Source organism: Ursus maritimus, unplaced genomic scaffold (assembly GCF_017311325.1).
Source record: "Ursus maritimus isolate PB19 unplaced genomic scaffold, ASM1731132v1 scaffold_21, whole genome shotgun sequence".
Lineage (NCBI taxonomy): Eukaryota > Metazoa > Chordata > Mammalia > Carnivora > Ursidae > Ursus > Ursus maritimus.
Window position 1 is genome coordinate 44,826,366 of NW_024424564.1, and position 61,233 is coordinate 44,887,598.

The window sequence follows — 61,233 nt, forward strand, 5'->3', positions numbered from 1 at the left end:
CCCCCCCCCCCCCCCCCCCCCCCCCCCCCGCCTCACTGCCTCCGGGCATCTGCTTCTGCTGCGGGGCCAGGAAATGTGCTTTGGAGGATTGGGGAAATAATAAAGCCATGGTGTGTGTACGCTGTGGGCTTTGTGCTGGGGAGCCTGCCGCCACCCCCCGTCTTGCCGTCACAGCAGAGCAGGTGTGGGGGCAGGACCAGTCTTGCAGCCGGACGGAGCGGGGCTTCTGACCTGCAGCTGCCACTTGGGCTCTTGGGCGAGGCGCTTACATTCCGGGCTCCGGGTTCTTGAATTTGTCGGTGGGGATGGTACGGCCAGTTTCTCTCCCCCGACGGTGAGAATGTCGGTGGACCCGGCATGCGTGGAAGGGCCCTGGAGAGCATGGAAGGTTGGCCGCCTCCACTGTTCCTCAGGGGACTGGTCGGGGGGCAGGGGCCGTGGATTTGCCTTGGGCTTGCTGATTCAGCAAACCTTTCTGTGCCTCAGTTTCCCGATCCATAATGGGATGGGGCTCCTGCTTTACAAGGTTGTGTTTAGGATAAGTGGCAGCAAAGTGCCCAGGAAGGACGGGGTTAGAGTGGTGAGACTCCGGTGGCGTGTGGGATTTGGGGCATGCGTTCCCCCAGGCCTTCGAGCAAAGTCGCTAAGAGCGAAGGTTCTGGGATTCTGTGGACCGGTTTGCTCCTGGTGGGCCACCCACAGCTGGGTGGCCTTCGCTCCGGCACTAGCCAGACTTCTCTGGGCTTGAGGATAGGCCTTCATTTGTTTTGCTGTTTCCTTTTTTTTTTTGGTCTAGTTAACATCCGTCAGCAGTTTTTTTCCTTCTCTTGTGATAGGAACTTTTAAGTTTCTCTTAGCAACTTTCCGATATTCAGTACAGTATTATGAACCATAGTCACCACATGGGGTGTTGCATGCCCACGGCTGATGTATCTAACGGCAAGGGTGCACCTTCTGACCCCCTTCACCCACTTTGCCCACTCCCCACCCCCACCTCCGGCAACCGCCCATGTGTTTGTGTCTGTTGAGGGTTGTTTTTTTTCTTTTTTTAAGATTCCATATGTAAGTGAGATCATAAGATATTTTTCTTCCTCTGACGTATTTCATTTTTTTTCAAAGATTTATTTATTTATTTGAGAATGAGCGAGAGCACAGTGGGGGAGGGTCAGAGCAAGAGGAGGAAGCAGGCTCCCTGCCGGGCAGGGGGGCCGACGCAGGTCTCCATCCCTGGACCCTGGGATCGTGACCTGAGCCAGAGGCAGACGCCCCCACCGACTGAGCCACCAGGCGCCCTCTGACCTATGTCAGCACGGTGCCCTCCAGCTGTACCTGTGTTGTAAGTGGCAGGCTTTCTTTTTCTATAGCTGGATAATATTTATGTTGTGTCTCAGTTTCTTTATCCATTTATCCCTCATGGATGCTTAGGTGGTTTCCGTGTCTTGTAAATAACGTTGCAGCGAATCTGCTAGTGCCTGGTTTCTTTTCAAATTAGTGTCTTCATTTTCTTTGCGGAAATACCGAGACCCTAGAAGGGGAGTTGCCGGGTCACGTGGTAGTTGTACTTCTCGTTATTCGAGGCCCCTCTGTGCTGTCTTCCGCGGCGGCTGCACCAGCTTGCACTCCAACACTGCACGAGGCTCCCTTTTCTCCCTGTCCCCACCGACACCTGTTCCTTCTTGTCTGTTCGACACTAGCCGTTCTGACGGTGTGAGGTGGTAGCTCATGGTAGTTCTGATTTGATTTCCCTGGTGGTGAGCGGTGGTGAGCATCTTTTCACGTGTCTGTCGGTCGACTGTAGGCCTCTGGAGAAATGTCTCTTCATATTTTAATCGTATTGCTGTCTTGTGTTTCAGTTACGTGAGTTCATTTATTTTGGATATCAGCCCCTTGTTACTCTGTGGTTTGCGAATACTTTCTCCCCTTCTGTGGGCTGGCTTTCATTTTGTTGGTGGTTCCCTTTTCTGGGCAGAAGCTTTTTATTTTGAGGTAGTCCAAAAGTCGCTGCCCAGACCCATGTCCAGGAGTTTTCCCCCCGTTTTCTTCTAGGGGTTTTATGGTTTCAGGTCTTACGTTCATCTCTAATCCCTTTTGAGTTTTTGTGTACGGTGTGAGGTAGTGGTCCAGTTTCTTTTGCATGTGGCTCTCCAGCTTTTCAGCACCACTTCCTGGAGAGGCTGGCCTGTCCCCAGTGTGTATTTTCATCTCCCGGGTCGTAAATTAATTATCGTATATATGCATGGGTTTATTTCTGGGCTCTGTTCTGTTCCGTTGATCTGTGGGCACGTGAGTTTATCATCAGCAAGCTGGATGTTGTGGCATTTAGCACCATAGGTCACAAGGTTCAAGTGGTAGAAAGTGCTAGTAATGGCAGTATCAGAGAAAATCAAGAGTACTGTTTTTTTTGTCATGGTTTTGCGTAATATTTTTTTTTAAGGTTTTTAATTTTTATTTATTTGAGAGAGAGAGAGAGAGCAGAGCAAGTGAGAACACGAGTGGTGGGGAGGGGCAAAGGGAGAGGGAGAAGCCAACTCCGGGCTGAGCCGGGAGCCGGAAGATGCAGGGCTGAAGCCCAGGACCCTGGGATCATGGCCTAAGCCAAAGGCAGAGGCTTAACCGACTGAGCCACCCAGGTGCCCCTCTTTTGCCTAATGTGAAATACCAGTATGAGGGTAGAATTCATAAAATTAAAGTCAGTGAAATAAAATACTTGGTATTTAAGGTGCATTTAGAAATACAGAAGCTCGAGCAAAACGTGAGTATTCAGATGAATGTATTAAACATTTTATTCCAATAAATTATGAGCAAAGTGTTTATAAATAACCACCACGTAAAAATGAAGCCAGCCGCGACCTCAGTGTGAGCTTCTGTGATCTCCCTCCAAACGCAGGCAGGAAACCCGGGTGCTTGAGTGCAGTCACTGTTGTCACAAGAGTGTGTGTGCGCGGCAATTTCCAGCTACTTCAAGCTCATTCCGACTCCCCGGTTCCAGGAAATGGAGAGACGAGAGGAGCTGAATCAGTTTTCCTCTGATGCACTCATGCTCAAAGCCCTTTCTTCTTCGGTCATTTGGAGAAGTTTGGAACAGCTCTTGGTGGCCTTGTCTGGCTGCGCGTCTCCCCGAGAGCGTCGTGAGCCCTTCCGGACCCTCTGCACCTTTCATCTCGTGCAGGCGGAGACATGAGCGGCAGCTGTGTCCGCTGCAGGCCGGGCTTTCTGTGCCTCTGTTTGGGGGGTGCTGGAAGGAGAGGGAGCTTGAACCCCGCAGCCGGGCTGGCGTGTCTTGAAGGCGGAGAGGGGATCTTTCTCCGGGGAGTGTGTTCACCTGAGGTCGTATCTGCGATGGTTGGTGCCCCACCTGCAGAGACTGCAAAACGGTGGCTCGTCTTCCCACATTTGTCAGCTGGGATGCATTTAACACTCCAGCAGTTGTGGCTGTGGGGCCTGCGGTCACCTCCATGTTATAGATGGGGAAGCTGAGGCTCAGAGAGGCGCGTGCCACAGTGAGTGGAGGCCAGGGTCCGGATTCAAACCCGGTTGTGCTCTGAACCCCCATGCCCCTCTGCCTCCTGCAGCATGCTCCCACCAGGCAGGCGCTGTGCTCAGGCTGAGCCGGCTGCTGGGGTAGACACGGGTCCGGCCTGGGAGGAGGTGCTGGTGCAGCAGGAAGACTGCCCTGGCGTCGTCCCTGTCCCCCCGGGTAGCTGGTGCTGTTGGCAGGCCCAGTGCAAAGGGACCAGAGGGGCACTGGCTTGGCTGTGACTGGTGAGGGCGGGAGCAGGGCCTGTCACAGCAGAGGCCACTGCGCTCGGGCAGGTGAGCACCGAGGGCCTTCCTGCAGAGGGAGCAGCAGGCCCTGGCGCCTTGAGAATACTCTGGCATCTGGGGGGCCCACTGAACCTCCACAAAGACCAAGCGAAGAGCAAGAGGGAGGCCGCCCGGCCTTTTCTGTGGCCTGGAAAGGAGCGCCCGGGCTGGGAGTCAAGGTGGGGCGAGGCCGGGTTTCGTGAGCTCTGAGGAGAAGGACCCTAAGCCGGGTGGGGGTTCAGCTCCCACCTGCTGCTGTGGGTGTGGCCTGCTGCACACTGCTCTGTGGATCCGCCCTGTGTGGGGCAAGCGGCTTCAGCTCCCTGTTCGGCTTCCCTTTTCTCATCCGTGGAAAGGAGATGCCAGTAGCGCTTCCCCCTGCCCCCCCAGGAAGGCTCCAGGGTTAGTGGAGGCGGTGGGTGTCCAGGCAGCCCCTTCAGCCCCGGGAACTGAGCCCCTCCTGGGAAGGTCGAGCTTGTCTGCATTCTCACTGTTCACCTCTCCCACCCAGGGGACTCCAGGGGACTCCAGGCCTCTACAGACGCTCGTCCCCCATCTCCATGAAGGGAGACTAGATGAGCTTGCTCCTCATTTAGCCCTTCTGCCTGTTGGTTTGGACACTTACACCGTTTTCATTGTCCTTAGGCGTGTGTGGTTGAGTTTCTATCCACAGTGGGTTGGGGGCTCCGACGGGAGGCCAGGCAGCCCGGCTCGGGGGACCCGAGGTCCCCGAAGGCCGCCTTCACCAGGCCCGCTCCATTGCGCCCCCAGATCAGAAGTCTCAGGGGACCCATGTATTGAAAAAACCAGCATTACAAAGGAAGGTGTCGTGAGAATGGTACAAGTTTGGGTTTCTATTCATTGGAAACAAAGATGACCCGCACTTGAAGTGGGTTATTTCGGAGAAGGGCCTGCGGATAGCAGCCTAAAGCCCGTTCTCTTGTGTGAAAGAAACAAAACCACAAAAAAACTCTGAATTTAAAAAATGCAGAAGATAAGCTTTCCAAATGTCAGCTCACAAAAGAAGTTTTTATAGTTTTGGGTGTCGTAACAACTATTTGTCATCTATATTTGAGCATGAATGTAAAAATAGATTGGACAACCACCGAAGTGAACGGAAGCTTCAAGTCCGGATGAGCAGAGCTAGACGTTTGTTTCCCAGCAGTTCGGTGAGGCCAAAGGTACGTCATGATGATTTCGAACACAACTTTTGGTAATGTGCGGTTCAAAAATAAGCACTTTGCACTTAAAATATGAGGCAATCCAGCACGGTGGTTAAGCGCATCGTCTCAGAGCCAGATGGCCGTGGTCCCAACTGCAGCCTGCCGCTCTCCAGCTCAGGCCCCGGGGCGGCTCATCCCCCATCTCTGTGTCTCCATTTCCTCCCCTGGAAAGTGGGGATCATAGAGCCCATCTCATGAGGGATGTGAGGGCGACATGGGTTAATGTTTATAAATCACGGCAGGCGTGTGCTGGGTCCATCGTGTTCCGAGTGAGTGCTCGTGCTGAAGTCCTGACGGGCGTTTCAAGGGCTCAGAACTCTGGGTGCCTGTTCTGTTGAGTCATGAAAGCGGGGCGGGGGGCGGTGTGGCAGGCCCCGGGGCCAGGGGTCCAGCTACCTGGTCTGAGCGGTTAGAACACCCAGCACAAAGCGTCGGTGGACAAAGGTGTTTGGAGACCGAGTTCTTTGCAAGAGGCAATTTATGATCCCCCCGCCCCCGCATTTTTGGGAGTTTTTAGAACTATTTTAGTGGGAAGTTGAAATTGGCTGGGGGTAGTAGATTGGTAACCTTCTACCAGAATTCAGCAAAGGCCAGTTTGGATGAGCTTGCAGTATGCCCTTTGGATTTAGGGGGTAGGGGGGTCCTCTGCTCGGGCTGTCATAACAGAGTGCTTCAGGTTGTCAGGTTTTGGACAGCAGACCTTCATGTCCTCCTAGCTCTGGAAGCTGGAGGTCCGAGATCTGGGCGTCGGCAAGGTTGGTTTCCTCTGAGGCCTCTGTCCGTTGCCTCACGCGGTCATTCTGTGTGTGTCCTGATCTCTTAAAAGGACACCAATTTTATTGGATCAGGGCCTGTCCCAACATAATCCTCTCTTTCAAGGGCTTATCTCCACACAGTGGCATTCTGAGGTCCTGGTGGTTAAGGCTCCGACAGGATTCTCGGGTGGGGGACACAACTGAGCCCACCACAAAGGGGATGTGCGTGGGGGAGGAGAATGGAGACCATCCCGTCTCCCTGCGGTGTGTTCTCATGGGTGCCGCAGTGGCACGTGGCCGGTGGGGGGCCTCCTGGGTGGTCCCCAGCCTTCTTCCTTCACGAGGGAAGGGGGAAGAAGGGAAGGCTTTGCAGACAGAGGGAGCCGTGGGGCATTGTGTTCAAGGGAGAGCCAAGTCCCCTGTTACAGCACAAGGGACTGGGGAGTTGGGGGGAGGTTTGGAGACCAGGATGAAGGGCTTGTTGGGAACAGATTGCATGCAGGGTGCCAGGGCCTTCTGGGGCTTTCGTTTGCCCTGGGCTGCCCCCTCACAGTTCATGGGCAGGTTGAGTCAAGTTCCCCAATTCAGTGCTCGGTGGACGGATGGATGGAAGGATGGATGGTAATGGGCACTGGTACATTCTGTGATTTCCTCCTTCCATAAGATCCCGAGGTAGTGGTTTATTACCCTCATGTTAACGATGAGGAAAGCACAGAGTAGGTACCGTCCCTAAGGTCACACAGCGAGTGAACAGTAGTGGTGGGATCAGAGAAAGGACTCTGACTCTCAGGGACAAATCAGGGGCCTGGAAGGGGGTGAGAGTCTGGTGTTTCCATCTTTCATAATGTCTGAAGATCCCCACTCCTGGGACCTTTGCTGGGGTCTCTTCTCAGATCTGTGCTCTGAGGAGGACTGTGTCCTGGTTTTCAGCCTTATTTGGGGACATAGATGGGGTGTGAGGCCTTTGGGGCCAGGAGGACCTCCAACTGGAGGGGCCTGGAGCCGCTGCTCCCAGGAAGGCCTGAACCTCAGATTGCCCTCAAGGAAAATGCCTCCTGGGTCCATGTGGGGAGGGGTGGGTGGGCTGGGAGCGAAGGTACTAAGGGGGAGGCTGCTCACAGCCAGGCCCCACCTCCTAGGGAGCCCTGGGGGCAGGAAGGTGCTGCTGGGGCTGGGGTGGGGGGGAGGAGGTGAGCCAATTGAATCTTCCCCTGAGGAAGTGGATCAGGAATCCAGGGGGCCGGGTAAGGGGGAGGCGGATGGAGGGTGGGGTCTGCATCTGAAATCAGTTGGAAAGCTGCTTCTGTGCTGGTGGAGTATTCCAGCCCATCCTCCTGTCCAGATACAGAGGGTGACAGCAAGGAATGAAGGAATTAGTGTGTTGAAAGCACTCAGGACGGTGCCCTCCAGAGAGAAGAGGCTTATTACAAAATGTTCGCAGGCAAAGTTATAAACAGGAGCTGTGCACATTGGCTTGTGCTAAACGGATGCGTCCTGGGAGGTAGTAAGCTCCCTGTCTCTATAGGCAATCAAGCATCATTGGCAGGCTTGGTCTTCCAGGTCTGGAGAGTCTAGGATTCTCCCTGGCTACTCTTCAAGGCTTACCACCAGCCATTAATTATGCACGTTATTATGTTAAACTTCTCTCTCGAATGCCAGGCCCATGATAGGTATTCAGTAAATGCTGCTCGAACGGATGAGCTTATTGTCCCAATTTACAGCTGAGAAATTGAGGCTCAGAGATTTTAAGGGAAAGACTCAATGTCAGCCCTTAAGTGGAGGATCCAGGTTACCAACCCAGGGTGGTCTTATCAAGAGACACTCTTAGAGCCTCCAGGAGAGCCTGGCTTCTCCTCTACCACCATTTCTTCCCTCTGCTTCCGGCCTTTTCTTCCAGATGGAGCCCACTCAGCTGTCGTGTTTCTGCCCAGTTGACCTGCCCCATTCCAGGGCCAGACTTCCAACCTCGGAGCGTGACAGCTGTGTGATCTGTCACTCCTGCTGAATCTCAGTTTCCTAGTCTGTAAAACAGGTAGGGCGATTTTGGTGTTAACAACCAGTCCTGGGAAAACCAGGACAGTTGGTCACTGTAAAAGGGGAAACACAAACCCATCTTGCGGACTTGTGGCCAGAGTCGGAGGACACATACGAAAAGCCATCAGATCTGGAACCATCACAGGACCCACACTTGGAAAGTGGAAGGGGCAGTTACTGACCCTTACAGAGTGAGTCTGAGTCTGAATTCCAAGGGCCCCCTTCCTGGCTGTGTGCCCTGAGCTCAGAGTTCAGTTTATCTCCCTGGGCGTCCATTTGTTTCCCCAGGTTTCAAAAGGGGTTAATAGTCGTGCAGACCGAGAGCGGTGTGGGGAGGGCGAGGTGAAATAATGCAGGTAGATCCAGGTCATTCAGAGTGGGCACCGAGCCCCCTTGGCACGTGTGCCCATGGCTAGTGACGGGGTCACTAAGGCGTGGGGAGGGCTGCTGCACGTTTATCAGGCGCTGTACCCCCCGGGGCCCAAAGCAGCCGGTGTGCCTCTTACTTGGTCCTGAGCCTTGGTTCTTTTTTTTTTTTAACCTCCAGCAATCGGGAGATTTTAAAAAGAAAAGTTCAGGGCGTGTGAGGAGAAGAGTGTCCACGAGGGGGCGCCAGAGCGCCAGCCAAGGCAGCAGCCGTCAGCCGCCTCCCTCCCTGCAGGGGCCGCGGGGCTCTTGCCGGTGGCTTCCCCGGGACCTCCTGCCCCGACCCTAGGAATCTGGAAATTCCCTGACTCAGACTCAGCCTGGAGAATCCTGTAGGCTCTGGGTATTCACCACTCGTTTGGTTAGACAAAGCCTTGGCAGGTGCCAGACCCTGGGGGACGCCTGAAGTGGATATACGTGGTGATCACAGACGGGAAACTGAGGCACTGCGGGATCAAGTCACACAGCAATGGGGAAAGCCTGGATCCAAACTCGGGGACATCTCACCTGCAAATCTTTGCCAACAGCCTCTAAGAATCACAGAATCTTAGTGTTAGAAGGATCTTACAGACTTAGAGGCTTAAAAGGCTAGACTCAAATTTTGATTTGTCAAATATTTTATCTATTTTAATAATATTTATTATTATTATTAGTATTTGCACTTAAGTTGCCTGGGAGGCAACCACAGTTAGTTTCTGATTTCCCCCAGATACAGACTCATCAAATATTAGAATTAGATGGCATTTCTGGGAGACCCAGCTGCTTGTAGCCCCTGTCGCCCTCAGGCTCCTGCTGGTGTCACTGTTGCAGCTGCCTGAGTTTGAGGATCTTTCTTGGCTCTTGGGGTCCCCCACCTTCAAGCCCACCTGTCCCTGCACTGGGTTTGGTGGCACTTAAATGGGTGTCCCCTTCAGTGCAGGGGGGGGGCTGTGTTTCCTCTGGGCATGCCCTCCTGTGGGGGGCCCTGGTCCCAGAAAGGGGAGAGTGGAAGTGCCCGCTCGTGGGGTGGGTGTCCGGTGCTGAGGGAGACCCTTTTCCCCGTGGGGTTACCCAGCAGCATGGGGGCTGGTTAAGGCCTCCCCTCTCTCCACCTGGGAGGGCAAGGGCCCCCAAACCCTGGGTTTTGGTCCCTAAACCCTTCCTCTGCTGGGAGATCTCCTTTTTCAGAAGCCCTTCCTGCTCTCTTGGGCCAGGTCAGGGGGCCTCCGAGCACCCCTCTCCTCTGGGGGAGTTCTGATCTGCCTGGATTGTACTCTTGTCTGTTTCCCCATGAGAAGGTGCACTCCGGAAGGACAAGGCTCTGCTGAATTTTGTATTGCTTTCTCAGTGCTCAGCCCAGAGCATCCACTCGGTAAATGACTCCATGAACCCTACATTTCCCACCCACGTCCACAGTTCCTGCTTCTGGGCCCGCTGAAGACGACACATCTCTGCCCCTTGAGTTAGCCATGTGACGTGCTCCGGGCAGTGACACAGGAGCTGAAGTGACATATGTCCATTCTGGGTAGGAACCTTGTGGGGCTGTCACCAGCTCCTGTCATCCTGAGCAGCAGCTGGGGAAATGGCAGGCGGGTTCCTCTGTGGGGACACCGGGGAGCGGAGCCCTATCCCCGCCCCCTAAGTTGTTGTGTTGCTTGAGTGCGAAAGAAACCTTGGCTGTGTTAAGCCACAGAGATTCGGAGATTGTTCGTTACACAGCCTCATCTTTCCTCTCCTGGCTGCTACAGAGCAGGAAAACGGGGATGGCGGCAGAATTTTTGCTCCTTCTACCTGCCTGGGGAGGTGTGATCATAAAAGATGGAGGTGGTAGGGAACCGGGTATTGCTCCCCTCACACCCTCTCAGGCTTCATAACCTGTGAGGTCAGCTCTCCCAGGTCCACGCCTTCTCCTGAAAGAATGCCGTTCACTCAGTCACCCGTGTTGCGGAGACGTTCATGGGACCTCAGTGTAGGGTTGCGGTGAGGTTGGAAGGCGTTAGTGTGCGCAGAGTTCCTGCGCGAGTCCTTGGCACATGGTCCGTGCTATGGAAGTGTTTCTGTTATTATTCGTGATTTTTTTTTATTTCATTCAACTACATTTCCTGGGCATCCACTACGTTTCCTAGACACCAGGAATATGGAGAACAAAGCTTGTTTCTTCCTGCCTCGGGGCAGAAAGGCCCAGAGGAGAATGTCTGGGCAGCGCAGAGGAGAATGTCTGGGCAGCACAGAGGAGAATGTGTGGGCAGCGCAGAGGACCTCGTTTGAGGCCATTGGTGCTGTGGCACCTTCCAAGAGGAGGGACTCCCCCGTGGGGGGTGGAGCAGCGGGTGGCCTTGTGCCTTGAGGTGGAGTCGGGGGGCGGGGAGCGGCGGCTGGGGGGGGTGATGGCCACCAATTATGTAAGCCCCCAGCCTGCAAGCCAGACGCGGCTTTGATGGCCCTGTTCACAGCCCCCTATGAGGACCCTGCCCTCTGAAGCAGAGCTGGGGTGTGGAGGGGAGGGGAGTCCCCCACCCCGAGAGCAGCTGCTCCGCGTCTGGAAGCATCTTTCTTCACCTTCCTTGGGGAGAAAGACAAGAGGCCCATCTCCAGTGCCAACACCTGGTGACAGGTGAACGGCCTGTGGCTTCTTTCTAGTCCCTGGCTCTTGGCATCTGCTTGGCCTTGTCCTCAAGCCCAGTCCGGCCTCCTTGGCTCTGTGTGGGGAGGGGCTGGGGGTTGGGGACTGGCTGGGCTGCAGGAGCACAGAGATGGCAGGTCAGGAGGGAGACCCAGGAATCAGGTGCTGGGCAGAGGGAGAGAGGGCAGAGGGAGGGGCTGCTGGGGGCAGGTGCCTCAGGGGCAGGTGGTGGAGGCCCTGGCCAAGCCCTCGGGTTGCCTCCATCCAACTGAGATCCCCTTTGTGCAGAGGAGAACTTTGACCTTTGGAGCACAAGAGGACCTTGGCAATATCAGACCACCCTTCTGTGTTATAGCTGGAGGTGCTGGGGCTCAGAGAGACATGTGGCTGGCTCACAGACACAGCCAGTTAGGGGCTTGCCCAGGGCCGGAACCCGGACCTCTTTGCTCTTGGTTCAGTGCTCCTGCGGGACATCATGCTGCCTTTTGGGGCCTTAGAGTCTCGTGTTCTACTGGCAAAGTCTGACTGACCTACGGGGAGGCCCTGCTGCTGCCATTGCTGAGGTGCAAAACCTGCCGTCCTTCGTCCTCCCTGGACTCCAGGGGGCTGGCCTTGCCGGGGAAGGGCAGTGGCCAAGGGTGGCTTCATTGCAGCCTCTCCATCTGCAGGACCCAGGGCTGGCGCGTTGGGTGCAAAGGAGCTGGGGGACAGCCGCCCCTACTGGCCCAGCCTACTCCTCTTCTCAGAGCCTGGGGGTGGGATCCGGTGGCCCGCGGTCACTCAGAGGGCCACGAATGACCCCTCCTCTTGGGAGAGATTCTCTTGCTCATCCTCTCCCCTTGAGTGCGGGCTGATTTTGAGACTTGAATCTAGTAACTAGAATATAGCAGAAGTGATGGGATGTCCCTTCTGAGATCTGTGAGTCTGTGTCCTGGGGGCTCCCTCTCTCTGCTCCCTTTTGCTTGCTAGAAAGCCAGCTGCTGTGTTGTGAGCTGTCAGCCTCTGGCCCACAGCCAGCCAGGACCTGCAGCCAACCAACAGTCATGACAGTGAGCTTGGGAGGGAACCCCCCCCCCCCCAGATGAGGCTTCAGATCAGACCACAGCCCTGGCCGATTCCGCTGCCAGCAACCCACGACAGAGCCTGAGCCAGAGAACACATAGAACTGAGATCACAGATGTCTGTTGTTTGAAGCCACTAAGTTTTGGGGAAATGTGTTTTCCAGCCACAGATAACTTAATACAACCCACCACCAGCTCCTCCTGGAGCCATGCCCCCCCCCCCGGCTCTTCCAGTCCCCCACTCCCCTGAGACCCACGGAGGAAGTCCCAGGCTTATGTCCTAGTCTTCTGCATTTTATTGCCTGAAGGCCTGATCTGGGGGAAGGCATTTCACCCTCTCTGGTTCCTCTTCCTCTTGGTTAAGGCCACTTTCCCAGGTGCACAGGTCTTTCTCACTATTCTCTCACCTTGACTTTCATAACCTCTCGGAGATGTATTTGGGACAGGTCCCCACGTCCCCCAGTGACAGCAGAACAGATGCGGGGCAGTGTGGGACTTTGTGATAGCAAGTCACACTCTGGGATGGCAGTGATGACAGTGAGGGTCAGGCTGTCTGTGGCTCGTGCCTTGCTGGCACAGCCTGCACGTAGCTTGCCTCCTGTGCTGCGGAAGCCGAGGGGCCCAACAACTGTTTCCCCGGACTCGCCTGCAGCTGGCCATCCACGGGCCACATCAGGCCCCCACGAAGAGCACTCACGTGGGCGAGAATTTGGAACCGGGTTTCAGGGGGAGAGAGACAGGGCCCCGAGTGCACATGTCGCCATGTGGATCGGAGCCTAGCAGGCGGGGTTCTGGGGCTGGCAGCCGAGCGCTGACCTCCCAATTCCATCCCCAGCTTTCTGATGGAGGCAGGAGCCTTGGGGGCCCTGGGTGGTCTTTGTTCAGAATCTGCTCCTGGATGTTCTGCTTAGTATGCTTAAAAAATCGTTTATAGGGGCGCCTGGGTGGCACAGCGGTTAAGCGTCTGCCTTTGGCTCAGGGCGTGATCCCGGCGTTACGGGATCGAGCCCCACGTCAGGCTCCTCCACTATGAGCCTGCTTCTTCCTCTCCCACTCCCCCTGCTTGTGTTCCCTCTCTCGCTGGCTGTCTCTATCTCTATCAAATAAATAAATAAAATCTTTAAAAAAAATCGTTTATAATTAATTAATTAATTAATTAATTTTTTAAGATTTAGAATAGATTCTGTTGTTGGTTACTGAAGCTTGACTGATACACCTTCTCCAGAGTGTTTGGGACAAAGTCCCAGGAGGTCTCGTCTCAGCATCCTCCTCCCGGTGGCCGTGGCCGTGGCATCAGTTCCCGGGGAGTAATCCGGTTGGCTCTGCTGGGTCAGTCCCCAGAGAGATGGGGAGTGAATGACGGGGTCATTTCCTACCACGGCAGCCGGGGTTGGGGGGGGGGCGTGGACAGGGTCCATCTCTCGAAGAGGGGTTGAGAAGGTGTGGAGCGCCGCGCAAGAGAGCACGGGCTGCCGCGTCTGTGTGACATGACCCGCCACGGGGAAGTGCTATTAGCGATTCCCACGAGAGACAGAGCAGTAATGAAGCCCAGAGCACGGGAGATTATTACAGGAGTCCCAAGGCCCCGGCTTGTGGGGGATCACGCCTGTCTCCCAACCCTACCGCCACGGAGGATGCAGAACCCCCCATCTGCCCCTGACAGTGGGGAGGGGGACATGGAGGCTCAGAAGGGCTGGGGTGCCTGGGAGGCTGGAGACACAGGGGAGATGGGGGTTTGGATCTAGGCCTTCTGATGACCGTGACTGTGGCGGGCCTCTGTGGGACGGTGTATTGGAAAAGTGCTAACCCCCCGCCCTGCCCCCGGGGCCTGGCCCCAGGAGGCACCTCCTGGTGGTGGTGACAGGCCGGAGTGCTTGGTTCGGCTTCTGTGGGGCAGCTTTCCCGTTGCCATGGTGACAGACTCCTGGGGAGCTGGGCTTCGATTAGAACTGGGTCCACACACAGCAGCAGCTGTATCCCCAGACCCTCCTGTTCTGTGAGCCTGTCCCCTGGCCAGAAGGGGCAAGCCAAGGGAGAGGGGGAGCCCACCGGGCCTCTCCACCTTGGCCCTCCTTGCTCCCTCTGCCATCTGCCAGCCTCCCTCCCTGGGCTTGACCTCTCTGGCCTGGCCTGAAGGCTGAGGTCTGGGTTCAAGTTCTGCCTCTGTTACCTCCTGGAGAGTGAAGAGGGGCTTGGGTTTCAGCTCAGCTTCCCAAAATGGAAGGAAAATATTGAGCGCCTACATGGGCCGGATGTCGACTGGGCCCCCGGGCTTGCAGATCCTGACACCAGCTCCACCAGCTTCCGCTCCCCAAGGGCCTGTGGTCCTCCAGCCTCAGGCTCTTGCTCCTTTTCCCGGTGTTCCTCCAGCTCACGTGGGTCTTCTGCCCCGCGTGACGCCAGCTCAGGTGTGGAATCCAGTCCCTTCCTCAGTTTCCACAAAACCCCTGTCTCCTGCGTGGTGCAGTGGGATGTAGTGAATGGTGGGGGGAGGGCAGTGATGGGGGAGGGTTTGCACTGACCCCAAACCCATGGCTTCACATTCTCTCTGGAAGCGCCTGGCCTTCCGCCCTGTCTTTCTCTTTCCCCCATGCCTGCACGACCCCCTTCTCTCCCTGATGCAGAGCCAGCCCCGACTGACTGCGGCCCCCGCCCCCTCTCCTGTCCCCCTCCCAACCCAGCGGGACAGAAGCACAGGCCTGTGTGTATCCCTGCTTCCTGCAATCTTCACAAACAAGAGATCTGGGGAACCGCCCTGCAGATTGTGGGGTGCAAGGATGACTCCCATCTCTGGGAACTAGCAGCTGAATATCTGCCCCGCTGGAGAGGGTCCTTCTGCAAGCACCAAGGGCAACTTCCACAGCCAGACGGGGAGGCGGCCCAAGACTGGGCACGGAGCCCCGTGTCACTAGCACCACCTCCTCTTCAGGATGTACAAAGTCGGTCTGCTTGGATCTGCTGGAAGTTTCCTGAAACTGCCACAGCACCGACTCCCAGACACGTGATTGCTGAGGGACAGCAGTTTTGAGTGATTGTGTCACCTGACACCTGTTCACGCAGGTCAACCCCTGGAGGACGCTAGGCTATCCCGTCCACTTCCACAAAGTCTCTGTGGCTGGGCTTCAGCCAGGGCCATATGCAGAGGAAATGGGGAGCACAGCAGACATACTGTTTTTCTGCCTTGATGGACTGGCTTGGGTCATGTGACTCTGGCTGGCCAATCAGAAAGCCTCATCCCCTGGCAGAGCGATTGGCTCATGGTGGGCACGTGACTCAGGCTGATCCAATCAGAGTCTTCCCTGAGATTTGATTCATGGACACCAAAGGCAGAGGGTCTCTTGCTTTCTCCTGGCTTGGGGGATGACTTGAATGGGATGGAGTGGCCAGGAGCCATTGCCCTGCCACGTAGAGACAGAGCCTACCAGAAAATAAAACCAACACACTGAGGAGATAAGAACTTCTGAAAGATGACGTGATGAACCTTGAAGATGTTTGAGTTCCTGGATCCATCTGGGCCTGAAGGTAGCCCCACTTATGAATTTATTTGCTGAATTATGTCAGCAAATAAATTCCCAACAGCTGCTGTGGGTTGTTTTTGACATTGTAATTGAAAGGATCCTGACTATCAGAAAGGGAGGATGGGAAGATAAAGAGGGAGCTTACAGGAAAGGCGATGGGTCAGAGGGTGTCCCAACTGGGACCACAGAGATCTTTTAGTCCCTCATCCCCAAATCTGACCTATTGTGAGGTCACCTGGGCGGTCTGTTAAAGTAGATGCTGGTTCAGTAGGCTGGGGACCTGGGACCTGCATTTCCACAAGCTTCCCAGGGAATTCTGGTATCAGTCAGGTGGGAAACTGCTGACCTAGTCCTATCCCCTCACTCTGTCATTAGGGAAACTGAGGCCAGAGGGAGAAGCACACAACAAGTTAGTGGTAATTCCCCATCTGTTCTTTACCCTCTTTCCTGCCTTCCTGTTCCCTGCTCCTGCAGTGAGGACAAGGAAGGGGAAGGTTTAAGACCCTCCACAGAGGGGCCCAGGCTCACACCATTCTTGTTCCCCCACCTCTCAGTCAGAAGCCGAGAGAGTGTACAGAAATGACCATGCTGTTAGTCTCAGAACTGCTGCTTGCCCGACGTCCATCCATCCATCCATCCATCCACCCACCCACCCATCTGTCCGTCCGTCCATCCATCCATCCATCCATCCATCCATCCATCCATCCATCCAGTACTAAGCACTGTGTGTGTCCAGGACAAACCAGTGAATGTAGCCTATGTAGATTATTTTTGCCTTCCCTCCCTCCCCCCTCCCCCCTCTCCTACTCCCTCCTCCCCCTCTCCTTCTTCCCCCTCACCTCCCTCCCCTTTTTCTTCCCTCCCTCCCTCCCTTCCTCCCTCTCTCCTATCTTCCTTGACTCTCCAACCCTCCCCCTTTAGGGGAAGAACGCTAGACTTGGTATTAGAAGTCACATTCAGTAGCTACGTGAACTAGGCACTCAATTTCTTGAAACCTCTCGGCACCCCACCTTTCTCATTATGAGAAGCGGGGATAACAGAACTTTCCAGGATCGTTGTAGCCATACAGCCAAACTGTGGGAGTGGGCTATGTGGGGACTTTGGTGGCACCGTCCTTCCTTATGCCTTGATTTTAGAGCCACGTGGAAATGTTAAAATGAAAAGGAAGGAAGAAAACACAAGCCCTAGAATCCCAGCCGTCTTCGTAGGTTGCCCACCGTCAATGTTGCACGTCTCCCTCCAGGCCTGACTGCACGCAGACGTTGTCCTCATGCAGTTGTGATCACCCCGGGGATGCAGTCTGGGGTCCTGGCTCTTCCCCTCACACCCCGTCGCCGTGCTTAGATAGCTCAGAGTCTTTGACAAGGCCCCGTGATAAAGGATGTTAGTGAAAAAAGTCGTGAGAAAGGGGGATTTGGCTTGGGGCAGGAGCCTGAGTGAGATAAACAGGCCCCACTGGGGCTGAGAGAAGCATGCAGAGGGCCCCTTGGGGAGTCACACTGGAATAGGCTGTGAACCAGCCATGTGAGCTCTCTGGACCTCAGCTCCCCCATCTGTGAAATGGGAGCATTGAGCTGGCTGGTCCCTGGGACCCCTTGAAGCTCTGAGTTTCTGGGCGCCTGTGACGCATGAACTGACTGTAGTATTTTTGGCACACTAGGCGCTAGGGGGGATAAGATGGGAGGAAGCATGGGCCCTGCCCTCGGCGACCTTATGGTCCAGTTGGAGGCACAGAGCCAGGCCGCAAAACCCAATTTAAGAACCATCGTTCAAGAATTATACGAAAGAAAAGTATAGAATTTCAATCATAGCAACACAAACAGCTTGAACTTGATCTTGTCCCAGGTGGTGGGAGAAGGACTCCTGCTTCCAGAGGCTCCGAGGAAGGCAAAAGCTGCTTTGGAGGCAGGGATGGCCCCAGCACAAAGCAGGGGCCCAGGGAGCATCGATGAGGGGACCTTGGATCTGAGAGAGCCCTCCCCTGGAATGTGCTAGGGAAAGGGCTGTGCAGAAGGGCCTGGAAACCTCACTGTGGGAGGGGTGGGGGGAGGGACTGGGCTGCTTGGTCAGGACTTCAGATATTCACAGGCGCCTGTGGACGATGGGCTGGATGTGTGCTGGTGGACCTGGGGGGCAGGGCTGGTGCCAGGGGGAGCAGGGAGGACGCCCTCGGTTTGGGAGATATGACAGCACCGGCTCACGCCTGCTGGCTGCTTACCACGAACCTACAGGCCCTGCGCCAAGTGAGCTCTGCACGTAGCTGTTTATTTCCCGTTACAACCCTGCCAAGTAGTTGGTGCAGCAGTCCTCAGTTTACAGATGAGGACATCGAGGCACAGAGAGGGTAAGTCACATGCCAGGAAGGGGAGGGGGTGAGATTTGAACTCAGGCGGTGGGCTCCCTGGCAGTGGGGATATGTGAGCAGAGGTGAAGAAGGTTGGAAGAGAGCAGGGCAAGGGCTGGGTAAGATGGCTCCCGAGGCCACTATGGCTTCAGAGGCTCATCAGGGAGGGCTCTCTGGAAGAGGTGCCCTTGAACTGAAATGGAAGTCTGGGAACGCTCACTGGAGAGGAGTGTCAGGCCAGGGAAGTGGTCAGTGCAAAGGCATGGAGGGGGGAAGGGATGTGGTGTGAAGGCGGGGAGGGGACCCATGGGCGTGGCCAGGACTGTGCAAAGCAGACCCAAAGCCACACGCTGGGCCCCTCGCTTCTGGTTGGCTGGCCAGCATATCACAGCAGCATCCTCTGTCCTTCCAGCCTCCCCACTTCTGTCCAGTCCCTCAGCAGTCTGATTAACCTAAACCGGATCAAGCTGCTCCCTGTGCAGAAGCTCCCATAGCTCCCCACCGCCTGAGCACAAAGTCCAAGCTCTAGCCCTTTGGTGATGTTTCCAGGCCTCTCCGGCAACCCTCCCTCCCCCCATGCCTGGTTAGTGGCCTTTTCCCTTCCCGTCCTGCAGCCACCAGTACAGCGGTGGCCAGAGGGGGTGCCCATGTCCGAGCCACGGAGCCCTTGCTGCTCCCCTGTTGGACAGTGAACTCAAGAGCAGCCACTGCTCTCTGTTCAGGCCCATGTCCCTGGTCCCTTGAGCCCAGCGCAGGCCCTCTGGGAGAGCACCGGGCCACAGACTTAGAGGCGGAGAAGCCAGAACACCGGGGCTTGAATCCCTGCTCTGCTGTTACTAGGCCAGCAGTGAAGGATCAGTGCAAGTTAGTATCAGTGCCTTGCTCATTGCTGGGGGCTCCAGGAATGTTGGCTGGATGTCCTAGAACCAGGAGACAGGAGGGAGGGAGAGAGAGAGGGAGAGGGAGAAAGAGGGGGAGAGAGGGAGACAGAGAGAAAGGAAGATGAGGGTGGGGGGAGAGGGAGAGAGAAAGAGAGAGAGGGAGGGGGAGGGAGGGAGAGAAGAAGAGGGAGGAAGAGGTAGAGAGGGGTAGGAGAGGGAGAGGGAAAGAGATGGGGAGGAGAAGGTTGGGGAGGGGGTTATGGGTGGAAGAGGGGAAGGCGGACATGAGGTTGGGAGAGAAGGCTGCCGGGTGGAGGGGGGAGGCAGAGAGAGAGCAGAGGGCATCAGCCAGGGTCTGTCTGGCTCAAGTGAGAGCTGCTCCATCACGAGGTGCCACCTGCCAGCCAGCTGCTCTCAAAATAGCTGTCCCTGCTGGGGCCGTGCCAGTGGAGGGCGGGGCTGGGAGCCCCGTCTGGACGCGTGCTGGGGCCCGTGGCTCTTGTGGTCTCCAGCCTGGCAAGAAGCCTCTGCTACCTGTGTCTTGAGGGGCTGTGGTGGGGGCTCAGGGGTCCCCTCCTGCAGGTCTGTGTGCGTGTGCGTGTCTGGTGGCCTGGGGTCAGGGCTGGAGGGTGCGCTGGCTACGGGCAGGGAATGGCCAGACTGGTAGAAATGATAATCATTATAGGGGTCATCATCCCCATCATAAAAAATGAGGCAGACACAGCAAAGTTGCCCTCTTCTCCCTTTGGCAAGGACCCAAGGACGTTTGGGCAGGCCAGTGGATGCACCCACCTCCCAGACTCCCTTGCAGCTAGACCGACCAGGGCACCTCTGGCCGCTGAGATGTAAGGGCGAGTCGGCAAGGAGGGCCCCGAGAAGGCTGTTGTGCTCCTGTGCTCCCACCTCGTGGCCCGTCTCTGAGCTGGCCTCCTTCCCTCTGGCTGCACACAGCCCTTCCCCAGCAGGCCGAGAAGCCCTAGCTGGGAGCGCCCAGACTGCTGGGAAGAACATCGACCCTCGCCCCACACTGTCTGAGTTTGCGTCATGGCTGGGCGTCACCCAGCTGCGTGCCCTTCCTCGGCCTCGGTCATCTCAGCTGTGAAATGGGAAGAAGAGAGAGTGACCAGTGCTGAGACCGTGCGGTGTCTCCCAGGCGTGTCACACCTCCTGGGCCACCAGACGACAATGGAATACTGACGTAGATGCATTTGAACGTGTGCTGGACGTGTTTTTGGCATTTGGTCCAGTCCAGTTGGCAGATACTTTTTTTTTTTTAAGATTTATTTATTTGAGAGAGAGAGCGGGGGCGGGGTGGCAGAGGGAGAATCTTAAGTAGACTCGTGCTAAGTGTGGAGCCCGCCGCGGGGCTCGGTCTCGCGCCCCTGAGATCACGACCTGAGCGGCAACCAAGAGTCGGCCGCTCAACCCACTGCTCCGCCCAGGCGCCCCCAGTTTGGCAGATACTGTAACGATCGCTGCTACTTGGACAATTGGAGTGACCTCACAGCACATGTTTCTTCATCGCCTTGTGTGGCCACCGTCTGCTCTGTGCCCGTGGAGGCCGCTGACGGGGTGTCTGGCTCGTCTTCAGCTCCTGGGGGCCCGGCCCGGTGCCTGGCACACCGCAGCCAACCCCCGGGATCTCTGCTGAATGAAGGAATGCATCCGTGACCACTCAGCAGACACTTCCACGGTGACTTTTTGGGGGGGGGGTGCCAGGCTCTGTACTAGGCACGGGACCAAATAAAACCAAGGACAAGCTAGGCGTCCCTGATGGACGAGGCCCGTGTGTTCGCCTTCGGTGGGCGGACCAGAGTGTAACCGGAAGCAACATCTGGAGCAAAAGGAAGAGGGTCCTGGCTGTGGCAGAAGAGGAGGTGGGCCATGGAAACGAGTTCTTGGCTGGAACATTCTAGCCCCTGGACTCCGGGGCGAGAAAGCCAGGTGTCCCGTGTGGAGCCAAAGGAAAGCCCTCCCTCCTGACCCTCGTTCTGCCTCTCCCACCAGTCGTGCATGAGCCCTTGTCCCTCACTCCTGTCGCTCTACCCCCAGCACCCAGAACCCCCGACACTACCATGGGTGCAGAAGAGGGTCCGAGGAGGGAGTGGCTGCTGGTCTGAGGGAGGAGGAAGAAGTCAGGAGCCTGAGGCTTCTCTGGGCTCTGCCGGTGGCATTTTCCAGACTGGCTTCTCCTCCGGTCCCAGCCTGAGCAGCTCTGTGGCACGGCACGACCTCAGCCCTCCCCTTCCTCACCTCACTTCACTGAGCATCTCCGTCAGCCACATTCTTTCTGACAGTCTTTCTGCACGTGAGGTTCATTCTAAGGATTCTGGCTCCTTCCGTGGGGACAAATCCGTGGGGCACCGACCTCCCACCCGGTGAGTCCCCGGCCTCTGCGTGGGCCGATCCCACACCCTGGTGACGTCAGCCTGGTTCACACCTCCAAGTCCTAGACATGACCCCTGCATCACTCGGGGGGCAGAGCAAGCAGGGGGTGGCTGTTAGCCTGGGGTCCCATCCAGCTCCGGTCCCTCCAGGTGTGAGTGTTGGGAAGTCAGCAAGCCTCCGTCGGGTCCTGCGAGGCCGCCGCGGGGATTAGACGTGGGAAAGTGCTTTGTAAACTGCAAAGAGCAGGCAGATGGGAGGGGTCCCAACCACACCTCCTCCCACCAGCTGGGGGTTCCACCCAGAGGAGTTTGGGGGCCCGCACAGAGACTCCCTCCTCCTGGGTTGGTCTCCTGGCCTCTCACCGAGGCCTGAGGTTCTGTCACTAAGGCGTTATCTCTCTGCTTTGTCTCTAACTCTGGCTGAAGGGTGTGGGTGGTCCACACGTGGGTCATTAACTCTGGGATGAACCATCCTCCTAGTCTTTCCCGGGGTGGGGCGAGCAAGCGAGAGGGACCGGGGAAAGCCTATGGTCTGCTGAAGCTCCCTGTCCGTGTTCGCAGATCCTGCCTCCCCCCCGCCCCGTCCCCAGGGTAAAGGGGGCCTGGGGGGGGCCTGACTTGTGAGCCCAATACACAATCCAAAGCATGACCCAGGGGCTTGAATTAAATGGCAAAAAGCAGCCACACACTTTCCCTGGGATCCCCCGGTGGTGAGCCATCCCCTCCTCCCACACGTGCTGGGGGTGAATTTCTCTGCCCCCCTCATGCCACGGGTGTCTCCAGACACCCTGATCTTGCTCTGAAATGTGAGACTGAACCACAAGGGTGTGGTGGAGGGGGTCAGTGTGAGGACCCCAGGGCTGGGCTGCCTCGATTGGCAGCCATTGCTCACTCGCTGTGTGACCTGGGAAGGTTACGACCCTCTCTGTGCCTCGGTTTCTTCTTCTTGAAAACGGGGATGATCACAGTATCCACCCCATATGGTGGTTTGAGGATTTAACAAAGTGGGGTGTAGGGAGAGCCTGTCCTGCAAAACAGGCTGAATCGGCCTCAGCTTTGTGGTTACTCATCCCAAGTCTGTCGGCTTCTCTGTTCTTTCTGGAGTCCTGGCCACCTGCATCTCCTTCTGGACCACCGAGCTTCCTCACTGGATCTCCTGCCAGTGCCCCCACCCCCCAGAGTCTGTTTCCTCCCACAGCAGCCAGCAGCCAGCCGTCTTCCTCACTCACAGGTCTGCTCCCACCCCTCCCATGCTTCCGACCCTTTAAGACAGTGTGTCCATTCATTCACTGGCTCGATGCATCTTCGACGTTCTCCAGCCGTCAGCCCCTGTCCGGTACCGACTACAGTAGGCGGGGAGGGCCCTGGCCTCATGGAGCCCGCGGGCTAGCGTGCGCCGAGACCGTGGTGACTGCACAGGGAGATAAATGAGAGCATGTTGAGTTCTGCAGGCCAGTCATCGGTGGTCAGCATCACACCACCTGACAAGCCCAAACCTGGGGGCTCAAGTCTGCAGATCGTCTGGGGATCGTGAATCCAGCTGGGCTGCTCAACAGGCCCCTCATCCTTGGACTTCTGGGATGTGTGTGTCCTGTGGGGGTGGCAGGGGGCCAGGGTGCAAAGAGAAAGCTGTCTTAGTGCTTCTGGAAGATCAGACTTGCCGAAGCTTGTCTCGCAGTTAAGTCCACCATCAGCATGCTGGGAAACTATACCCCACCTGCAGGGGGGACACCCTGCAAAGCCACAGGATGGAAGGTGTGCATTCAGGGCTGGCTGGACAACTGAGATCAGGAAAGCCACCTATCACCCGCTCCCTCTGCAGGAAACAGTGGGTGCTATGCAGATGATCCCCGAGTGTCTGCTCCTGAGGGCTGCTCAGGGTCGGCCTCTCTGTACAGCCCACACTCATGCTTAGACCCAAAGGAGGAGGAGAGCAGGGAAGAGCTTTCTAGGCAAAGGGAACAAGCGTAAAAACTCAGAAGTGCACATGAATTGCTGTGTCGCTGGAACAGACAGGAGGCAGTTGGGACAGGTGCGGTCTGCGCTCTCTATCTCCAACCTCAGCAAAGACTCAGGCTCCCCTGCTTGCCCACTTCCACACTCTGGTCCATGCTGAGCGCCCCCCTCAGGCCCTCTGCCTGAACTGCACGGGAATACAGCAGTCCCCTGTCCCCGTGCCCCGTGAGTCTGGGCCCGCGGTGGCCCAATAGGTACATCGTGTGATGCCAGGTGGAGTTAAATACGAGGGTGACAGGAGAGAGACAAGTGGAGGGAATGTTGATTTCTCCTTTATTTATTTATTTATTTATTTATTTGAGAGAGTGAGAGAGTGCTTGAGTTGGGGGGAGGGGCACAAGGAGAGGGACAAGCAGACTTGGAGCGCAGAGCCTGATGCAGGACGCAAACTCACACCCCTGAGATCAGGACCCGAGCTGAAATCAAGAGTGGGACGCTTAACGCACTGAGCCACCCAGGCGCCTTGGGAATGTTGATTGTATAATTCATTATTTAGGGGCGCCTGGCAGGACATGCTGCTGAAGGTCTGCTGCCAGGGGCTGCGCAGCCGCATGCAGGGAGAGGAGGAGAATCCCCAGAAACAGAAGTGGCCCCTCGGCAGCCACGGTCCCCAGGTCTGGTCTGGGGCTCAGATCTGCCTGTCCTTCGGTCATCGTGAGCCTTGGATGCATCACTTAACGTTTCTGAACTTTGGTTTCCTCCTCTGGAAGTGGGGCAGACACAACTCCCCACCTCCCAGGGTCACCTCCTCCTTGCCCCTTCCCCCATCTACGGTCCTCACTCTTTCAAGGGGCGTCTGGTATTGATAATGCTGGTGAGGGAGCAGGAAACGGAGCTGTCCTGTCCCAGCTGCCTGCCTGGTCTCCCAGCCTGTTGTCCACCCTCCATGTGGCGACAGGACCTCGGTGGGTCCCCCCCCCCCAGTCCTGCACCCTGACCAGTGGCCATGCCCAGGTCCTAGAGAAGCGGGTGCTGGAGGTTGAGCGTAGAGCAGAAGTAATGGATTTCTGTTGGTTCCCCACCTGTCCCCCTTCCCAGGGGTGACTTCGCCAGGACAGCAGGGCGCAGACTCTGGCCCCAGGTCTGGGCGTTTGGGTGGAGGGGGTTGGGGAGCAGCACGGAGGAGCTCTGATGTCAGGTGAGCTGCCTAACCTCGCTTAGCTCCGAGTTCTGCGTCAGCGAGCAGGATAATGGAATCCGCCTCCTAGGACGGGGTGAGGATTTTCTGAGGGGTTTTGGAAGGAACGCAGCCCACGGGTGAATTCTGAATCAACTTGCTTACTCTCTGGGTGACCTCACTCCACCTCTCTGAGCCTCAGTTTCCTAATCTGCCAAAGAGAGGGAAAGAAAACAGCCTCATGGGGTCGCTGGGAGACGGTGCCTAGAAGCCCTGGCAGGGAGGCCTCCTGGAATGTCACCCGCCCTCTCCCACTTTCTTCTTGGGGGGACCTCAGGGGAGAAGGCAGGTGAGGACCTTCCAAGCCTGGCCCAGTCCCAGTTTTCACACTGTCCCCCCAGCTTCCCCTGGGAAGCAGCGCCCCCCACCCCCACTGGAGAAGTCCCCGGATGGGAGCGGGGGCAGGGCAGCTGCCCAAACGCACCTGAGGAGTGGGAGGCCTGTCTCAGCACGTGGTTATGGGGGGACTCAGGTGGTTTGCTGCTCACAGTACCTTCTGAAGCAGGTTCGAGTCTAAGGCTGTCGTGGATAAATGAGGAGAGTCGGGAATCTGAATGAACATCCATGTCTGTCCGACTCCAAAGCCAGTACTCTTTCTGTTCCTGCTTTTCCATGTGGGCTGAGCGTGCGTGTGCGTGTGCGTGTGTGTGTGTGTGTGTGTGTGTGTGTGTAGGGTCCTGCCCGTCCTTCCATCCACCCAAGCCTGCAGGAAACAAGAGTCAGAAAACAGAACAGAGGCTCGCGTGGTAGAGTGTGTAGGTGAGTGAATGAATGAATGAATGACTTACAGACCAGTGAAGGAGGGAACGAATGAGTGCCTTTGTGGCGGCCCATCGTACTCTTTTTCTGGAACCCCATTCCCCACCATGTTCTACCCCAAACTTATTCACCTCACCCCTCCCATAGCCCAGGACCCCTTCTCTGCCCACCGGCAGAGGGCCCCCCAGAGACAGGTCCCTGCCCCCACCCGCAGCCCACCTGCACCCTCAGGGTGCTTTAAGGGGGTTGCCTTGGCAACCGTAAGTTTCCAGTTGAAGAAAAAAGTTCCAACCAGGGTTTGCTGCGATGGAGAATGACATGGGGAGGACCAGTGGAGAAGGTTGCCACGGCAACCGAATATTTAAGTCAAACTTCCTCGTGGGTCTCAGTGTGGGGAGATTACTCTCAGCAAGTCAGACTCGGCCCCCTCGCCAGGCAGTTCTGCCAACGCCAAGCCGTGGCTGATGGGGAGAGAGGCGGTCCAGCCTGCCTGAAGGGCCCATTGTTCAGGCCCATCCAGCGTCTCCAGGCTTCTGCGCCCGTGTGCTAAGCCCCAGGCGTCTTCACGCAGTGCAGACTCCAGGCCAACAGCTTTTGTGTCCCTCGTTCATCTCCGTGCTGGGTTGTGCTTTTTGTCACTGAGTCACTTTGCAACCCCCCCCCCAACGCTTTTGTTCACCAGGCTGTCCTTTGTCCCCCTGCAGAAGCTGGGAGGGCTCTGAGCACTGGTGAAAGGGGCTCCCGGCTTTGTCGGTAGCAGTTGTGGGGTGGGATGAAAGAATGAGCACCTCTCTCTCTCTCTGTCTGTCTGTCTGTCTGTCTCTCTCTCTCTCTCTCTCTTGGGAGGAGTGAGGCTGCTTGAAGGGAATGGCCCGTTGGCTTCCTCGGGCGTCCCCTTTCAGGGACAGGGCCATCGAGAGGGGCTGAGCAGGGGTCTGCCCTCTGCCTCTCCCACCTGCCCTGATCCAGCTTCAACCCTTGCATAAGGACCGCTGCGACTCCCATCACGGTGAGCCCGGCACCTGTCTGACTCACGGGGGCCCTGGAGGGGGGGCACATTTCACCCTGCCCCGCCACAGTCCCCTGGGCTCCAGGTGCCCCTCTCCCCGGATCCCCACTGCCCTCCTCTCCCACCCTCCATGCCTTTGCACCTGCAGAGTCCCCACCTTGACCTCGCCCGCCTGGACCCCACCACCCTCCTCCCTGTGTTGTGCGGAGAGTGAGAAGGAAGTGCCTGGAGTGGAAGCCCGGACTGGGCTTCCCAGTTTGTGCTTAGTCCTGTGTGTGTTTGCGTTAAAGAGTAACTCCCGCCCCGCCCTCTGGGCCCGAGGTGCCGGCATGGCCAGCTCTTGTGCAAATAAGACGTCTTTAAACCGTCCTGCCACTCGTGGGAGGGATTCGTTCTCTCTCGGCAAATGTTTATGTGTGATTTCTCCCCTCCTGTTCGCTTTCCTTCACGGCCTCTCCTGCCTCCCTCTGCGCCGCCCTGGGGGCCAGGGTGACCTCACCTCCCTCCAGGACGGGCCTTCCTACCACTCTTGATGGGTAAATATTTACACCTGGAGCGTGTCCTGGGGCATGTTACCCTCCTTCTTTCAACAAGCAGATATCACTGAAGGAAAAAAGGGTCCCCTGAGCCTCTCCCTTCTCCCCCCTCCTCTTTATTGCCTCGGCCTAGAGCAGGGCACGGGGCCACAGGAGCTGAGGGGTCTCGTCTGCTGCCTGAGCAAGGCCCCTTCCCCATCCACTCAGTCCTCACAAGGACCTGAAGGCCTTGGTGTTATGGCTCCTTTGGAGCTCAGAGAAGGTGAACAGTTCGGCCAGAGCAGCACAGCTCGTCATGGTAGAGATGTAACTTGAACTCGGGTCTGCCGGTCACACTTGAATGGATGTTCTTTCTTTGAAACCAGGTTGGGGCATAGGACAGAGAGAGGCTGGACAGACAGCGGCTGCCCGCAGGACAGTGAGCCCCAGGAAGCGTGAACAATTCATGAGCAGGTATTGGGTGCCTAAGGAGACACCCATCGGAGGCTCTGGGTTCTTCTATCAACGTGGGCAGTCTGCCTACCCCTCTCATATTCCGGAGGGGAGTGGTAGCCACCCTGTCCTGACGGCAGCTCGTTCCAGGGGTTTGGATGTGGGAGGGAGAAGACAACACCAAGGCCGTGCCAGCAGACCTGGGGAGCGGGGCCGGGTGGTACCCCTTGACCCAGGATTCTGATCTCCTCGGAGAAAGAGTCTGGTGGCAGCCACGAGCCCTCTGTTGAAGGAAACCATGGCACGGGTAGCAGGGGCCGGGGAAGGCCCCGGAGCTGTGCCCTAAGCAAAGTGAGTCAAGCCTGCTGCTTCCATGTGATCCAAATCTTATCGTAGACCCACCAGAGAAACTTGCTCCTTCGACCATTCCATACATGAAAGGGGGTTTCAGCTACTCCTTGGGAGCATGGAGAATTGGAACCAGGAGTCCAAAGATTGAGCTCCCGTGGTGCCCTTGTCTCGTTCTGTGACTTGGGGGCGGCGAGCACACCCCTTCTCTCAACCTCAGTTTCCCCGCCTGTGCAGTGGGGTGAACATGATGTACCCCACAGGTCGCTAGACTCCATGTGGTCCAGTCTTGCCTTGGGGACACATGCAGAGAGCCACAGAGGAGCCACCAGGGCGTAATAAAAGGAACTTTAAGTCTTTACTTTGGCCTTTCCCCAAAGTGGGCAGGAGGCTTGGGGTCAGGGAGAAGTTTATTCCCAATTCATAGCAAACTTTCGGAGTCTCCCCTCTCCAGTATTCTCCACAAAACTGTAGACGCTTCTTCCCTCCCTGCCCCCCACTCCCATCCAAACTCCCCCAGACTCGGAGACCAAACACCTGTCAGCGTCTCTCCGCTTGGATTTTAACATGGCGATCCAAACGAGTTTCTCCTTTATGATTCTTCTCACACCAGGGAGGGCAGGGAAGCTGGCTGGACCCTCAGAGAATGTGGGGGGGCGGAGGGGGAGGGAGGCGAGGAGGGTCCCACATCCGTGCTGACCGGTCCGTGCTCCTGGTCACAGGTCACGGTGCTGGAGCTAATGTTTATGGCATGTGTCCCAGGCACCTCGCAAATCTAACTCACGACGACCCCAAAGGGGAGCCGTGATGGCCCCCATTGCACGGCTGACGGGTCCGAGGCCCTGGGAGATCAACTTGCCCAGGACTTCACAGCCAGTGGGTGAGGAGGGCCGAGTTTCGAGCTGAGGCTCTCTGACTTCAGAGCGCACACTTGTAAGCATCCTGCATGCCGGTATCTGCCTCCTCCAGGGTGTGGACCGCAGAGTCCAAAGGGTCCGTGAAAGCGTGTTCAGAGGCTGGGACATGGAGCGCGGTAGAACTTGACTGACGAACCCACTAGCTGAATGACGTGCTTTATAAACCATGGAGTGCTTTTTTGGTGATATCTTTGAAAAGCCAAACTTTTCTCTGCAATATTTTTGTCCTTAGAGCGGAGGGCGCCCACGGGCAAGGTGGGGGCTCAGATCCGATGAGGAAAGCCTGGGTGCCAGGGCCTTCATCTGCAAGGGGTTCCCGTAGGTGCTGAGCCCAGCTGCATGCACCCCCACATACGCCTCCCCCCCACATACGCCTCCCCCCATAATCTGCGGAAGGCAGACACGTCAGAAGGGCCCTCCCTGCCTCTGAGAGCACCCAGGGGAGTCTCGTGAGGAGTCCTGGCAAGGCCTCTTTCAAGCTGTGTGATTTAGGACAAGTTCCTTAATCTTTCTGAGCCTGGATTCTGTCTTCTGGATGTTAATGTTACCTTGCAAAGTCCTCGCAAGGTGGACAGCTCCTGATACAAAATCTCTAGAACTGGCCTAGGACACGGTGAGCATGTGAGTGACAGGCTTTCTCAGGCTCGGCCCTACTGGCATCGGAGGCGGGATAATTCTTCATCGTGGGGCTTGTCCCACGCATGGTCCACGCACTCAGCGCCATCCCTGGCTTCTACCCGCTAGGTGCCAGCAGCTCCTTCCAGTTACCGCAATCCCAAATGTCTCCAGACCTTGACAAATGTCCCTTGGGGACAAAATCAACCCTGCTCGAGAACCACTAGAATAATCCTAGCCATTTTTTCTTAATTTGAAGGTCTAATTGGCTTTATTAAGCGATTCATGAATAGGGCAGCCTCCCAGCTAGCGAGGAGAGGGGAGCTCCAGGAATAACCATAGCTACTGTGACCAATGATAAGAATGATTTCTTTTTTTTTAAGGGCCGTGATGAAGACAGCCCCATCCCTGGGATGCTGCTGACCGCTGGTGTGTAGAGCCGGAGTGTAGAGCCGGACTGAGGGGTTTTATTATAAATTATATAATGATTTTATTATAAATTATAAAATGATTAGGAACACGCGGAATCTAGATGGTGGTTGAAATGTTTCAATCTGGAGAAGCTGGAATGTGGGAAGAGGGCTAGTATCAGTCTTCGTACAGGTGATGATGCTGCGGGACTCGCACTGTGACCAGCATCCCTCGCCGCCCACGATAAGCCCTGAGGCTGGCTTCTGCTACTTTCGGCGGGGGGGGGGCGGGGGTGGGTGTTCAGACTCACCGAAGGGCCCGGGAACCGGGTGATTTTGGCCCCTGGAGTGGTTTTCTCTGTGTGGGTGTGTTGCTTCCTGTGGCTGCTGGAACACATCACCACTCACTTAGTGGCTCCAACAGTCCCCGTTTATTGACGTACCACTCTGCGGGTCAGAAGTCTCCTGCGGATGTCGCGGGGCAGGGCTGGTTCTGTGTTCCCTCCGAGGCTCTGGGGACAGTCTGTTTCCCTGCCCTTTGCAGTCTCCCGCCTTCCTTGGCACCCAGCCCCTCCGGTCTGCAGAGCCAGCAGGGCAGTCAGGAACTTCTTGGCCTCCCTCTTCCCTGTGAGTACGCTGCCCACACCCCAGATAATCCAGATCGTCTCCCTATTTTAAGGTCAGCTGATGGGTAATCTCAATCCCCTTTTGTCATGGGACAATGTATATCTGCTGGTTCCAGGGGTTAGGGCTTCTCTGGGGAGCCATCATTTGGCCCGTTGCACAGGGAGTCAGAGCCATGGAGAAGGTTTCTCAGGAGAGGGGGTGGCAGATCAGTTCATCTGGAGCTGAGGGTCTGTGAGGGGAGGAAGGAGAGATCAGATACTATAGGCGAGAAGAGCCGGATGCTCGAGAGGCATTTTGTGCCTGGGGATTTCTGAGTCAATTCTTAGAAGTAATGGGGAGCCATGGCAGGTTCTTGAGCAAGGTTAGACCTGAAACACAAGGCAAGCTTTTGGTGGGAGAAGCACTTCTGCAGATGGGTCAGGGATGGAGCAGTGTGGAGGGAGGTGGGACAGGACGCCGCCTAGGTGAGGGGGCAGAAAACCCAGAAGCCAAGAGGGGTTAGAGGAGGGGACAACTGGAGGACACGGAGGCCTTGTGCTGTAAAGGGTGTAAAGGGACCGAGCAAGGGCTTTGCAGGTTGGACGCGCAGTTCTGCTCATTCCTAGCTGTGTGCACAGGGCACACTGAGCTTTACTTTTCCAAACCTCCGGTTCCTTCTGGAACCAGAGACCGTGGGCATGAGAGTCCCTCTGGGCAGAGGCTTGTGGGCACAGTCCTGCCACTCTGCTCCTTCCCTGCTCAGTGACAGTCCCCGTGCTCATGTGACACAGGCATCTTCAGATGCCTTGACATCAGCATTGTGTTCTCTGCGCCCACAGTGTCACTGAGTGTGGGCGCTGGGGGGGGTGCAGGGTGCTGGAGGGCGCACAGGGCGGGTCACAAAGGAAGCAAGTGACAGTGCCTGTCCCGGGACCCGGGGGGGGGGGGCTCCTTACCATCTCTCCCAAGCTCCGTTGACCATTGTCTCAGCGGCCCTCGCCCTCAGGGGGGCTCCTGCCAACCTCAGCCCCGAGTGCAGACACTGAAGTTTAGGGACCTTTTAGTCCCAGAGGTCAACCAGTTCTCCTAATGAGGTTAGAGTGAGCTTCTGCCAGCTGCAAGAGTCCTGAGGCTGCAGGAGGTAAGGAAGGGAGGAGGGGGAGGGAGGGCAAGAAGGCTGAGGAAGGTGCTGCGTGGTGTGTCACCCTTGTGGAGGCCTTACTACGAAAGGATGCGTCCTGGCCAGGCCTTCGTATTTTTTTTTTAAGATTTTATTTATTTATTTGAGAGAGAGAGTGTGTAGAGCAAGAGAGAGAGAGAGTGCCCCCTGCAGGGGCAGGGGCAGAGGCAGAGGGAGAAGCAGACTCCCCACTGAGCAGGGAGCCCTGGATCCCAGGACCTCAGGATCTTGACCTGAGCCTAAGGCAGACGCTTTCACCAACTGAGCCCCGCAGGCGCCCCTTGGCCTTTGTATTTTGAAGGCAGCATGACAGCTTCTTTGCTCTCCTGGGCTGCCAGAGAGGTTGTCGCAGAAGGTGGTTACGAAGGCCTTGTTGTCGGAGGCCTAGGCCATGGAGGGACTGAGCGGGATTGTTCAGTGGGGGTGGGGGATGTGGGGAGCTTGATGCTTCCAGGGTTGAGGGGAGGCCCTGACTCCAGGACAGGCAGGGGGCAGAGGGGCTGTGGCTCCCTTCAGGTCTGGGGCACAACCCAGGGTGAGGGGCTGGGAAGGGGACGGCCAGGGCTCAGGACCGTCTGGGCCAGAGCTCAGGAACGTCTGGGCCAGAGCTGGTCCTTGTGTGGCCGCACTTGGTGGCGGGGATCGAAGGTGCTGGTGGAGGGAGCCGCGGTCCTGTAGGAGACCGCCGGGGTGGTGCAGCAGGGAAATACCCCACGCTGGGCTCACACGCCAGAAAGGAGGCTGGGGGTCTGAAATCATGGTGTGTGGGGGGGTTAGTTTCTTCGGAGGCCCATCTCCTGGCTGGTGGAGGGCCGTCTTCTCCCTGCGTCCTCACGTGGCCTTCTCTCTGTGTGTGAGCTGGCACCTGTCTGTGGCCACATCCCCTCTTCTTAGAGGGACACCAGTCTTATTGGACTAGGGTCCCCCCTAAAGACCTCATTTTCACCTGACTCACTTCTCTCAAGGCCCCATCTCCAAATCCAGTCACATTCTGAGGTGCTGGGGTTAGGACTTCAACAGATGAATTTTGGGAGCGGGGGACACAGTTCAGCCCACGGAAGTGCCAGAGCCACCTCCGTGTCTGGGGGACCCGGTGACCTTGTTCCTGTGGAGTCCACGGTAAGGAGAAGCAACCGCAGAGGCTGCCACGGAGGACTTCCCGCCAGTCTTGGGGGCGGGTGGTGCTGGATTTAATTCCATTTGTTGTTTATTATTATTATTATTTTCTCTTTCAATACATAGCCCCCAGGGGTATGCAGAGGCCTTCCTGCACTACCCCTCAGGCCCCCTTGGGCCCCCGGCCACCGGGTTGCCCTTCCCAAAGGCACTGCCCACTGTGACCAGTTCTGGGGCTCTGTCACAGTCCCCGCCTAACTCCCACGCATCTGCTCCGCTCCGGCTGCACACCAGCCGGGGCCGCACATCCAGGAGACCTGTCTCTGGGGGCAGGCCCTGCACTGGTCCGAGATACCTCCCGCTGATTCCTGAGCAAGCAGGGCGGAGAAACACAGCTTTGCCCACACCTGGACTCGGTGGGCACCTCGTGGTCCATCTGGGGCGGGAAGAGGGAGGAAGGGAAGACGCCGGCCCTGTCTGGGTACCAGACCCTCTCACACGCTCTAGCTTCCTTTTCGTGACCTCCCCGCTAGGTGGCATCCTGGTCGCCCCTGTTTTACAGGTGAGGAAGGTGACACTCAGAGGGGCCACCCAGCCCTTGGAGGTCCTCCAGCTGGGGATGGGGAGCAGGATCCTGGCTGGGGTGGGGGGGCCCCTGCTCCGACGTCTTCTCTCCCAGGGCAGAGCTAATAGAAGGCTAATAACAAAGCCGCTGCCGGGATGCGGGATGTAGTGAGACTGAGCTGGCTGCTGGAGAGGAAGGGTTCGGGGAGTCACATGCTGACGGTGACTCAGGGAGCGCACTGCCCCAATTGCCTTTCCTTTGATCAAGTTCTTCCTCACCTCCAACTTTGGTTTTGCTCCCCCGTTTCTCCTCCACCTGAGAAACAGTTTTCTGTCCTTTCACGGACCTTTATTCCAGCTGCTCTGCCCCGACCCCTCACCCCTGCTCCCTAGCTCCTGTCACCTTCATCCTCTGTCAGATCTTGGTCTTTAGTCTGCTCTCTCCTTGCCTGGGTTGCTCAGGGACTGACTCACTGTTCGTAGGGATCAAGGTCCCTGACGGAACCACAAGCTCTCAACCCTGAGGAGCAGGAGAGGAGACGAGTGGTTTCCCTGAGCCCTACCCCCAACCTTTACTAGGCTTTTGCCCCATCTACCCACCCGCTCATCCATCCATCCATCTATCCATTCATTCATCCATCTACCTACCCATGTATTTACCCATCCATCCATCCACCTATCCATCCACCCATCCACTCGTCCACTTGTCCATCCATCCACCCATCAATCCATCGATCCAACAATCCATCCATCCATCCATCCATCCATCCATCCATCCATCCATCCACCCGTCCACTCGTCCACTTGTCCATCCATCCATCCATCCATCCATCCATCCATCCATCCATCCACCCATCCATCAATCAATCCACCCACCCATCCATCTACCTACCAATCCACCCATCCATCCACCCGCCCATCCACCCACCCACCCATCCATCCATCCTCACTTGCCATGTAGATACAGCCGTGAACAAGAGAAACACAGACCCTCTCCTCATTCCAACTAGAAGTTGGCCATTAAATATTGCACTAAACCAAATGCTGCAGGACAACACTCTGCTCTGGAGAACGTAATAATAATGCCTTTGTAATAACGCTAACGGTCAAGGAGAAGACAGACGCTGTTTTAGCACAGCACGAGACCAGTGATGGAGCGGCAAGTCTGGCTGTCTTAGAGGGAAACCACCCTGGGAGCTGACGTTGGTGCTGGCCTTGCTGCCTCCCTTTCCCCAGCTGCAGAGTCTGAAGTCTCCCAGCCCTCCCCTCCCTCATCCGTCTAGTGGCAGAAGAAATGGACGGACAGACAGCACAAAGGAGGAGCGCCGAGACGGATGCAGGGTGGTTGTCACAGGTGAGACCCAGGGTCTGGCTCTGAGGCCCTGCCTTTTTAATGGGGACAAGTTGACAAGACCAGAACAATGCCCGCTCCCTGTGGGGGAGGAACCGTCTCTGGGGCCTACAGGGTGGGCGAACATTCCTTGGGATTCTGCTGCAGTTGGACCACGTTGTTTTGGTCTGTACCTTCCCTCCCTTGTGCCGTAATGAAAGTGCTAGTGGGGGCCCACGGGGTAACCCTTCTGGAGCTGCGTGTGCGTGTGCACGCATCAGAGGCTCACGGCAGCCTGTGGGGGTGGTGCTACCATCGTCCCCTAAACATGGGAGGCCCCAGGCGCGGAGGGGTGAGGTGACTTCCTAATGTCACAGGTCACAGCACCGAGGCAGACCAAGTGCGGTGCGTCCAGTGGGGCCCACGCCGGAGGAGCCATGGGACAGTGCTGTCCAGAGGTGCTATGTGGCACCTGCCCCGGGACTGTGCCGAGGCCCGCCCCCCCAACAGCCGGGCTACTAGCAGAAGGCGCCCGGGGCCAGGGTGCACCAGCAAGGACAGGGACAGCTCCGAGCGCACGCTATAGGGGACAGGGGCAAGGGAGAGGCTGCCCACCGTCTTCAGGGGGAAGAGAGAATGGTGGCAGCGGTGGGGGACGGGGCTGGTCCTTGGGGCCACTCTCTCGGGTTCGAGCTCCAGGGATTTTTCTCCTTTCGAAATCACAAGTCTATTCTTGTTTGTATTCGTGCCTGTGACTTTTGGTCAGGTTTCGTGAGTTGTAGTCTGCTTTCTGTACGGGCCAGGCTTGGTAGTGCGCAGTCCTGCGAGTTTGGACCAGCGCCCCCCCCCCCGTTGTGTTACCACCGCAACCCGAAACGCGGAACATCACTCCCAGGTTCTGGAATCTGTTCTGGAATCTCAGCCTCCAAGCGTCTGTACATGCTGAACCTAAGAAGCGAACATTCCAGGCCCCTGGAGCAGCCTGAGGCCGGCTGCGTCCTCCCTGGCTGACCCTCTGGCTGCTGCGGGGGGATGCGGGGCCTGCAGCCTCCACAGGGACCGGACACGTTCCCGGCCCTGGTCTTGCTGCCTCTTTGAACATGGCCTTCGCGCATCTAGGGATACTCTGCGGATCCGGGCGCCGCCCTGGGGTGCTGGGCAGCTGTGCCAGCTCAGGAACGCAGTGCTCTGCCTCACCTAGGGGCCCGGGGGGTGCCCATGAACGCCATTTGTTAATGAAGGAGGCAGGTGGAAAGGAGGCAGCTGGAGCTACTTTGTGCTTTGAAGAGCCCTGCCGGGCCGGCCTGACTTCGGTCGTGGGCGCTGAATGAATTCCGCTAGAGTTCTTGCATCGGATACTTCAGGGTCAAGGCATTCGGTGAATGTGCTGGACGCCGGGGCCAGAACTTCCTGGGTTCAAATCCTCACTTTACCACTGACAGACTCTGTGGCGTTGGGAAAATTATTTACCCTCTCTGGGCTTCAGTTCTCTCATCTGTAAGTGGGGCTTAATCTTCTTGTGCTCCCTTCCCTCCCTCCTCCCAGACCATGTTTTAGAAACTGAGACGGAAAATATGTGAATTGGAATCTTGGTTCCACATCTGTTATTATTTATGCGGTATTGGGCAAATCCCCAGGCTATGCTGTGCCTCCATGGATTAAGAAAAAAGCCAATTATATTCTGACACCCAATGATTATTATAAGATACATCTTGATTTCAAAGATGTAATAATGTGAAAATATGTTGTATCTTAGAGTTGCTAAACTTCGCTATCCTGAGTGCCTGCTTTTTAGCCTGTGCTTTGTTGCCTCATGGTCTCAGAATAGCTGCCAAGCATCATGCCCTCACACCAATATCCCCACAAGGAAGGGTGAAGAGGACCAGCCAGCAGTGGCTAGGTGGGGTGTGGGGAGGACACAAGATCTTTTCTAGAAGCTGCTTAGCAGACCTGCTCTTGCATACTGTCAGCCAGAAGTCGGTCATACGGCTACTGTTACTGCAAAGCAAGTTGGGAAAGGGTCTGGCAAAACAGAATGGGAGAGTCACCAGTGGCCTAGAACAATCCTTTTTGGCCCCTGTTTTGGGCATTTTGATGTTCCCTCCTGCATGGGAGTTCTGTTAGCAAGGCCAAAGTAAGTCATCTGTTGGTCAGGCAAATCCCAGACTCGGCTGCAGATGGGACCTTAAAACTCAGCTAACACCACTTGCCACCCAGCCCTCTGATCAAGTTGTTTTTCCAGCATCCTTAATAGATGGTCATCCAGCCTCAACTCAAACCCCCCTTACAGGGGACCCACTTCACGAGCTAGCTCCCAGGCTTTCCAGCCGCTGAACTGTTGAAATGTTCTTGCTTAAACTGAGCCAAATGGGCCTCCTCCAATGAGTCCTGGCTTTGCCCCTCGCGGTGCCCAGGTCCGGTTGGTTTCCTCTTCCTGGTGAGTGCCTCCCAGGTTTTGAAGACCGAGCTCATCCTTTCCCACTGCCCCCCAGTCCCCATAAACCTTCAGCAGCCCCAACCCTATCAATTTCTTTTTTACATCCTTCCTGACATTATTCTTGGAGGTATCAGTCTTTTGTCGTAGAGCTTCCAGTTTGACAAATCATTTCAGCTGTTCTTTCTTGAGAGTTCACTTTTGCTGGGCATTGTCCTCAATCCCAGGGAGATAGCAGTGAACAAGAGAGACCTTCCTCTGTCTGAGCCCACTGAAGAGCCACTTTATATGTGCCCTCCTCCAGGAAGATTTCCCTGATTTCTGGTTAGGCTAGGTTCCCTCCTTTAGGCTCCCATAGCCTCCCGGGCCCCTCTGCCATGACACTTGGTGTACACCGGGCCGGCCTCTGTCTCCTGCTCTGGACTGTGAGCCCCAGGAGGGCAGGGGCGGTGCTGGGCATGGTGGTTATGCCTGTCTCACAGCCCGCACATGGTAAGCGCCGGATGCATGCCGTTTCCTCCGTGAATGGGCAGTTACAAAGGTGGCTGTAGAACCTGGAGGAAGGGGACCTCTTTGCCGTTTCTGGGGGTGAGAACGGCTCACGGCATTAGCCCCTGCTTATGATGGGCTCCATCCTCTCCAGCCTTATGTGTCCTTCTTGCTCCCCATCTCAGTGTTGAGAATAGCTGACGTCAGACTGACTCGGAATCTTGGCTCAGCCACTCACTGACCCTCTTATTGACTTGGGCAAGTGACTTAACTTCTCTGAGCCTCAGTTTCCTTACTTCTAAAATGAAAATATTAACCTTCCTCATTGGGTTATTGTGAGGGTGAAGGACTTGACACCTGCCAAGAACCGGGCAGACAGCCCATGGCAGGTGCGCCACGAACTTCGGTTCTTGCTTCCCACCAAATGGGACTCTGCCAGCCTTTGCCTTTGCCTTGGGGTTGTCGGACAGGATGGGGGAGGGGGTGGGACGTGTCAGCTAGCTTGGATGTGGCTTTGAAGAAAGTTGGGCCTGGCATTCCCATGCAGCAAGTCCCAGGGGATGGGGAGAAATCTGGGAAGTGACCTGCGTGGGGACCCAGGACAACCATCCCCGACCACAAGGCTTGGTTTCCCAGGCCAGATGGGTAAGTGATGATTGATCAGCCTCTCCCTCTCCCTTCAAACCACACACAACACAAGACGAAACTGATGGCCAGAGAGGTCAGGTGACTGGTCCAAGGTCACACAGCAGCTAGTCCCAGATCTCCAGATTCATGGTCCAGGTTTTTTTTTCTTTTTTCCTTTTTCTTTTTTCTCTCCTCCTTCCCCAGGAATGTCTCCCTAATGGTTTCTCCTTGGAGATGACCAGGCCATGAGTCGCTTCTTTATTTCCCTCGTGAAACCGAGCTGCTACCTCTGGCCTGTTCCCTAAGCTGCATTGGACGAATCTGGGAGAGGGTAAGGAGGCCTGCAGGGGACAGATGCTCCAGAAAGGGGATGTCCTTTCTCCGTGCCATGCCCTGCCTCTGTACCCCTGCACACGCAATCTCTCTCTGCTGCTAAGCGGGTTGGCGTTTCCTGCCTGTTACCGCCAGCTCCTGGAGGGCAAGCACACTGTTGTCACTAACATTGTCTTGAGAGGGCCCCCGCCGTGCCAGCCGCTGTGTTCAGTGCCACGAAGCAACGTGAGGACTGTACCCATTTAACAGTGGAGGGATACAGTTGCCGGCTGGGTCGGCTGTGCCCTACCTCCCGGTTAGCTGAGCTGAGAATGAAGCCTGGCCCAGCCCCTGGTGCCCGACAAGGACCAGCACTCACCGTGTTCCAAGCACGTTCCAGACACACTTCCAAGCACTTCGTATGTCCTAACTTCTTTCCTTGGCACAACCGCCCTATGTGGGAGGGCCTGCTATCGTCCCCATCTGCCTGATGGAACACTGAGGCCGAGGCAACGGCCAGTTCTTGCCTGAGGTCATGTAGACGAGAGGCAGGGGACGAAGCACATGCTGTCTGGGCTGCTCTGTCCCTGTCGCACTGTGAGCATCCCTTGGGGATGCTGATGCGGAGGCCGACGGTGCGCCGGCAGGTGAGGGGGGGAGAGGCAGGGGTCAGCGTCGGGACTCACAGGCAAGGCCCGGGCAGGGTGCGAGCTCTGGGGCGGGACAGGACAACATTTGCTCCTCATTTGGTCCTGCCTGGGCTTGAGAGAAAGTAAAGGCATGGGGTGGAAGGGAGACACAAGACTCTTCCTTTCCACCTGGCACAAGCCCAGATCTAGACTTTCTTTCTCTTTGAGGTTTTCAAGAAGCCTGGGTGGTGGAGGGCAAGGCAGAAGGCAGATGGCTCCCCTGACGGCCGCCACCCCCACATGCCCACCACCGCTGCCCAGCAGTGCCGGGGAAGCGGAAGGGAACGCGCCGTGTGGGATCAGGGACCGGGTCTCCACCGGCTGTCCCCTCCGTGGCTGGCCCGGGAGCCCACAGTGGTGAGGAGTGTGGGCTCTGGAGTCTGACTTTCTTGCTTTCAATCCCAGTTCTGCCACATGGGCAAGCGGACCTGGTGGAGAGGAGGCCCCGGGTGCTAGTGAGGGGCACTTAGAGCCATCCGGGGAAGGGCGGAGGGAAGGGAACCAGGCTGTGAGTCCAGTGGGAAGTGGGGCTGGATGGGGGCAGGAGGAGGTCTTGAAAGCCTGTGTGCCAAGGCCGGGTTGTCTGACCTTGTCCTTTGGGTGGGGGGAGGGACAGCCTCTTGCGAGGTTCTATGCGGGGGGCGGGGGAGGCTTGTTGGATTACATCCAATCCTCATAGACTCTGCCATGTGACTTCAAACAAGCGTACCCTCCTCTCCTCTATCCAACGAGGCAAAAATAAAATAATACGAAAACAGAGAGGGAGACAAACCATAAGAGACTCTTCACTCTAGGAAACAGAGGGCTGCTGGAGGGGAAGTGGGTGGGGGATGGGGTAACTGGGTGATGGGCATTAAGGAGGGCACGTGATGTGATGAGCACTGGTGTTATATGCAACTGATGAATCACTAAACTCTACCTCTGAAACCAATAATACACTACATGTTAATTAAATTGTATTTATTTTATTTTTCTAAGATTTTATTTATTTAAGAGAGAGAGAGGGAGAGAAAGCACAAGCAGGGCAGAGGGAGAGGGAGAGGCAGACTCCCCGCTGAGCAGGGAGCCCAATGTGGGGCTCCATCCAGGACCTGGGATCATGACCTGAGCCGAAGGCAGATGCTTAACGGGCTGAGCCACCCAGGCGCCCCTAATTAAATTGAGTTTAAATTTAAAAAAACTGGAAAAAAACCGACAAAATTACGAGGCATCTGGCCTTGTAGCTTCTTGGGTTCCGTTGAATCCCCGTGTTGGGTTAGGACGCGGAGCCTGCGCATGGGGTTGGCAGAACCGCCAGTCACCTCGGAGGGATCTCGTGGGCACAGGAAGGCCCTGGTCCCCAAATCACTCCCAATGCAGTCACCACGGGGCCTGCCGAGCAGGTGCCGAGCCGGTGTGGACCTCACCTTGACCAGTCTCCTTCATTCCCAGCCACGCTCTGGCCTCCCTGGTCTGCATCGGTCCTGCGGCCGCATGCTTCTTCTTGCAGAGGGAACAGTCTCTGCTGAGTGCTTGTGGAGACCATGGGGTGGCAGGTCTGGGGTGCAGTGGGACAGAGGGGCCTGAGGGGAGGGGCCGCTCTGGGAAGATGTCTCTACTGTTAGCCCCAGAGGGCGGGGCAGAGAGAGAGGACAGGAGAGGGACAGTGGCAGGAGATCAGAGTTGGGGGTGGGAAGGAATTTTTTAAAAACCTCATGAAAATATGTATTTGACCCATATTACTCTTTTTTCCCTTCAAAAATAATAAGCATGTAATTCGGTGGACATACTTAATTGAAAAGGGAAAACCCATCCAGAAAGATAGAGAAACTTATCAAGACGTTTTCGTTAGTGTAGAGCGGTTGAGGGCATTCTATGTAGGATGGTTGTAAACTCATACAAATACCCAAGTGACTGAACTTGACAATGGAGCATGAGTTTGCAAACAAGGTGGAAGAGAGACGTGCCCTTAGCTTTTCTGTTGCCTGGCCACCCGAGTCTCTGCGCACCGCTGCGAAACCCCCGGGCACCACGCACGCCCCTCCTAAGCCCCCTCAGGTTCAAAGTCGCCAGCAGGGGTCATGTTCTTTCTCCCTGCGGCAGGAATGGGTTCTCTGAGTATTTACTGGGCATTACGCGGGTATCTCGGCAAGATGCATTTTTAATTTTTGTGGTGATTTGATGTTTCCTTATGGGAATTACCAACTGTAAGCAGAGGTAGAACGGGGAGTGGGCAGGAAGGGGGAGGCTTTTGTGCTGCGATGGCATTTAGCTGGGGGGGGTCTCTGGGATCACAAACCCCTGGGCTGTCGGAGCTCCTGGTGGCCCCTCACGGGACAGAGGAGGGAACTGAGGCCTGGCAGGGCACCCATCTTGCTCGAAGCCATGTACTGAGTCAGCCAGGGGCTGTTCCCTGCCTGGTGTCCATGCGGTGTTTAAGGAGCTCCTGCTGTATACACAGAGCTACCAGACACCCGGTGTGTCGCAGAATACTGGGTAGGGGGCAGGGGACACGGGCATTCTGGGAAGGTCCTTGGTGCAGCATCTCCAGCTGCCTGCCCCCCAGGAGTGGCCTGGGGACCCCAAGACTTGCTCCCGACCCCGGGCATCCCCTGGGAGCACCCCAGGGCAGCTGAGGGGTTCTTGGGGAGGGTTTGCCTGGACCACGAGCCCCATTGCGAAGCCAGCACTGTTCCTTTTCTCTCTCACACAAACACACATTCTGTGTTGCTTTTTCCTTAAATTCTCTGCTCCCTCCTCTCTCCTCCTTTTCAACCACACACACTCATCTCCCCGCCTCTTTCCTCCCCACTCCCCTCCTTCTGGCTCATAAATTCTCCCCCTGGGGCCTTTTGCCAAGGGGTTGAATAAACAGGAAGGGAAAGAGGGAATAAATCACAGCTGAGTCTCGACAGGCTCTGGGAAGGTCTCTGGCTCTGGGGAACGTCAGGAAGGAGCCAGGAGGCCTCTGCCTTGGGAACCACAGCCTGAGTCTGGAGGGCCTGGAGGGCTGAGGAGAAGGGGCTGCTGAGCAGTGGGGATCAGTGTTATGTGGGGTCAGCACCAGGCTTGGGATCGACCCCACAGTCCTCAGAGTGAGGAAGGATAGAGCCCAGGCTGGGAGACCGGTTCTGCTGTGTGTCTCTGGGCAAATCTCCTCCCCTCTCTAAGCCTCAATCACCCCATCTGGAAGGTGGGGCAGGACTGGATGGACAGGAGAGGTCCTTCCAGCTCTGATGCTGTAAGGTTCTGAGGCTCCAACTTGTACACAACGTGGGGGGCTCTGGGGGCGGGGCCTCGCCGAGCTGCCCGGATGGTGGAGCGCACGCAGACCCCCAGCTTCCCCTCCACCCCCAGAGGGCTTCTGTCAGAGCACCTAGCTGCCCCAGGACATCCTTGGGTCAGGGAGGGATGAGGGTCGGAGGAGGTGGCCCTAGCCGGAGGCCCTCAGTTTGGAGCCGGCTCTGGCTGAAACCCCACCCCACGGTCTACTCACCTCCCCTCCAGGTGAGCTGGGACGCCAAGACCCTAGGCTGGGAACAGAAGTTTTGGCTTCTGGTTGTCACTAGGAGCTGACAACATCCCCCCTTATTCAAGTGACAACTGGGGACTTTGAGAGAACAGCCACAGTGTGTGAGTGGGAGAGGGAGAGAGAGGATGAGAAGGGCGGAGAAGGCGGTGGGCTCCAGGAGGGGGCCTGGGGACCTGGGGCATGAACGGCCTGGAGTGTATGTTCGCGTGTATGTGTGCTTACGTGCTCGCGTGAGCTCAGCTTCTCAGCACACGCGTGAAGTGGGGACATATTCGCTCATGCATCTGTCTGTGGTTTCCGTCTGCGTGCCCCGGGGAAGAGGGTGCGAGTCTCTGTGTGGCCGTGGGGAGCAGCTCGGTGCCTCGATGGCGCATCTCCCAAGACGGTGAAGGAAAGTCCTTACAGCCATCCAGTCTTGGTGAGCTCAGTGACACGGCAGCAGCCCGGAAGCCAGGGTCCTGGCCTTGGACCGGCCCCAGACTCGCTGCCGGCCTTGGGAAGCCACCGCCTGCCTCTGGCTCCAGAAGGCTCAGTGGCGAATGACGACGGCAGACCAACTCATCTTGAGTATTTCCCGCGTGGCAGGCCCCCTTCGGAGCACGTTACCAGGCCGAGTTATCCAAGGCATGTTCTTTCATCCTTCCCATTTTACAGATGTGGAAATGGACACATCGAGTCAGCGGAGGGGCTGAGATTCCAGAGGGAGGCTGGCTGGGAGCACTGAGACCCAGGGACCCCGCGCTGGGGGCAGAGGGTCCAACCAGGGGTGGTGGTGAGTCAGATCTTGGAGATTCTGGTGCAGCCCGAGGCCCTCCCTTCCCCTCTCTTGCTGGGCCAGGGTGTCTGGCAGGAGTGTGACTCCTAACCCTCGGGTGTTGGGCAGCCCGGCCTGATCTCTAAGGGTTCTTGGTGTTCCAGGATGCTAAGACTTGGCGTCTGAAACGTACAGTCCACAGCAATAAATGTCACAGGAGGAAGGATGTGACCAAGCTGCAGAGGGTAGAGACCTAAGACATTCTGAGCCAATTCCCTCCCTTCTCCCCCTGCCTCTCTCCCCTCCTCCTGCCTTGCCTCTCCCTCTCCAATCTCTCTCTCTCTTTCTCTGCCCCAAGAGCTGATTCACCCCAAGAGTCCCAAAACCAGCACCCACCTGTCCTCTGATGGCAGAGGCCACGAGCTGCTGACGGGGACTCAGCCCCGCCAGGTGGTGGAGTCGCCACGTCTGGAAAAGCCCGAGGGCTGCTGGTGATGTGGGGGACTTTCGACGTCGCTTTAACATACCCCCTTTCTGCCCTCCTCTCCTCTGCCCCTGGTCAGCCGGACTCAGCCACAGGAGGAGGAGCCAGGAGGCAGCCAGGGCCAGGAAGAGGTCCAGCGTGGTGACATTAACAGGGAGATGGAACCGCCTGGCTTTTCCGTCCCTGGACACAGGCACCATCACACACCTGAGCGAAGCCCCATCTCGTGCTGTCCCCGCCGGTCCCGCCCCCTGTCTGCTGCATGAGCTGTTTCCTACCTCAGGACCTTTGGCCGGGTCATGGCACGGCCCGGGCACCTCCCGGCCCTGCTTAAATATCGCCTCCCCCAAAACGCCTTCCTTGATTCTACCCAAGAAGGTCACCCTGACATTTTCTATTTCAGCACCGCACTGTTGAATACATAAAATTCACCGCGATTTATAATCAATCCGATCGTCTATCTCATTATCTATTTCACTACTGTTCGTTATAATAATGGCCCTCCTGCTACGCTGTCACCTAAAACCGAGCAGGGGCCATGTGGGTGCTCCATAGATGTTTGCTGGTGGTCATCAAACATTTCTGGAAAAACTGCATGAAGGAGATAATGGTTCACCTGGCTTTGGGAGGAGGAGAAGGAGCTAGAAAGGTGAAGAAAGGACGTGTTTATCTGTAGCAGCAGAAAACTCAACTGTCCGTAGCTGAACTCGTAAGCTGAACTCGTAAAGACAGCTGTGGCTGACTTAGCCAGGTGTCTGGATGGCGGATGGCCTGCGCGTAATGATGTCAGCCGGCGCCCCAGTTCCTTCCATCTGTCCTGGTCAGATTGGGCTTCTATCACAGAATGCCACAGACTGGGTGGCCAGAAGCCGGAAGTCCAAGACTGGGGTGCCAGCGTGGTCAGGAACCCACCTCCGGGTTGCACACTGCCCACTTCTTATATCCTGTCATGGCAGAAAGAGTGTGAGAGACCTTTTGGGTCCCCCCCATTTTTTTGGAGGGGGGAGGGGCAGAGGCAGAGGGAAAGAGAGAATCTTTTTTTTTTTTTTAAAGATTTTTTATTTATTTATTCGACAGGATAGAGACAGCCAGCGAGAGAGGGAACACAAGCAGGGGGAGTGGGAGAGGAAGAAGCAGGCTCATAGCGGAGGAGCCTGACATGGGGCTCGATCCCATAACGCCGGGATCACGCCCTGAGCCGAAGGCAGATGCTTAACCGCTGAGCCACCCAGGCGCCTCGGGAAAGAGAGAATCTTAAGCAGGCTCCATGGCCAGCTCAGAGCCTGATTCAGGGCTCAACCCACAGCCCTGAGATCATGACCTGAACCAAAATCAAGAGTCCGATGCTTAACTGACTGAACCATCCAGGTGCCCCTCTTGCGTCCCTTTTGTATGGACATAAATCCCATCCAAGAGGGCTCTGCCTTTGTGACCTAATGACCTCCCAAAGGCCACACCTGCCCACACCATGACACTGGGGGTTAGGATTTCAACATGTGGAAGTTGGGGGGACACATTCAGTCCATTGCACCATCTTCCACTTTAGCACTCTCAGCAGGTTGGTGCTTATTCTTAGGCTTGATGTCTCATGGTCACAAGATGGCTGCCATAGTTCCAGGCATCACAGCCTCACACAACAGTGTCCAAAATAGGAAGGGAGGGAAGGGAGCAAAGGAACCTTCTCCTGTGGCTTTCTCTTCCATCGGAGAGGAAAACCTTTACCTTGAAGCATAGTGTCACTTACCAGGCCCTCCAGAGGTTCCTCCTTATATTGTTATCATGCTAAAAGGGACCACATGTCCACCCAAGACTCATGAGTGGCAAAGCACACAGACTGCCATGATCACCTTAGACCAGCTGAGATTCATCCCGCAATCATCTGGGTTATACATAATTCACCAAAAAGTTTCTGTAGCAGGGAGGAGAGCAGACAATGGCAGTGCCCCATTCACTGTCTCTTAGGAGCCTTCCAGTGTCCTATGGGATAGACAAGGTGACTCTTCCTGGTCTCTAGGACATTGTCCTCCTGGCCATTTGGGAAATCAGGGCTCAGGGAGGTTATGGAGGGTGCTCAGCGGGCGCCTGGGTGGCTCAGACGGTGAAGCATCTGCCTTCGGCTCAGGTCATGATCTCAGGGTCCTGGGATCGAGCCTCACATTGGGCTCCCTGCTTAGTGGGGAGCCTGCTTCTCCCTCTACCATTCTCCCTGCTTGTGCTCTCTCACTCTCTCTCTATCAAATAAATAAAATCTTAAAAGAAAAAAAGGACTGTCCTCAACATCACACAGAAAACAAGAAGGGAATGGAATTCAGCTCCCATCTCACCCTCTTCCCAGAAGCTGGGGTCCCCCTGGAGCACCTGTGCTGCCCCTCAGTCCCTTTCCACCCTTCAGTGCTGTTGCTTGTTTGGCTGGCATCTTTCCCACTAGACTGCAAACGCCCTAAGAGCAGGGCCCTTGGATTCGCCCGCCACCACGTCCCTGGCGCCTGGGACAGAGCCTGGCACTACGGACTGAGCGTCTGTAATAGTAAGCTCCCTTACCCACGCTGGAACATTCCCGGCAGCAAGCACTCCGCCCTCAGCGGCCACGGGGTGGTAAGGCCGATGGTGAGCCTCACCTGGGGAACTATGCCCCGTGGATGAGAGCAAGCGGACACAGAGGGCACAGCCGGCCCCGCGAGGGATAGAAGTTCCTAAGAAGGACTTCAGTTCTTAGAGATTGAAGAGTGGACCTGGCTGCTTTGTGAGGGGTCCCCTCGGCTTTCAGAGGCAATAAACATCTCTTGGGCATGTTCTAGAAGAATCACCTGCAGGGAGGAGTGAGGGAGAATAGAAAACCCCTTCAAGACTCCATAGCTTTAGATGGGGCAGTAACAGCATTCGCAGAGTCCTCACAACAATCCTTTGAGGTTACGGCAGAGGAAAGTGAGAAACAGAGAAGGTAAGAAGCTTGCCCAAGGCCACACAGCTCATCTGCGGTGGAGACAGGATTGGAACCTGGGCGTGGAAGTAAGCTCCTTCTCTTACCTGCTGAGCCAACCGCCTCTTCGTGTCCCTCAGAGACCCAAGGCGCTGCGACCCTAAGAATGTTGACCCTGGCACGGCGAGAGTGGGCTTCTGTAAGGTTCCGTAAGCCGGAGCTGACTGTGGGACTCGAAGATGCTCTGCTCCCTGCAGAGAGCCCGTGCTGGTGGCCGAGCATGGCTCCTCTCATGGTCTGTCAAGTCTGGTTTCTTTAAAAAATGATTGGCTTGTTTGGATTTCTTTGATCCTTTGTGTGGAAATAAAAACCTGAACCCGCAGCCTCCGGCCCTGGCCCCCGCCTGCAGGACTGCCGGCCATCCTGCACCTGGTGGCCAGCAGCCCGCTCAGGGTCTTCAGAGCCCCTCGGCTGCAGCGTCGTGAGGAACCTGCTGGGCCGTGAGCGAGGAGGGGTGCTGCTGGGCTGGTGAGGAAGGGGGTAGGAGGGAGAGGCCCGGAATAAGCAGGTCCAGAATAAGGGAGGAGACCTGGGGGGGGGGGTCCCTGGCAGGCCTCCAGGGAACCTCCTGGGCAGAAGCCCCCTTCATGTGCCTCCCAGGCAGCAGATGGACAACAGATGAATCCAGAAGCTTCTGCGTGCCAGCATTGGGCCCTGTCCTTTACAAATATTGATCGTTCTTATTTTTTTTTAAGATTTTATTTATTTATTTGGAAGAGAGAGAAAGAGCGCACAAGCAGGGGGAGCAGGAGAGAGAGAGAAGCAGGCTTCCTGCCCGATGCGGGACTCGATCCCAGGACCCTGGGATCATGACCTGAGCCAAAGGCAGATGCTTCACCGTCTGAGCCACCCAGGCGCCCCCAAATATTGATTATGTTAATCCACTGTCTTATTTCTAAGGTGGCAGGGCCCCATTCCTCCCCTCCCTGCAAGGTAGCAGGGCCTCCACTCGGCCCCGGGCAGCCCCCTCTGCCTCCTGCATCTTCAGCCTCCCCGTCTCTATGGGGTGGTTCTCCCAGCACACTTACGAGATCTACTCTCCCCCAGGGAGAGAGACAGAGTCAGGCAGAGACCTCTCGCCCTCAAGCTCCCCAGAGACTGCCCACCTTGTCCCCCAGCTTCGGCAACATGGCCCAGCAGCCCTAAGGCCCACCTCCTCACCTCCTCTCTCTAGCCTCTGCCCCTCGGGCGCGAGTGTCTGTCGGTCATCAGTGAGCTCCCGCTGTGGAATCCCGTGGCTCCTGTGGAAATAGCACCGAATGAGCCTCCTCTGCCCTCAAACACTTCCCTCTGTTGACTCGGGGGACCCCCTGCACCCTGGCTCAGTTCCCTCTCGGTCTCTCCCCCAGGGCCTCCTCCTCTGGTCGACCTCTATGACCTCTACATGGGGGTGTTGCAGTGGCTCTGCTCCCCTCCACCCTACACGCCCTCCCTTGGCGATTTCAGGCATCCTCATCTAAGCCGATGCTCCCACACTCCTCGCCCAGCCCAGCCCCCTGGGTTCCCAGTGTGGGGTGTGCAGCCGAGGACTTGCCATCTCCCCCCTGGTGTCTCCCTGGCACCCCCAGCTCGGCTCGTGCAAGCCTGGGCCCCCACTTTCTCCCCAGAATCCACATCACACTGAATCTGTGTGCCGGCCAACTTGTTTGGAGACGGCAGCCGCAGGCCTCCCAACCTTAGGAGACTCTTTTCTCAAGCGTTGGGATTAAAAGTAAAGCTTTAATGGAAAGCATCACTGAGCCAGCGACCTGCCGCTATTATCCTATTATTATTTTCCTCCATTAATGAATACTTGAGGTGAACTGTTATCATATGGGGGTCCATAAAGTCCTTTAAAATAATAAAGCGTTCTAAAACTGGAAACCTCTGGAAACAGCTCACCCCACCACTCACAGGTTCATTCGTTCAGTAACTATTGATTGGTTCAAGTGCCAGCGTGGGGCCAGCGGTGAGCTGGTGAGCAAACTGGCTCAGCCCTGCCCTCCCAGAGCCCACAGCCCAATGCCCAGACGGACAGTGGATGTCGATTAAGCTCCCCCCAAGGACCAAGTGCTTTACTTCATAAAGCTGTTTCTCTCTCACAGCAGTGCTGTGAGCACGTCCTTTTATTGGCCCATTGTACAGATGAAGAAACCGAAGTGCAGAGAAGTGAAGTCCCTGGGCCAAGGCCACACAGCAGGTGCAAGGTAAATCCTCTTTGTAAGCTCAGGCGGTGTCACTCCGGAGCCCGTGCTCCTGGCCACAGCTCTCTCAAGATGTGAACAATGGTAGAGAGAAGATGTGCGATGATGAACTGTGGTAAGTGCTATGGGAGAAAAGCTGAGGATGCTGGGGGCACAAAGAGGGGAGGCTCGGCCTCATCAGAGGGGCCTGGGAGGCATCTTTGAGGAAGTGATGCTTTGGTGGAGACCGAGAGAATGAGTGGACATAATCCAGGCCAAGAGTTGAGGAGGGGGCATCACGGGCAAAGAATAAAGCCTGTGCAAAGGCCCTGTGGCAGGAGAGCTCAGTACAGGGTGGACAGTTGAAGCCAGTGTATCAAAAATAAAATAAGAGCGTATGTGTGTGGTGGACAGTGGGGGGCTTTCGGGAGCAGGGAGACCTGGGGAAGATGGGGCTGGAGCTGGCAGGCATCAGGATTTAGACTTTATCCATCCTGCAGCAGGATCGGTTTATAGCAGGCCAGGGACCAGGCGATAACCCGTGCCATGCCCCTGGGGGACACCGGCAGCTGCTAGCAGGGTAGGATGTAGGGGGCTAGTGGAGCCCCAGCTGGTCGACAGACACGTCTTTTTCTCACTCTCTGTCATTTGTTCTGGAAGCCCAGCCCTGCTGATTCTGTTTTCGGGCTTGCAAAAAGCAATTCCCGACTTCCAGTCTCCTGTGGAAAGTCAGACATCTCTGAGAGCAGGAAAGCCCGGAGCCTTTGTCGGCTGCTACCGCGTGACCCGCTTCTCCCTCAAAAATAAGCCCCTGCTCCGGCCAGACACCCTGCCAGTCACAGAGGCCCCGGGGGGCGGATTTTGTCAGGATTTTTGTTCTCTAGCCTGCACTGCATGGTGGGGAGGTCGCCAAGGGAACCCGTGCCGTTGGAGCCAGGCTGCGATCCAGGGGTGACTGGGTTCTAAGGGTGTTCCAGATTGGGGGTGATATGCCCCATGTGGAAACGTGAGGGTCGGGGAGGGCTTGCCAGTGGAGGTGCTGTTTGCACTGGAGCCCAGAGCTCACCAGGTGACAAGCCCGGAAGGCATGATAGCTAGAAGGCACAGCACGGGGAGGGCAATGAGAGAAAACCAGAAGGTTCTGTATGCCCTAGATACCCTGATCCAGGCATGGATCTGGGGACGTGGGCTTCTGAATCCCGGAGAGGACTCAGATCATCATCCCCATTTAACAGATGGGGAAAGTGAGCTGAGTTAACTCATTTTCCCAAGGGTCTTCTGAGTGGCAGAGCTGGGACTCAAACTCGGGTCCCCTGGCTCCGGAACTCTGAACCTCCAAGCTACACTGCTCCCCAGGTTATCGCAAACACCCCTGAGGAGCTGGACAGGTGTTGACAAGGCAGTGAAAGGGCGTTAGCTGGGGGAAATCGAAGGTTCTAGCCCCAAAAGGGCTACTCTCTCTGTAGGTCTCTTCCCTGCTCAGGACCTCAGGTCGCTCGTCCACAAACAGACCTCTGTTTCTCCACCGCGGGCTGCTGTGAGGGGTCGAGGGGACGACAGAGGCAGCAGGCCTTTGGGGTGGAAACGGGCAGCACCCGGGAGGGTTGGCTCCTGTGCCCGGGAAGCCAGACTGGGTGGGCTGAAGGCTGAGACGGATGGGTGACTGCTGCTTTCCTGCCCCTGCCCCGCCCCCGCCCTGGGCCTCCCACCAGGCCTGTGTAATCAGGGCTCTCCATCACCCTCTCTGGGGTGTTGGCAGCCTTCTCAGCAGCGACCGACCGTGCCAGCTCCTCCATATTTTATCAGCTGGAGAGAGAGGAGCGAGGGAGCCAGGGAGGGGGAGACGGAGCTAAGGGGTACCTGTCATCCGCCAAAGCAGCCCCTTCACTCCCACCAGCCCCCCAACACAGACTCGGTCAACAGGCTCTGGCCATAGGCCAGGCACCCTTACTGGAGGCTCTGTAGTGTGGCTCGGGCAGATGAGGGGCAGGAGAAATAATGATGAGGTGATGATGGTGATGGTGATGATGATGATGGTGATGGTGGTGATGATGATGGTGATGGTGGTGATGGTGGTGATGATGATGGTGATGGTGGTGATGATGATGATGATGATGGTGATGATGGTGATGGTGATGGTGATGGTGGTGATGGTGATGATGATGATGGTGATGGTGGTGATGATGGTGATGATGATGGTAATGATGGTGGCGATGGTGGTGATGGTGGTGGTGATGATGGTGGTGGTGGTGATGATGATGGTAATGATGGTGGCGATGGTGGTGGTGATGATGGTGGTGATGGTGGTGGTGATGATGGTGGTGGTGGTGATGATGATGATGATGATGGTGATGACGGTGATGACAATGGTGGTGATGATGATGGTAATGGTGATGGTGATGATGGTGGCAATTTGTTAACACCTTGGAGCCCTTGTCAGCTGCTAGGCACCGTGTAAGCCCTTACGTGCCCTGCGTTGGCTCTGTCATCACCACCGTGTCATAGATGAGGACCCCGAGGTCCAGGGTGGTAAGTAAGGAGCCTGCCTGAGGCTCGGCTGAGATATGGCCAAGATGAGGTCTGGCTCTCGGGCACGCTCGCTCTGACCCTAACCACAACACTCCCCTGTGCGGGTTCAGAATCAGCAGACCTGGATTCGAGTCCTGGGCCCGCCACTTGCGTGCAGAGCACCTGGGACCATAATTTGACCCTCTAAGCCTCATTGGTGGAAAAGCTGCCTCCCGGGGCTGCTGTGGGCTTCAGGTAGATCCCTACAGCTCAGAGTCGGCCCCCCCAAAGTCTGCCAAGTCTTTGTTTCAGTGTCACCTTCTCAGCCAGGCCTGGCCTGACCACTCTATTTGTGATGGCAGCCACCCCGTTCCTCTTGCCCTGTGCTACTTTGTCCTGTCCTCTAGATCCCGTGTCCCCTTCTCGTCGATCCCATTCGTTGTCTGTCTCTGTCCCTGGCATGCAAGCTCTGGTAGGCAGAGTGCCCTGCTCCTCTGTCTTCCAGAACAGTGCCAGAGTGGGCAGCTAACGTGCTCTGTCTGAGGGACTGAATACGTGGGTGGGTGTTCTTGTCCCCTGTCTCAGGTGCCCGCGGAGGCAGGAGGACCCAGGGAATGAGCGCTAGCTGGCAGTGTTGGGATGGGCTGGAGAGGCTGGGGGGAAGCTGTCACAGAGCATGAAAGAAAGCACATGGGATTCTGGGTCTGGACGACAGGCAGGCAGGGAGGGAGGCCCAGGGAGAGATGGGCTTCTCAGGGTGGGAGGTTGCTATTTCACATTTGTCTCCTGGTCACCCCCTCCCCGCCGTGGCCCCTAAGCCCAGATTGGCTGGTCCAGAGCATGCCTCTACCTTCCTCCAGACTCTCCGTTCCCTCCTCTCCTGGGGGTTCCGAGGCCACAAAGACAGGGCCCTTCCTGCCCCACACCCTGGCGTCCCCCTGGCCTCACGCTCAGCCCCGCCTGGGGCCAGCACCCACACACTCCTCAGTAACGGTGCTGAGGAAAGGTCACTCCAACCCCGAGTTGTAAATGTCAGAACTTCATGGACTTTTGGAGATTCCTATCCTTTGAGGAAGGAACAACGAGCTCAGAAAGGAAAAGTTATCACTCAAATCAGACAGCAAGGTCAGCCAAATCCTCTGTTTCAGAGTGAGTGGATGAGAAGTCCTGTATACCACCCACACCACCCCTGCCCCGCCCCAGGTCCCGTCTTCTGTAAATGCAGCCTGGCCTACAAGCCTCTGTGAGAGGCCCCCCTCCCTGGTCTCCAGCCCCGACCCCCTCCCTGCCCCAGGTGAGCTCCCTGCCTCAGCTCTACCCTCTGTTCCAGCTATACTGTGCCCCAAGCGGTGCTCAGGAGCTCACTCTGCCCCTGGGCCTTTGCACATGTGATTTACCTGCCTGAGATGCCTGCTCTCCTCCCGCCAATTGTCACCTCGTTCCTAGGACCCAGAAAGAGTCCCCACCTCCTTCAAGAAGCTTTTGCGTCTGCTCTGTGGTTGAGCCTGCCAGCTTTGATTTATAGGACACTGCTTACTGCGTGTTTTCAGATCTCCTCTGAGTCTTAAGAGATCAGGAAGGGATGGAGAAGGAGACAATAGATGGGCTTATACTTCCTTCCTGTTCCTCCAAAGCTCTGTGACCTTGGATCAGTGACTTGTCTCCTCTACGCTTCATTCTGTCCTTCTAGAAGATGAGTCTAATCAGGAAGCCCTTCCCCAGCTAACTCACAGGCCCATGGGGAAGGGCTGGGTACATGAGGAAGGACAGGGCACACGTGAGGGTTAGCCTCATTCTCGGGGGTCAGGGGCTGCAGTGCACCCCCGTGAGCCTCCAGCAGGGAGATAAGCCCCTTGGTTGGGTCCCGCGTCCTCCATCATCTCTCCTTGGGGCCTGGCCCTGGGCTGCACTCAGCTCGTGGTACTGGCATCATCCCTAAAACTCTCTGTCCCCCACAGCCTGCACCCTCCTCGAGGGACCGCACCTGCTTGGCTTCCTCTCCTCAGTGGCCAGCACAGGGCCGGGATGGAGCAGGCTCTGTGTTTCTGACCCTAGAACGAAAGAGCAGATATGTTCGATGCTGGGCACGTGCTCCAAACCTGGACACGGCCTTAGAGATCATCTCACCAAACATCACTGTTGTACGGATGGGGAAACTGAGGCCCAGGAAGGGGGGAGGGACATGCTGAGCTCTGGTAGTGGCACCTACTTTGGGGAGAGAGGAATCCGGGATTGGATCAGTTCTTCAGCTTGCCAGGAGGGGGACCTTAGGCAAGTTACTTGTCTCTCTGGGCTTTGGTTTTCCCATGTGGACGTGGGGCTGATAGTGAGGGCTGTCGTGGGGATAAGGCGGGGTGGCGTCTCTGCCGGTGTGTGCACAGTGCCCCACGTGGGCTAAACCTCCAGGAAGGTGTGTTTTTTCCTCTTGCCCACTGTCCTGCACCTTCAAGCAGATCTTGGTGGGGGTGGGGAGCAGAGCCAGGTCACCTGTTGCCCCCTCCGCTTATTTTGCACCTGCTTCGATGAGAAGAAGCTGGCGGGTTTCCCTCCCTGGCCCGGCCCAGGCAGCCAATTCCTGATCCCACCCCACGCAGCTTATCTATGGAAAGGCGCTCCTGGATCTTCCCGGGAGGTTCTCAGCAATGCAGCTCCAGACAGCTCCCGCCAAGGTCTAGCTCCGGTTGCCACACCTTCTCCATTACACTGGCTCTAGTCCTACCTCTCGAGTTGTTTCCAGCGCCGGAACTCTGCTCATTGATGATCAGGTCACCTCCCCACCCAAGGCAAATGGTTCCCTTCTCCCCTCCTTCCCAGAGAGGCCCCCTTCCCCTCTAGGCATCCTGGGAGGGGGAAGAGATACATTCCAGGGACCACAACTAGACCAGTCGATCCCAGAGGACAGTACCCAGCAGTGGACGCCACCTTCCGTGGGAATGGCAATGTGGTTGGAGGGACAGATGCTTTGCAGCCGGACAGACCTGGGTTTGAAACCCGGCTCTGCCCCTCACTGACTGCGTCACCCCAGGCCAGTCACTCTGCCTCCCCCTGAATAGAGACCAGAATCTCTACTTTGTACTCTTGTAGAAAGGGCCAGCCTACACCTTCTTTCTTTTCAACGGCTTCTGTTTGGTATTTGGCAGCCCCACTCTCCTTCAAGGAGGTCCCCATTCCCTGGGCCCCATTCTCTCTGGCTGCCCCAGGCCCTACCTATACCAACCGCCTCCCCCTGCCTTTCCCATCCTATGTCCAAGCCCTCCAGGGCTGGGACTCCCCAGCACAGTGTCCTCCTCCCAGTGCTACAGCAACTCATTTAATCCTCACAGCAACCCTGTGAGAGTGGTGTTAGTATTATCATCCCCATTTTACAGATGGGAAATACTGAGGCATGGAGGGCTCAAATCACTTGCTCAAGATCACACCATTAGTAGGAGGTAGAGCTGGGATTCCAATGCAAGCACACGGCAGTTCCCACTGCTCCCACACTGTTCCCAAGCCTCCCACCACGCATCTCTCTCGTTGCCTGCTTATGCACCCCTCCTTCCATCGTGCCGTGGACCCATCCACCCATCTACCCACCCCATCATCAGTTACCCCTCCCTCCATCCATGCTTCCCTTGCTGATCACGACACTGCCACCTGATTTTTGCACTGACGGCCGTGGCGACAGTAGTGGCCACGGTCCTGCTCTCATGCACAATTTGGTTGGGAAGACCGACGGGTATTCAGATGAGGACAACTCATTGCAAGGAGTGTTGTGAAGGGCCTCGGGCTCTGCGGGAGCACGAGGAGGCCCCTGATCCAGGCTGGGTGTCCAGAGAAGGTAACCCCTGGCTTGAGTCCTGAGGAGAGGGGTGTGGAGAGAGGAAGAGCATCCCTGAGAAGAGAAGGGCAAGTGCAGTCTTGGCCTCCCAGGAGACTGTGGGACATGACGGAAGCTGCCAGTAAGCCCCTGTGGCTAAAGATAGGGTTCCAGAAGCCAAAGACGAGGCTGGAAGGGAGGTTGAGGCGAGGTGGTGCCGGGTGGTGACAACAGGCCAGCATATAGTAGGTGGTGACGGGACTCGCCGGAGGGTTTAAGTGGGGAATGATGTGGCCATAGGGCATCGATGGGTCCCTGAGCCTTCTGGCCACTGCAGGATAAGGACAATGAGGGCCAGAGGCAGAGGGAGGGGGGAGTGGGCTGTTGTGGTGACCCAGTCCCTGATATGATGAGCCCTGGACCAAGATGGCGGCCAATGAGGAGGAGAGAAGTGGGTGGATTAGAGGCACGTTCAGGACTTAGTCCCAATGGCCGTAAGTGGTAGATTGGGTGTGAGGGCAGGGATGTCACCTCTTTAGAGATGACCCTCACTTCTTCCGGAGCTTCTTCAGTGGCCACCCTTTGGGGTTTATATCCCCAGGATTTGCACAGGCCACTCGTCCTGCCTAGGAGGCCCCGACTCTGAGTCAAGTGAAAAATTTTAAGTTAGCCGGCAGGTAACCAGGAGCCAAGTTCAGCCTACAAGCAGGAGAGTGGCATGGTCAGGTGGGGGTGTTCGAGACACTGTGGCCCCAGAGGAGGCTCAGCACTGGGGATGGTCAGAGTCTGGTGGGGGAGGGAGGGGTGTGGGGTTGTGGGTGTCAGGCCTCCACAGAGCCACCCCTTCCTCAGAGCAGCCTTCTCTGACCCACTCACCCCCAAACTAAGCCAGGCCTTGCTCTTATAACCAATTTTTCCACTCTGGTTCCACAATTTGCAGTTTTATATTTACATGCATGATTATTTAGTTAATGCATATATTTCACTCTAAACTCTGTGCTCTGTGAATATAGGGACATTATCTCCCTGTTTTCGTTATATTCCAGCATCTAGCACAGTCCTTGGCACATTCTAGGTGCTCAGTAAACACTGAGCGGATAATGCATAAAGGATCCTAGCTGGAGACTGGGCAGCACATCGGATCACTCGCTGCAAGGCTAAGAGGAAGGAGCTGCCAATCCGTGGGGCTTGAAAGCCAAGTTTAGCTGTTTAGATCAGAACCCCAACTTCCCGACACCAACACTGAGAAATATCCACAGCAGGATTATTTTTAGGAATTCTAAAATACTAAATGGGCTGAAAAAGACGTCCCAGAGGGAAGCTGGCAGGGCTCAGGGTCTGCCCATTTTTTGAAATTACTCATCCGGGCGCCGGCTCTTCATTGGCACAAGAATTGAGCCACCGTCCTGGCTGTTTTGTACACAGGGCCTGGATCTGGACCACGGACTAAATAAAGGCCGGAACAAAATGTACCGCATTTCCAACCCCGAACGCATCTCAGAGCTGACGATAATATATATGGGGTTTTTTTTTAATTTTTTTTTATTTTTACTGAACTACAAAGTGCACGTGATTTTCTCTTGAACACCCGGTGAAGCAGCTAAAACTCGAAGGCAGACGTAAGGGACAGAGCTCAGATCCAGAGTGGGGCTTGCGGGCATGCTGGCTTCCCAGCGGCCGGCTCTGGGACCACAGGTCACTACGCTCTGCGAACCTCCGTTTTCTCACCAGTAAAACGAGGTGGGGCTGTCGGGTGTGAAAATGCATGGCAAACTGAATGGCATTGGGTAAGCGGGAGGTATGGCTAAATTAACCAAACCGATGCTCCTTCCAAAAGCTAGGAAACGGAAGCATCCACCTGTCCTTCCAACGTTTGTGGCGCGTGGGAACGCATCGCTGTTCCTGCTCCCATTTGCGGGGAATCTGGCGGCCTAGCTCAGCTTTTCGCCCCCGGCCAATGCGCCGGCTGCTTCTGTGGGGGCGCCTGACTCTCCTCCAATCAGCTGCGGCCGAGGGCTCACGTGACACTTAGGCAGCCAGGCTTAACACGCCATTCAGCAGTCCTGGGCAGGTGCCGCTATTATGCCCATTTTACAGATGAGGAGGCTGAGGCACAGACAGGTAACTTGACCAGTGACCAAGAGCTAGTAAAATGCAGAATCGTGATTCGAATGCTGGGCTTTCAACCATTTCATTCCATCATCTTGTTCATCTCTGTATCTTCGGGGCTTAGCAGAGCGCCTGGCACGTAATAAGCATTCTGCATGTTTGCCAAGTGAAAGTTTAGGAATAATAACGTTTATTCTACAGGCTTATGAAAATTAAGAAAGTTAGTATCAGTGAAAGCATCTGGCACAGACCCTGGGACTGAGCGGTGGTGAATAAATATTGGTTTAACTCATTCGTGGACCATTCATTCTTTCTCCCTTGTGGGCTGGGGCCACTGCTCCTGGCAAACATGGGAAGAAGGTAAACCCTGTCTTCCCTGCGTCAGCCCTGCATTTTGCAGACAGCCAGACCTCTAGAGACCTGGTGCTTTCTTCCCCTCTTTTCCCTCTGCCTCCCTCCTCTCCCAGGGGACCTTCCCCGCCCCACCCCCCACCCCCAACCACAGGGCTCACTCGTCTTTCCCCAGATGTGTTTTGCTCACATCTGGCCCCGCTCCTGGTAGGCTTCTTGTCCAGCTTTCAAGGATCTTTTCTTCCAACCAGAAATCACCTCTCCCACTCACTACCCACCCCCGGGGGAGCTTTATGTGCATCTCTCCTCAGTCACTTTGCACCGGGGGTGCTACGGATGGTCCTCCAAAGCGCAGGGATGCTGGGGTGGGCAGGTGCGGCTGGGGGAGTCCTCACCGGCTGTGTGCTGGGCAAGTCAGGTATCCTCCGCGAGCCCCTGTTTCCAGCACGTTAGGTGGCGAATCATCACCACTTCTCAGGGCTGCTGTGAAGGTGAAATCAAGTGATTTAAGTTAGAACAAATGAAAACCATTAGCTCCTTCTACATATGGTGTCGAATGTCAGGCCTGAAAGGGACTTTAAGGGAATACCGGGTCCAGTGCTTTTCAAACTGCTGTTTCCCTAAGTGGAACCACCGTTTCCCACCGGTAGCAGAAGGGCAGTGTAAGAAACACGACAACCCCGGGGGCTCTGGGGGCGGGGCCTAGAGCTCCGCCCACCCGGCTCCTCCCTCAAGCCCCACCTCCAAAGGCCCCAAGGCACCTCCCGAGAACCTCTCAGGGAGCGGTCACCTAATCACCGTGACAGTGGAGAGCTAGAACGTTTCCGTTCCCTTAGAAATTCTCTCACGCCCCTCTTCCCACCCCCAGGCCCTGGAAACCAGCAGTTTGAAGGAAGGTTTTGATTCCTGCCCCTATGGTTCTCTCTTCCAGAATGTCACAGACAGACAATGGAGCGGTGATCAGCCTTTCACCTAACCCACGGTGTCTGGCACCAACCGTGTCGCCACTTGTGTGCTTGTTTGTTCCTGTGGATTTCCGAGTACTAGTCCACCGTGTAGACACGCCACACGCGGAGTTTATCTATCCGTTCGCCACCTGATGGACATTTGGGCTGTTTTCAGGGTTTGGTTGTTCCGAAGAAAGCTGCTCCGAACCTTCATACAAAAGTCTGTGTGGCGACCCCGTGCCGTTTCTCGGACACAAGCCCCCGAGTGTGCGCGTGTTGGGTCAGACGGCGAGTCTGTGTCTAACTTTATAACAAGCGGCCACACTAGACTCGCCTTTTGGTTAGGGAACCGTGTTCCTTTGTCTGTGGCCCCGTGACTCACAGCTTTACGAGGGTTGCTTTGTACTTTTGCTGAGTGAATTATAGCTTCCCGTGTTGTCTCTCTCAAGGACGTTTGCCTTTGAACCAAAAGTCAACTGTTCCATTCAACAAACACTCCCCCAAAACCCTAACTCAAAGGATTAGCTTCTTCCTCCAGGAGGACATGTTTCTGTGAGCCAGCAGGTCAGGCGCAATCACCCTGGGCCAGGGGAGGTGGGGCTGCCCCGTGGGACACCCGTGAGCCGAGTGTCTGCAGGTGGGTCCCCTGTGTATCTGACTTCCAGAATTCTGCCGAGCAGGGTGACCAGTGTGAAAAAAGTGCCAGAGAGAAGGGGGCTGCTGGATTGGACCTCCCCTCCTACACCATTCCTTGCTTTTATGCTCGGCTCCCAAGGTTCTCCCCCTCGGATTCTGCTCCTGCCACCAGGTACAAAAGGCCCAGCTTTTAGACAAAGGAGTGATGGGGGAGGGCGCCCCAGGGACGGGCTTTCCCGGTTCAGAGTCTCCTCTTCCCTTCGAACACTGACAGAGTCAGAACAAGATGGGCTGTAGAAAGAATTCAGTTTTGCTCTGTGCACGTCTTTGAACTCCATCCCCTTCTCTGCACCTGCACAGCCCCGTTGCCGGCTCCCAGACGATGACTCACTGACCTGCTGACGTCTCCTCTCAGCCCATCGGCTCCTTTTTCCACAGCAGCCTGAGGAGCCACTTTATTCGTGAAGTTTTGCTCTGTCTACCCATCGATCTCTCTCCCTAAATCAAGAAACACATGGTTCAAAATGTAAAAGGCACAAAAAGGTGTGCTGAGAAAAGTCTCCTTCCCGCCTCTTCCCTCTCAGGAGACAGCTCGAGCACATGTTTCTTAAAAATCGTTCCAGAGTGTTCTGTGAGTATATGACAATGTATACACGTACGTATTTAGTTTCTCCCTGCTGTGTTTCACACAGATGGCAATTAAAATGAAAAACTTTTGAAAAATTTGAAAAATAAATAAAAAATAAAAATAAACCCTGTTTACCATGGGAGGCTTCCCGGAGGCAGTGGTTTTCAGGCCCAGAGCTGAAGGATGAGGGGGGGTTCACCAGGTGAAGTGGGGGGACATTTCAGGCGAAAGGAGCAGCCTTGTACAAACTGTGATGTGGGTTAGTGAGCGGAGCTGAGAAACTTCAGGAAGGCCTGGGGGTCCTCACCCCTGAGTGAGGATGAGAGATTCCCAGGGCCGGGGAGCAGTGCAGACCAGGCCTGAGCCTGAGGCCAGGCTGGTGTTTTATCCTCAGAGAAACGGGAAGCCACTAACCGGCTCTCGTCAGGCGAATAAGATGATCCATGGCACTGTGAGAAGAAATCTCTCCAAAGATTGGAGGCAACTTGGATATCCATCGATGAGGGACCAAGTAAGTAAATTACGGTACATCCATACAATGGAAAACTTAACGCTAGTTTTATTTTATGTACGTATGTATGTATGTATGTATGTATGTATGTATGTATTTACGGGGAGGGTGGGCAGAGGGAGAGGCAGAGAGGATCTGAAGCAGGCCCCATGCCCAGCGTGGAGCCCTGAGACCATCACCTGAGCCGAAATCAAGAGTCCGTGGCTTAACCGACTGAGCCACCCAAGTGCCCCGTCTTACACTATTTATAAAAAGAGCAAGGGAGGGGCGCCTGGGTGGCGCAGTCCTTAAGCGTCTGCCTTCGGCTCAGGGTGTGATCCCGGCGTTCTGGGATCGAGCCCCGCATCAGGCTCCTCCGCTGGGAGCCTGCTGCTTCCTCTCCCACTCCCCCTGCTCGTGTTTCCTCTCTCCCTGGCTATCTCTCTCTGTCAAATAAATAAATAAAATCTTAAGAAAAAAAAAAAGAGCTAGGGAACAATCTTCCTGCTCTGCCACCCCTGGGCACCCCCAAGCACCCCCGAGCTGCAGGTGCAGCCCACGAAGGAAGCCACATCTCCACTCCCTGCGCCCCCCACCTTTCCAGTCCTTCACATTGTCCTTGTCTTCCCTTCAGCTCTGAAGCTTCTGTGTGATTCTGGGTGTTTCCTCCTTGGATTTATTCCACCAAAGAAGCTTTGTCTGTGTTAAGTACAAATGTCTCTTAGCAACATCTTGTAGCTCGTCTCTTCATGGAAGGTATTTCTCTGATGATCAGAGGTCTATTTTTATAGACCTTTTCCTTCTCAGGATTGCAAGAATAATGTTCCTGTCTCCTATCAGGGTTTTCACTCACTATAACCCACAGAAGCCTGTGGCAGCTAGGAAATATCCCCATTTTACAAATGAGGAGCTACAGAGACCGCCCCTCAGGGGTGAATCCTGATTGCCCAAACCAAGCCTGGTGCGCTCATTCCCCTTTCCCAGTGACTGGTATAGGGGTGCACATGGACCTGGTTCTGGCCGATGAGGTGTAAAAAAAGGGGTTTCCTTCCTCATTGAAGAGAGGGCTACCCCTGGAGAAGGCAAGCCTTTTTTAAAAAAATAATTTTAATTTTTTAAAATTTTCGAAAGTTTAAAATTTTTATTCCAGTGTAGTTAACATACCATGTTATATTAGTTTCAGGAGTACAACATAGTGATTCAACACTTCCATTCATCATCGGGTGCTCATCACCGTAAACGCACTCTTAATCCCCAGCACCTGTTTCACGCC

The 61,233-nt window shown here is 56.1% G+C and overlaps 1 long non-coding RNA gene across 1 annotated transcript; it reads left to right on the plus strand.

Annotated features, from left to right (window-relative positions):
* The first annotated feature begins 29,862 nt into the window (after nucleotides 1-29,862).
* On the plus strand, nucleotides 29,863-43,792 carry LOC103676439. Its single transcript, XR_005836639.1, has 3 exons — nucleotides 29,863-29,933; nucleotides 33,957-34,074; nucleotides 43,430-43,792. It is a non-coding gene; the product is annotated as an uncharacterized LOC103676439 (long non-coding RNA).
* Nucleotides 43,793-61,233: the final 17,441 nt, after the last annotated feature.